The 71,871-nt window shown below is 49.6% G+C and overlaps 1 protein-coding gene across 1 annotated transcript; it reads right to left on the bottom strand.

Moving 5' to 3' along the window:
• Positions 1-37,352: 37,352 nt before the first annotated feature.
• Positions 37,353-58,707, bottom strand: Irs2 (insulin receptor substrate 2). Its single transcript, XM_090341885.1, has 2 exons — positions 54,599-58,707; positions 37,353-38,368 (listed from the first exon to the last, which is right to left on the bottom strand). Exons 1-2 carry the CDS (start codon positions 58,431-58,433, stop codon positions 38,364-38,366), a joined length of 3,840 nt encoding a protein of 1,279 aa, XP_090198011.1. The 5' UTR covers positions 58,434-58,707; the 3' UTR covers positions 37,353-38,363.
• Positions 58,708-71,871: the final 13,164 nt, after the last annotated feature.

The raw sequence follows: 71,871 nt of genomic DNA, 5'->3' as shown, positions 1-71,871 counted from the left end.
ATGTGCCATTCCAGCCACCCACAGCTTAGAGAGACCCCACGTCCCCTAGGCGGGACACCCTCGACTTGTGGGACCTGCCATCAGGACAGAGCCAGGACCCTCGCATGGCCTGGCTCCCTTGAGTGACAGGTGGAGAAGGGAAACACTGGACATCGAGGGCCATGGCCGGATTGCACAGTGCATCCTGCTGCACTCCTGGATGGCAGTCCTTTCCCTCACCATGACTGGGTGCAGGGCGGCCGCGCCCAGCAGGAGCAGAGGCCTTGTTGGAAAGCTGGAATCCAATCCAGCTAGTGAAGACAGTGGGAGAGCACCTCTCATCAAGGAAGGAGGGCTGGGAGACACTGATTAGCAGTAGACAAAACGTCAGCACCAGTCGAAGGGAAGGGAAGCTGGCAGCTGGTGCTGGTCACAGGATTCAGGAGTCCCGGCACTCTGTGTCCTGTACACACACACACACACACACACACACACACACACACACACACACATGCTTACACATCACCTCCATGCACATGAACACATGTGCACATGAGCATGCAAATGAATACATATAGGTACATGCTGGTGCATGCATGTACATGCCTGCACATGTATATAAACATGTGCACAGACATGCATACCTACATGTATACATGTGTATATGCAAATGTACGTACATGCACACATATACGTGCGTGTGCACACATACACACATGCATACCATATCCATACGTATATATCCACATATTTGTGATACATGTGCCTGCTCCTTGAGGATCGCAGGCAGATGCCGGTGGCCACTCTCCACCTTCTGGCTGGGGTGGGCTTTCTGCAGGATGTGCCTGACGACTGGAGGCCCTCACTTTCGTTTCTCTTTTGAGTGAGTAACATTCATGTGGCCTCTTCTTTAAATCCTGCTTGGGCAGTCCTTTAAATCACTTCAGAAGCTCACAGGAAGCGATCTGAATGCAAAAATCCTTCCACACGTCTTTTCTGAGTTCTTGTCTTCGTGTGTTGTTGTTTGTTTTTTTTACTTTGGTGTTACTTTACTTTTTGTCTTTTAAGGAGCGGTTTCAGTTCCACATGTTGATGTGTAAGTGTGATGCATCTTGACCTTCCACACTTCTTTTCTGAGTTCTTGTCTTCGTGTGTTGTTGTTTGTTTTTTTACTCTGGTGTTACTTTACTTTTTGTCTTTTAAGGAGCGGTTTCAGTTCCACATGTTGATGTGTAAGTGTGATGCATCTTGATGAATGTTCTAGACATTTTTTTCCCTCAGAGTTGTCCCACCTACATAGAAACCAGTGAAGTGACTGTATTCTTTCCAGAGTTTCAGCTTTGTAGATTCAGCTTCTCATCCCACCTCTAGCATTTCACTGAAGTTCAGCTTCCTAGAATGTGTACACATTCAAGTGCACACTGAGAATTCACAGAGCACCTGGAATTCTGTCCCCGCTCTCACCCACCTCAAGCCAGATCTGGTCTTTGAAATGTGGGTCATGACCCATTACATTGAGTTAATGACCTGTGAAGAGTGAGGGCCCCACTAGACAAACCCTGGCTCAGCATCTCTCTACATGGGAAAGGCAGAGAGGAGCAAAGAAATCTCACACATTGTCCCCACCATCTCTTGATGCAATGTCCCACTGTCCCCTAGAGCAGAGTGGCAACAAATCCTTCAAGTATCAGAACGGTTGAAACCACTGACACAAAATGTGATGTCTACACTCATTTTCTCTCCTTGACGAAATTATTAAGATTCCATACTCTCCGAAAGACAATAAATGTTGAAGTCATACTTAGAAATATGACATTTCTGACTAATCTGGGAAAGTTCTTTCTACTGTGTCCTAGTTTTATTTGTATTTGTTTAACATTAAAGAGTAAAGAAATGTTGGTTCTCTGTAATTATGGTCACATTTCATCATAGTATCTAATGCTAAAGATATGTGAAACTTTTTCTTCCTGCTTTGTGTTATAGTGAAGTTTGTATCCAAATCCTTTAAGCTGAGCACCACAGAGTAAAGTTCATGAGTTAGGAAAAGTCGCATTTATACCAGAGCATCAAGGACAGGAAACATTAATGCCTGGCCTTTGACTTATTCTTTATGCTTAACATCTAAAACAAGAAACTAGGGAGTATTTTCTAAGTACAATTTGCAATTCATAAATATTTTACTACATTTGAAAACATTTTAAATAGAAATATACCATTTTAACTGTATTTGTTTGAGAAATGAGGAATAAGTGTAAAAGTCCTTATTATTGCTGATTAATAACTGGTGATCATTAAAATAAATTGATTCTGGGAAGAAGGAGGAAAATCTGAAAAAGATTTGCCTGTGAACCACACTTTCTGAGTACTAATGCCAAGCACAGGCAGGTGTGTGTGTGTGTGTGTGTGTGTGTGTGTGTGTGTGTGTGTGTGGTGTGTGTGGTGTGTCTGTGTGTGTTGTGTCTGTGTGTCTGTCTGTCTGTCTGTCTGCCTGTCTGTCTGTGTCCATATACACGGGCTCACCATCACCTTCAAACCCTGGAAAGCACAACACACTCCAGCAAACCCAAGCTCCGCAGTTGCCAGAGAAAGTTAACTGGGAAGACTGGATATGTCTCACTAGGGCCCCTGCCATGCACAGCTTATAGGTGACAGGTAGGGAGGCACTACCATGGAAATGACAACTAAGAATCATTTTCCACAAAAGGCAAAGAACCATCTCTTGTGGATGAGAATCTCCCATATTTTTATGAAATTAAACACCCATAGCACAACTGAGTGTGTGCCAGAGAAAAAGAAATGTGTCTGACAGGAGAGCTTTTGCTTGAGTGCTCTTGGCTGGGATTTTCACAGGAACCCTGAGCCTGAAGTGATGAAAACATCTCTCAACAGAACAAATAAGCAAATTCTGGATCTCTGTGCATTGGAAGACAACTCAGGCATGAAAAAGAACAAGCCCACCCCAGAAATTGATGAATCTTGTGTGAGTATTGGTGTGATTTTTCTGTTTGGCATTCCTTGAATTTTAATTGAGGGCCTGGTCCTTGCTAGTCAAGGCCTCTACCACTCGAGCTACACCCCAGCACTGTGTCCTCTTAGTTATTTTTAGACAGGGTCTCACTTCTTTGCTGAGAATCAGCTTCAGATAGCAAGCCCCCCACATAGCTTCTTGTATAACTGGTATTAACAGATATTTGCCACCATATCCACTTCATTGGTTGAGATTAGGGGGCAGGTCTGGATAACTTTTCTGCCTACCTAGTCTCAAACCAGGATTGCCTTAAATTCGAAGTCCAGAGTAGCTGTGGTTATACAAGGAGCCATTATGTCCCGCTCTAGGATATATACCTGACTTTGAATGGCATCATTGAAAACATAACTGCATCTCCCTATTTTTCTTTAGTATAATACTAAAACTTCTAACAAGAGCAATCAGTCAAAAGAAAGACATAAAAAGAATCTAAATAGAGAGAAGAAGTAAAACTATCACTTTTTGTAGATGAGAGGATCCTGTACTTAAAGGACCCTGTAGATGATGCCTCCAAGCTACTACAACTGATTAAAAACTTTGGTAAAGTATAAAGGAATAGAATTAACACGCAAAAATCAGTAGCTTTACTATATGCCAACAATGAGAAGATTGAAACTGAAATCAGGAAAGCAATCCCATTTGTGGCAGTCTCAAAAAATAAAATAACTAGAAATTAACCAAGGATATGAAGGACCTCTACAGTGAAAACTATGAGAACTTAAAGAAGGAAATCAAAGACTTAAGGAAGTAGAAAGATCTTCCATGCTCCTGGATTGGCAGAATTATTATCATAAAAATGGCAATACTGCCCAAAGCAATACACAATTTAATACGATGCCCATTAAAATCCCAACATCATTTTTCAACAAGATAGAGAAAACAATCCAAAAATTTATATGGAGCCAAAACAGACCCCAAATCACAAACACAATCATTAGCAGTAAAAGTGATACTGGAGGCAGAACAATGCTAAACTTTGAACTCTACTAGACCTGTGGTAATGAAAACAGCTTGGCACTGACACAAAAACGGGCCTGAAGACCAATGGAATTGAAGATCCGGTGGGGTGGGGGGGAACCACACACACACACACACACACATCACACAGAGTCTTACACCTATTTAATGTTTGATTAGGGACTTACAAACACAGGCTGGAAGAAAGACAGTCTCTTCAACAAAATGGGGCTGGGAAAACTGGATATTCACATGCAGAAAACTGAAACTTAGGGCCGTGAGTTTGGCCTAGTGGTAGAGTGCTTCCCTAGCATTCATGAAGACCAGGATTTAATTCCTCGATACCACATACATAGAAAAAAGCCAGAAATGGCACTGTGGCTCATGTGGTAGAGCTCCAGCCTTAAGAAAGCCCAAGGACAAAAACAGACCAGAAGATCCGTGGAGCAGAATAGAAGACCCAGAAACAGAAACACATACCTATAGTCAACTTGTATTTGACAAAGGAGCCAAAGATATACAGTGAAACAAACACAGTCTATATAATCATTGATGCTGGCAAAACTGGGCAGCCACATGCAGAAAGCTAAAAATTGACCCTAGCCTTTCGCCATGCACAAGCATTAACTCAAAGTGGATCAAAGACCTCAATGTCAGACCAGAAACCATGAAACTGCTACATGATAGAGTAGGAGAGACACTGGAACTCATAGACACAGGCAAAAGATTCCTGAACAGAATCCCAGGGTCACAACAGATTGGAAACAGACTCAATAAATGGGACTACCTAAAAATAAAAAGTTTCTATACAGATAAAAACATAGTTGCAAAAGTAGAGAGACAGCCAACCAACTGGGAACAGATATTTACCAATAATACATCTGACAAATGTTTAATATCCAATATCTACAGGGAACTCAAGAAACTAATTCCCCCTAAACCCAAGAAACCATTCACTAAATGGGCAAGGGAACTGAAGAGATACTTATCAGAAGAAGACATTAAAATGGCAGAAAAGCATATGAGAAAATATTCATCATCTATGGTCATAAAGGAAATGCAAATAAAAACAACCCTAAGATACCACCTTACCCCTTCAAGAATGGCCAAGATTTTGAACTCAGACAATGACAGATGCTGGCTGGGCTGTGGAGAAAAAGGAACCCTACTACACTGCTGGTGGGATTGTAAACGAGTTCAGCCACTCTGGAAAGCAGTGTGGAGGTTTCTTAAGGAACTGAAAATTGACCTTTTCTACAATCCCACCATACCACTTGTGGGCATCTACCCTGAACATCATAACCCAAGATATGATAAGGACACCTGCTCAGCTATGTTCATCTCTGCACTATTCACAATAGCCAGGCGATGGAAACAATCCAGATGCCCTACTGCAGATGAATAGATACAGAAAATGTGGTATATATCTACAATGGAATTCTACATAGCCAACAGACAAGATAAAATAATGGCATTTGCAGGGAAGTGGATGAATCTAGAGTGAATCATGTTGAGTGAGACAAGTCAAGACCAAAGGAACAAAAGCCCATGGTATCCTTAATATGTGGCTATTAGATCCAAACGGTACAAGAGCGAGGACTCAATATTTGCATACCCAATGCTATGGACATGGCATTGGAAATATAAACATAAACATAGACATAAAAACCTATGACTCTATAGACATAATGTTTTATTTCATAAATTATTATGTATCTATGATATACAAACCCTTAGCCTAATTTTGATTATATTCTAAAAACTAAGTGCCAGTGATTGTATATAGAGATTCCCTTCTTGAACACTTGTTTGTTAAACATGTCATTTGAAATATGATGTAAAAAGCACGTTAATAAATTCTTTAATAAATATATATATATATACATGTGAAAGACTCCAGAGATAATAACTAGGACTTAATGATATAAATAGGGTATTTTTCTCTTATTTTTAATGATTTCACTAGCAGAAAGTAAAAATTTTTGTAAAAAAAAAAAGAGTCTAAGGATATATAATTTGCAACAAAAACTGATGCCTTGGTATCTGTAAATTCTTTCACAATTTCTGAACCATGAAGTGGAGGTTATTGATTATCAAATATAAATATATTTTGTGTTATGCTATATATTGAACAAAGTAGGGACTATAAAATGTGACATTTGAAAGCAAAAGTTACCCTCTTTATTCTCCAAAGTTCAATTTGTATAGATACATTGTAAATTGACCTTTTATATGAATGCTATGATTAGAGATAATGTAAATTAAAAATAAGACAATTTAAATTTCTAAGGTTAAGTCAGTAGTTTATATTTGTTGCAATAATTTAATTTTTCTTCTTGTAACAAATTAAAATTTTCACCTTAAAAAAAAAAAAAAAAGAAAGAAAGCCCAAGGACGGTGCTCAGGCCCTGAATTCAAGCCCCAGAACTGGCAAAAAAAAAAAAAAGAAACTCATTCCTTCTCTATCACTTTGAACCAGGATCATTTCCAAATAGATCAAAGACCTAAGTGTAAGACCTGAAGCCATGAGGCTAATACAGAAAAGATTAGGGCAAACATTAGCGGACTCCTTGGCACAAATAAAGAACATTCTGAGTAAAGATCCAAAATCACAGCAAATCAAACTCTCGGTAAATGGGATTGCATCAAAGTAAAAATTTTTCTGTGTGACAAAGGACATAGCCAATAAACTAAAAAGACAGCCTAAAGAATAGGAGACTTATTCCAGCTAGACATCATAGCCTAATGTAGGGAATATATAGAGAGCTTTCAATAAACCAATACACATAGAAGATACATAGAGCTTCTATCTTCAATAGACCAATAGCCCAGTAAATGATAGGGCTGAAGAGCTAAAGACAGTCTTCTCAGAAGAAGTAAAAATGACCAACAGACACATGAAGAAACGATCCGCATCTCTGAAAATGCATATCAACACATCGAGATGCCACCTCACCCAGGTTAGAAAGCAAACAATAACATGTGGGTGAGGATGTAGCCAAAAGGGAGCCCTAAAACATTGCTGATGGGAATGTAAATTTGTTTAACCATGCTGGAAAGCACCATGGAGGTTCCTCAAGAAAACTAAACTGTCCTATGCCTCATCAATTCTGCTCCACAAACCCGGGTACTAGAAAGCCTCCAGCACAACCATGTTCATTGCACCACTATCTGCCATAGCCAAGATATGAAATAAGCCCAGATGCCCTTCAATGGAGAAAATGTGGCACCTACACACAATGGAATTTTACCCCTCCATTAGAAAGAATAATACTACATCATCTGCAAAGAAGCGAAAAGACCTATAAAAATTATGTTAAAAGCCAGGTACCAGTGGCTCAGAAAGCTGAGATATGAGGATCACGGTTCAAAGCCAGCCCAGGCATAGAAGTCTATGAGACTCTTACCTCCAACTAACCACCAGAAACCTGGAAGTAGTCCAGAGACAGAGCACTAGCCTTGAGCTGAAGAGCTCAGGGACAGTACTCAGGTCCAGAGTTCAAGTCTCATGATCGGGAAAAAAAAAGAATTATGTTGAGTGAATTTATGTTAAGTGAAATTATGTGAAGTCAGGTCCAGAGAGACAAAGGATCCATGTTTCTCCTCATACATGGCATCTAGAATTAGCTTATAAATGTACATCAGGTGGTATGCAGTGTATACAAACATATTGACTGAAACACAGTAGATTCAAGGGAGACCCCAGATAGTGTAATCCCTTAGAAAAGCAAAGTCAAAGTTCAACAAAATATACTTGAGAAAGTGGATACTTGAACGGGAAGGGGGAAGGATTGAGGGGAAACGAGTGAGGAGCAAAAGGGATGAAGGTAGTCGATAATTCTATGTCCTACAAAATTAAGAAAAGTGAGGGAAGAGCTGGGTTGGGAGGGACGGGTGAGAAAGTTGAAAGGGAGGACATGAATCAAGATGCACTGTGTTCATAAACTGCTTTATTCAATGGCTACTCCTTTGTAGAATTACTCAAAGATAATTTTTAAAATTAAAAGGGAAAAAAGACAATCTAATGAAGACCAATAGATTTGTGGCGGTCAAGGGCACAGCACACAGAGGGCTCCTTGCAGGGCAGGCCGATGGGTGGGGTGATAGGGTTACCCCACACTGCATTCTGATTTTCTGATTATGACAAGGTTGCACCAACCTCTCCATGTACCGAAACTGACAGGATTGATTGCTAGAAGCACAAACTCTAGGGGCCCACGTAGAAAAGAACAAAGACCCAAGAAGAAACTGCAGAGGGCTGTGAGGAGTTGCTAAGACCTTCCAAATGAATTCCGAACACAATGGGGAAAATGGGGATGTCTCAGCATGAGAGAAGCATGATTTGATTTGGGCTTAGTAGGGTCATTCTGTTGACCGAAGGAAGATGGATTGGAGAGGGGTATGTGGGAGGAAGGAAATCAATTAGTATTCTATTGGAGGGAGATCAATTAAGGGCCAAGGGTAATGGATTTAGCTTTGTACACTCCGATGCAGAGACACAAACAAGCACAGAAGGAACGACACCATGGGGATTGAATATTTGTGTCCGAAGCACTTGAAAAAGACATCCAGTACATGGCAGCTATCTGACGGTTGAAGTTGCTTTTGACAAATTCCGTGTAAAGGGAGAGGAGGAGAAAAGCAGACTGAGATGGGAAGCGGAGAATCATAGAATCACAGAAGGGAGGAGAAAGAGGCAGAGTGTGCAGCCCGAGAGAAAGGGGAGGGGTCCCTGCTGGAAGTATCCTCCTCCAGACACAGGCCTCCATGCTGTCCCTACAATGTCTAGCTGTTGTCATCTGAAGGCATGGAATGAGTCACCTGAAGCATGGGGAATCAATCACTATTTTACCCTCTGGAAGTGACCTGCGTCGTCAGCCGAGTCAAACTCACTGCACTACTGGGGGAAACAGGCTGGGAGGAGGGAACAAGCTGGCTTATCTGATGCAACACACCGAGTTCATGAGACAGATGGGAATGCAAGTGTCTCTTCTGTTTCTTTTCAGCTTGGGGCCATACTAAGGTTTGAACTCAAGACCTCTCTCATGGAGACAGAGTCTGGCAGACTTTTCTGCTCAGGTTAACCTGGAACTTCTTTCATCCCAGTCTCAGCCTCTCATGGATAGTAGTATGAGCATGAGTGTGTCAGAATCATCCCTCTATTTTATCAGCTTCTTCAGCTGCCTGGGTAATGTATCCACCTTTCTCTCCACACACAGCAAAACACAGATGTTGCCTTGGAAGCAGCCACATGCCCCTGCATTTGGTCCCAGATAGATTTCTCACATTAAGTGTGATAGGGATTTTATTCTCCCTAGCCTTGACTTTTTCAGAGGAAAGGGGGGAGGGAAAGGAAGAAGAAGAGGATGGGGAGAGTAGGGAAGGAAAGGAGAAGAGGGAGGTACAGAAAGAAGAGAGGAAGAAGAGAGGTAAGGGGGAGGGGAGAGGAAGTGGAAAAAGAGGAGGGAGGGAGAAGAAAAGAGGAAGAAGGACAAGGGAGGAGGAGAAGGGAGAAAAAGAAGGCATAAGGGGAGGAGGGAGAGGAGGAAAAGTAGAAGAGGAGAAGGGATAAGGGGAAGAGGGGAGGAGGAGAGGGGAGAAGGTGAGAAGGGGAGGAAGAGAAGGAGAAGATGGAGGAGAAAAGGAAAAGGTTGGAAAGCAATATGCTTTTCTGAGGCATGCCCCCACTGAACTGTTCCTCCTGCCAAGTTCTCCCTACCTTCTAGTTGCCACCTTCTCCCAATGATATCATCAATTTGGGCTCCGCTGGTGACCCATCCCTAACCCTCCTTATCCAGTCACCTCCGGAAGTCCATGGGTGAGCACGCAAACCTGTAATGCAGAGCCCGCAGGCTATCCCGACATTACCACACAGAGCAGAGCACCCAGACCCATGAGGGAGCAGTGCTAGTGAAACCCGAAAGAAAATACTGCTTGTCTTTTCATTCATATAAATTAGCTTTTCAAGCCGCCACTGTTGTTAAGTATATGTAGTTACTTTGTCATTGGACCTAACTACTTAAGAACAGTCCCGTTGAAAGTCCTCTTGGCCTGTAACTGCCCTGACAATTTACTGGAACCATGAGAAAGCTAGGAAGGGCGGGTATAGAGTTAGCAACTCCAGAAAGTCTTCCCAGGCTGGCAAGTGGCCCAGGAGGGGCGGGGAGGAGGAGGAGGAGAAGCCCCACCACGCTGCCTTCCTGCTGTTGGCAAGGCTCTCCCACTGCCACAGGGCTGGACTTATCATTCAAGGAAGCGGCTGCACAGAAGGAAACAGATGCACAGAAGTGCAGAGGAAGCCCATATACAGTGTAAATCAACCCAGCCCTTCATTCATAAAAAACGAACCCAACCAAGGAGCTACCCAAGGCAGAAGGGCCGCATGCCCTGAAAGATGATGATGATGATGATGGCCAGATCGAATAGCTTGCCTGAGAGGATATGAACAATAATAATAAACAATCTGATTCAGAGAATGCAGGATATATGCATAATGGAATTGATGTTTCCATCAGAAAGAATGGCATTGTTCCATTTGTAAGAAAATGGAAAGACTTGGAAGAAATTATATGAAGCAACGTAAAGCAGAAACATAGCCAAGGGTTTCCCTCATTTGTAATGAATAGGATATGGATACAAATCTACCAGTTAACCCAATGGACATGATTAATTAAACAGCACTCTAAGCGTCACACAATGAAAACAAAGAAGGAGATGCTTAGGAAAGGATTACAGCGGCACAATAACTATATGTATAGGTCCATAAACCAAGACACTCAGTGAAATGTACTCCAAAAAATGGAAACAAGAGGGAGTTTTGTTGGTACTGTTTGTAGTTGTTCCTTTTTCTTTCTTCCCCCCTCCTTTGGTTTATTTCCTGTTGTCACTGTCTTGTAGGTAAGTTTCTGATTTGAGGAAGAGAAGGACAGTCACAGATATGGTGGGACAAAGAGTTAACTAATTCAACAGTAACACTCACTAGACACTATGGTGAAAACAAATTTTACAACCTAGGAGGAAGGGGGAAAGTGGGAGAAAATAAGGAAGGGAATAAAAATGTTCACAAAAAATATACTCATACTTTACTATGTAACTATAACTCACCTTTACTAGAAATATATATGTATGTGTGTATATATATATCAATTTGACCCTGAGAGATGAGGGAAAATTGCCTCCATAAAATTGCAAGTGGATACAATAAGAAGGGGAAAGTGGAAGGGAAAGGAAGACGAAGATAAAATAACTCTCCCAGAAGGGAAAGAGATGATGGCAATTAAAATATGACCGGTGAAATAAAAATTCACAGAGCAGAAGGGAGGAGCCACCTCCCCAACAGAAACCAATGAGGATGAAGAAATCCAAATTGGCCATACTGAAAGCAAAAGTAAACAGATAAATCAATGTATGAAAAACTTATCTCTTGCAAGATATCTGTAGGAGGGTCTAACAGTATCACATTTTTAAGGTAAGAAAGAAAGAAGCGAAATGATTGGAGCAGAACTGAAATTAACCAAGTACTGAAGGCAAGGTGGGGGGCGGGACAGGGGGCAGTGAGAACCAAACATCTCCATATCGCCATGCTTCCTGACAGCATGCAAGAGGAGGAGACAAAGCTCGCAGCAAGAACAGGAGAGGAAGCTTGAGACACATGAGCTGATGGCAGCTAGAGAAAACCTCATGGATCTTGAGAGAATCATGTGGACCTTGGTCTTGGATGATGTACTTGAGTACCAAGAGATTTGGTGTCTGAGTTTACTCCCCACTTGTTTTAAAGAGGATAAAATGAGCACAATTATAACACTGAGACTGACAAGGTGTGACATCAGCAAGAAGAAAATAACCTTGAAACAAATGTGTACTTTTATCACACAGACAGACAGAATCCTAAAAGTATTTAAAAGGACTTGCAGTAGACAGGGAGACTAGAGGAAAAAGGAGGGGACAATGTTTGTACTAGATATTTCCCTTGTTTGTTTGTTTTTAAAGGACTATAGATTATCTTTGAAATAAAAAAACAAATAAGATGGGGAAAAAAACTATATAAACTAGATATTACCTCCTCTAGACTGAAAGCAGCATGAGAGCCATGGTAGGTAACTGGTCCATATGAAAATATAAATAAATATAAATATAAATGCCAGCAGAAGGGTAGTTCTATCTGGACCTTTTGTAAGGGTCTTTCATATCATTAATAAGTTTATATTGCCAGCCAGGCATGACCACTCATACCAGTAATCCCACCTGGGGTGTAATCTCACCTTCACTTTGGAGGCAGATGTAAGAGGAGCCAAGTTTGAGGCTGGCCCAGGGCAAATGTTAAACAGACTTATCTTAAAGCATAAGCTAGACATGGTGACACATGCCTGTAATCTCAGCTACACCAGAGACAGAGGTAAGAGATTCAAACTCCATGTCAGTCCTAGGCCAAAAAACTCACATTCCCACCTCAGAAGTAACTAGAGCAAAAGGGGCTAGATGGAATGGGGCCTCAAGTCGTGGAATATTTAACTGCCAAGTATGAGATGCTGAGTTCAGACCCCAATACTACCAAAAAATAAATAAATTCAAGTTGTCTATTTCTTCCTAAGTCTTAATTGGTAAATATATGTTCCTAGAAATCAAACAGTTCAGTGGTATATGGCAGTGCATTATTACATGGATATGCACTGTTTTTGTACTTCTTGTTGTACTTAAAAAAAATCTTTCATTTTTAAAAATCCTTTCCTGAGTATTTTACAACTGGCAGCTCACATAACCTTCCTAACAGCACTACAAGGCACAAAGGTCCGAGACTCCAGAAGGTCATGCTTGCGTCCTAGAGTCACACAGCCATGGGAGGAGATGGGCCCAGGCTGTGGGAGCAGACTCCGGGCTCTAGCTCTAGGCAGTGCTGTCGCAAGCCAGCTCCTAATCCCTCATACTCAAGATTGCACTGTCTCTGGCGGGCTCCCAGCCATGCCAGCAATTTGTCTACATTGATATCGCATCACAACAAATCAAATGTATTGAGCACAATTTTCAAGGGCTGACTCCCTAATTTCTATCATTAATTGTCTTTATTAATTTCTTATCCATGCTTTTATCAGGGTACTTACAGGGTTTTTTGTTTGTTTTTCTCTGTGAGACTGGATTTGAACTCAGACTCTTTCACTTGCCAGGCAGATGCTCACTCAGCTGCTCCCGTCATGGCGCCGGCCTGATTTGCATTTGTTATTTTTTGAGTAGGGTCCTGCCTTCACACCTTGGGTTGACTGGGACCAGAAGGCTATTTACATTTTCCACGTAGCCTGGAGGGGGCCAAGTGCCACTACTCTCAGCCTTTTCTACTGATGTGCAGTCTTCTAAACGCTTTAGGCCTAGGCTAGCCTGGAACCACAGTCGTGACCTGGGCCACCTGAGTAGCTTAATTTACAGATGTTCCCTGCCTGCACCCACTTTAATTTACGAATAAAAGTCTCAGAAAATTGCAGAAGACTTTCCCAGGCACATGCCTTTGTTTTAATTCTCTCATCTTCCAAACAATTTTTTCCTTATAGCTTCAACTACTTTCTCAAACAGAACTTAGGAAGTATTTTCACTTTAGCCCAGATATCCCCATTGTCCTCTGGGCCCAGGTACCCCCAGTGATCCCCACAGTGGTCCATGCTTCCTCAGGGCCCCAGGCCCAGGCAGTCTTCATTACAGAAATGACTGGGATCCAGCCAGGCTCAGTGACTCACGCCTGTCATCCTAGCTATGCAGGAGGCTGAGATCTGAGGATCAAGGTTCAAAGCCAGCCTGGGCACAAAAGGACCTGAGACTCTTATCTCCAAATAACCTCTAGAAAATGGAAGTAGGGCTTGGCTCAAGGGTAGGGTGGAAGTCTTGAGCTGAAGAGCTCAGGGACAGCGCCCAGGATGAGTTCAAGTCCCATGACTCACAAAAAGAGAGAGAGAGAGAGAGACAGAGACAGAGACAGAGACAGAGACAGAGACAGAGACAGAGACACAGAGACACAGAGAGACACAGAGAGAGAGAAACAGGGAGAGAAAGAAATGGGGTCTTCTCAACCTTGCACTCCCACCCTCAACATGCAGGGGAATGCCATGATGACCAGAGCTTGGGCTCTGGGCCATCGGGGGACCCACAGATTTGCCTGTGATTGAGAGTAAGGAGAGCCACCAGGCCATATGTGTGTATGTACATAAACCACACAATCAAGTCAGAGCTTTCCTGTCCCATTCTTGATTCTTTCTGGATGTTTGCCACTTCCCCACTGTACCTCAGGGACCTGCCCTGGTCCCAACCAGGAGTGGACAACAGCACTCTTCCCTGTTCCACAGTTCTCCTCTCTCTCTCTTCTCTCTCTCTCTCTCTCTCTCTCTCTCTCTCTCTCTCTCTCTCTCTCTCTCTCTCTCGCTCTCGCTCTCGCTCTCGCTCTCGCTCTCGCTCTCGCTCTCGCTCTCGCTCTTTCTCTCTCTCATCAGCACCTTGCTGGCAGAAAAATCCACCATCACACACACTCTGTAGTTATGAAATTCTCAAACAGGGAGATCCCTAAATTGGGAAATCTTCCACTTCATAAAGCTTCGCCTTCGGGGCTGTGCGCTCTATGAACTCAGATACCCCAGCGGGCTGCCAGGAGCAGCCTGTGCAACCTGGGCCTTCAGCACACAGGAACAAAGGCCCTGCAGCTCCCAGCCACCACACACCTCTAACCCAGCACCACTTGCTGCAGGGAAATGCCGAGCTTGGAATTCCACTGGTAAACCTTTTATGATTGTGTCCTGCTTTGTCACGACTGAGAAAGAAGCTCCCGGTGCAGTGATGGGGTATAATTAAGCATGTGCCCGATCTGGAGAAAGCTCCCTGATCTGACGGGAGAAGGGGAGTCTCCCTAGAGAACTGAGGAGGTTTGTGGTGTGTTGTAAAGAACTCCATGTCATTACCATGTCAACAGGAAGTGATCTGTGTTTGAGCCAAGGGAAAGCATCTGCCAGGGGCGGGCCGAGTGGTCTCAGGATGATCACACCACCTGCCAAAGCACCCCGGGAGTGGCAGAGTATGGAAAGAAGGGTCAGGAAGCATAAAGCATAGGCGCAAAGGAACAGGATGGAAAGCCATGCCGCCCCGGGCTCTGGGAGGCAGGGGCCTACTGGCCTTTGGAGATTGTGACGTCATTGCATGTTCAGACAGGACAGAAGAGGATGAGGTAGGAGGACCACACAAGAACACTCTCCCTGCAGTCCTGTCAGCGGATAGCTGATAAAGATGCTCACCAGGGTCTGTGCGACATCCCACTCATTAGCCATCTGCAACCTGAAGACTCAACACAGGAACCCTCCGTGCCAGGATGAGAGGGACCCTCCACACAACTCTGGGTCTGTCACCTTCTTCCACATGGTCCCAAGACAAGCCTCCTACACTTGCCGAGCTCAGAGCCCCTGGATGCCAGCAAGGCCCCCACCACGCAGCCACTCTCCTTGTCCTCTGGAACCCTGGACAGCAGAGCCTCCACCGCCACTGCGGGAGTGAAGCTGAGCAAATGCAGTCTTCAAATGCATAAAAAGTGCTAAGCTGTATGCAGCATCAGAGAGCACCCCCCAGGGTGGACAGATGTGACAGCAGAAATGAATCGTGCATCGCCTTGGCTCTCCTAAGGATTTGTGGTCTCCTGCGGTGGAGAAATGATAAGCAGAGAGGGAAGGTGGACCAAGTTCACCTTGTTGACCCTTTTTCCTGAGTTAGACTCAGAGAGCAGTGCAACCATGTCAGTGTGCAAGTTTCTGAACTTTGTGCCAGCTCAGTACATTAGAAGCCATCCGTGGATCCCACACGGGTATGCTGAGACGTCTGGTCTCCAAGTCACATGACCTCCTCACAGGCTCCCAGCCAGCTCTGCAGTAGGTGTCCCCCACAGTGTCACCTGAGCACTTGACCAAGAGCTCCTTGGAGAGAAGTCTTGTGTCTCTGAGTGTCAGAGCTGATTTATAAAGTTCAGTTAAAGATCACCAGCAGAATGAATTATGGCAGACATGAGCAGTGACCAAGTTTGGTGGCCCTCGCCTGAACCGTGCACCTGGAAGCTAACGTGAGCAACACTGGAAACCCTGTACAAAAAAAAAGTTATAAAGAAATGAATGGTCAGCAGCTGGGGCCAGCCAGCAGCAGCATGTAAGCCCCGGGCTGGAATTTCCTCTCCGGTGCCAAACACTGCTGGCAGCTATAGAAATACATGGCCTCCACGAAGGACGAACACCAGTAGTGACCTGAACTTTGAATGTCCCTAGACATTCAAACCAAACCAGAAGCCCCAACAAGTGTGTGAGAACTAAGATCATTTGTTTACTCAGTGCTGAGGACGGAACCAAGGTCTGGGCAAATGCACCACCTCCTAGCCGCACCTCTGGTTCCTGAAGGATCTTCAATGCCATTAAATAAGCAAACAAGGCCAATGGTGCGAAAGACAGCCTGTTGAAAGATTATTTGAAACCAGGGGCAGACACTCTTTGAGGAAACCCAAGACCCATTCTCCCACCCCGGTTTCTACTGGTGTCCTCAGGGCCCAGGTCCCCTGGGAAAACACTTTGTTTTCCTCCGCCTCTGACATCACATGATGCAACCTGATGCAAAGCGATACGCATCTTGTCACAGGAGATGTGTGCCGAGAGGAGGGAGCAATTGTGCAGCTGGCTTGGAAAGCCTCAAGAGAAGCCGGGGAGGGGAGCGAGCCATTGCGGAGGGAAGTGAAGGCCTCTTGGGAAGTTAATGGAAGCAATGCGGTTGTGAACCAAAGTCAGGCTCTGGTGGCTGCAGAAAGGAGTTGCGGGGGAGTTAGTGCATACAGAGCTTCTGTCTGTGGGAAAGGGGTGGTGTCCACTTCAGAAGGCCTGAGAAAATGCTCTCTGAGTCCATGGGGAGGGAAGGAGGAGTGACAGGAGCCACACCGGGGCTGGAGGTCAAGGGCAGGATGTGAACAGCCCCTTCCCTGCTTCCCTGCTTCCCTGCGGCCTGTCCTTAAACAGCCCAGCACAGGAGCTATCCAGAGCAGGCACCTGCTTGACAGAAGGTCAGCTGTGTGTGTGGACACTTCCTTTAGTGCAGGACTTGCATCCAGATGATGTCCCCAGAGGGGACAAGCTGGTGAGGATGATGGACAAGGGCTCCCTCCTCCCGCCCCCCCACCCCCATACACCTTCAGAGCCAGATGGGAAAGAAAGAATGTACTCGGTGTATGAATGTTCCTGACACTCCAGAGGAGGTGATTGTTTACCTCGGGTAAATGAGTGGACTGAACCAAGGGCAAAATGCATGTAGGTAAGATTCTGCACAAAGCTCCCCTTAGTAATTAGCTTGTTATCAAATTAATTTGCGCGATTGTCGTCGCATGCACACCAGATATTCATGTGAGAGGGTAAGTATGGAAGCCCAGCCCTCCCCCATCCTCAAACTCCCCAGTGAATGACACCAGAGTCCCCCGGTCTGAACCACTTATCCACCATCTACGTGACACCAGCAATCGCCGCTGCTCATAAGTGAATGAGAGAGACCTTCTTGTCCGTCTGTCGATACTTCCTCTCTCCTAAACCATTATTGTTGGAGACTGAGAGCATGGGGATAGGAAGGTAGAATTGTCTGCACGGCGGGTAACTGTGACACGTTAGACTGAAGGTTGTATACCATGAGTAAAAATGAACACTGAATGTTTTGGAGGAAGGGAGGAAGGGTATGACAACATCACCCATCAGAAACACCCTGCCTGTTGTGGTTAGTAAGTAGCTCTTGTCTGCAGTCACAGCACTTGGGAAATGAAAGCAGGAAGGTCTACAGTTCAATGCCATGCTGAACTATGTAGAAAGACCCAATGTCAAGAAACACTACAGTACAAGACACACCTGAAGGAATCTTAAAGACCACACTTCCCAACAGACTGGAGGCCTTCAAATGGAGAAAGACGCTGCCCCGGTGTCCTCGGTACCGTGGGAAGTCATTGTTCAATGTAGGTTAAACTACTAGGCAAGGAGATGTGAGGCTACTGCTGTCATTTCCCCCACTATGGAGCTGGGAACTTGAAATAAGGATTTTCAGCCCCAGGGTCAAACTCCTGGGATTCCAGAGGCCTCTGACCTGGCCACCCCTTCCTAGGCTAAATAAATAATGGTGAAAGGCAGAGAAAGGAGATTATCTCTCATCAGAGGCAGCCAAGAGAAGAAGCTAAGCTTGTCAGAGGATCTTCAGGCTCTGACATGAGCTCCAGGTTTAAATAGACAGAGACCTGGTGGCAGCCTCCCTTGTAGGAACTCAGCGCACGTAGATCCTGCAGGTTTCCTGGAGATGGCGGTTGTCTTCAACACTGAATCCCAGGAAAGATTAAAGAACGTGTGGGGCTCTAGCTTTGATCCTCAGCACCACCACCCCGCCCCCCGCAAAAAAAAAAAATCTGGAGTGTCAACATCTGAAACTAAATTAACAACTATTCATCCAATTTACAAATTCAAGACTCCTCATTATTTCTGCTTTGTACCAACATAGATCCTCCTGAATGGAAGCATAGTGGTTGCCAAGAATCAAATCAACAGGGCCAAGCTGAAAGACAGATCCTGATGTCTCACCGCCTTCCGCTGTGGCACAGCCCATGTCCACGTGTGGATAGGCAGTACCAGATAAGAGGAATATTCTTACAGTGGAGCTGCAGTCTCTAGCCAATCCAATAAAATCCAGACAGCTATGAGCCTAGAGCTAAAAAAAAAAAATCTACAAGCTGAGCCTACACAGGGGGCACAACGTGTCTTCAGAAAGACTGAAATAGCCAGGGAGAGAGAGGGAGAGGGAGGGAAGGAAGGAGGGAGGTTTCCCAACTTCTGTAGTTTCACAATGTATCCCCAGTGTACCTACTCTATGCTGTGCCCATGGTAGGATGATCATAGAAGAAACATTTGCATTTACATGTACCCGTTGTTGTTATTATATCTCCTCTGATATGAGAATACCTTGGAAATATTGGCACAACGTATACACATATCCACCTTTGTCTCTGTGGATCACTCACATATATACCATTCACACAGATCCCAACAGAATAAAGCCTTGCTGAGCAAAGCTTGCCAGGCTGGATGCTTCCCACTGGCATGAGTCCAAATGTCGGCGGAACAAGGGAACAGAACTTGAAATGCTATTTTGAGCTCCCAACAAAAATGTGTCGCTGTTTTCTGAAAGTGTGGTCCACCCAAAGCTGTGGCAGGTGTGGCCTGTTCCTTTCCCAGGCACACCTCCTGTGTGTCTGTTCCAGGCCCATCCACCAGCTATGGAGTGGTGGGCGCGTAGCTAAGACACAGGTGTGTCAATGCAGGTTTTAGCCTGGCATTATTGTGATGTGCTGGTTTATAAGAACACGTGGTGCTGCGGGCTCTCGGAGGTGGCAGTGTGACTGGAGAGCAAGTGAAATGGCCTGGAACTCAGTTTACAACTAGGTTAAAAAATAACAACCTCCTCCCCACCCCCTCTCCCCGGCTTGTTAATTGAAGCCTTTTTTCTGTTTTGGAGGCCTCTTTTGAAATGCAATACTCCTGAGAGTGGTCACACCTTAAGTTATCAGCTAACACTTTCTCAGAGATTAGCAGTCTGCCTGCTGAGAGAAAGACTGCTCTGAGGGGATGCCGAGGGCAGGGCAGAGGAGGCGGCGGTGGACAGGAGTCAGCCACCTTCACAGATGCACCCACCCCAGAATCTCCCAACCTCTGGATTCAGTGCCTCACAGAAAGCCACTTGTAAAGACCACAGCCCAAGTGGAGTCAGGCAGACTCCAACAGATTCGAACATAGATTTTTTATTATGATGCAGAATCTACAATGTGTCCCTTTTGAAGGCCCCGGCAAACAGGTCTGGCATGAGGAAGAGATCTCTAGTTGTCTCCAAGACTGGTTAGGCCAATGCCTCATCCCCGCGGAAATCCTAGGAGACTGGCTACATGTCAATCTCCTGCCCCCGCCCTGACCCTCTGGAGGAGGAGCCAGGCTGGTGTGGAGGCTGCATCCAGCTGGAAACAATGACCTATTCATAAAGAAGGGCTCCACGCGCCACCAGGCTGACTTTGTCCCCATTCCAAATCCTTGCTTCCAGAAGTAACAGCTGGAGTGGCACTTCCGGTCCCGGGAGGCTATGGCTGGCTGATGAGATAACACTAACATAGCCTCTCGTTGTGCCCCCTGCTATCACTCTGGCTTGAAAAAATGGTTGTTGTGACTAAGCTGTTAACCTTTGAGACACGAGGACAATCTGGAGAGGAGATTCGTGGGTCTCCGGCCAGCAAGATGGTCCTGCAGTCAGAGGGCGAAGGGTGCTGTCATGGACTCAGGGGTGTGTGTTTCTGAGTTCCTCACTTGTGCACTTCTTTCCTCTGTGCTCCTGTCTGTGGGAACTTTTCCCCTTCTACAGGGACAGGAGTCAACAGAGCGCTCTCCAAGACCCATCTCCCCTCCAACCGACCCTGCAAAGCCCCTTGTACAGTTGAGCTCGCTTTCTGGGTACTGGCAAGGAGGCATTTCAGCACAGGAATCAGAGGGGACACCGCTCATTTCAGGCGAGTTCTAGAGAAAGGGCCCTGCGTGTGACCACAGGCCATCCCCTCTCACTTGCAGGGCTCTCCTGAAGGAGCCAGAGGATACCCAGGCAGCACACCCCGACTCTAACCACAGTCCCACTTGCATTAACAGCAAGGCGGGAGAGATGGGCTTTATCTGGGAAGAAAAGGCCCCTTGGATGATTTTTGTCTGTTTTTTTCCTACCAGGAAAGTCCACTTGATTTCCAAGGCCAGATGCGCTCTCCTAAGAAGTCTTAGTGATATTTCATAGTCGCTGCACACCAGCTGTGATTGAATAACAGTTCCACACTGAGGAATGAGCTTCCCGTGCAGTCGGTGGCTGAACTCCACATGCCAGTCAGGTGCCTAAGTCTGTGCTCCGCCAGGCAGCAGTGACTGCTTGGGCCCCTCCTTTGAAATCTGGGGTTCTTTTTATAAAGGAATTCCTGGAATTCTTCTCAGCCAAGGCAAGCTCTGTGAACAGATGAGGGGCTCAGTTGATTAATGGAAAGGGATTTAGGACGGCGGAACTTTGGGAAATGAGAGTCCTGGAGAAAGAAAAAAAAAAGAGCAATAAAGTCTATTGATGTAGTAAAACAGCCTCAGTTGTTCCTGGAACTTGATTCCCAGTTGATAATGAATTATGGAAAGGGCAAAAGGGCAAAATTCTTTCTAATACAGTTCTTTAGGGCATGGGAAGAAAGCACACTACAATCACAGGGTAGTGACGAGGGTTTTGTTATTCATGCAGAATTCTTGTGGAATCAACAGCCTAAATATTTCAAGCATTTTTTTCTTGTGAGACAAATATTTTCTTGTAATGAAAAAAACATGTTTTGCGAAGAAATCAGCGGCAGCATATCCAAACGGCCTGGAAGGAGATGGTGAGCGAATTCACAGAGACACGCAGAACAACCCGGCGTGGTGTGTTCACTCGTGTTTCATGCACGTACCTGACACACTTGTCAACAACCAGTGCATGTGTGTTCCTTTCCTCCTTGCCCTGGGTTCCCACACACCCACCATTAGCACTGAAGCACGCATGTTGCCATCAAACGGCTGTCACCAGGGCTAACGACTGCACTAATCACCACAATCGAGTTCAGTGTTTCACTTAGCATGCGGAGCTGGCTTTCCGCACACAGGAGGAATTGAATATTCAACAGTTCTCAGTAGAACTTTACTTAAAAATAGAAAGAGAGAGAGAGAGACGATTACTACTTTTATAGAAGAAAAGCAGTACTTTGTGTACCATGTAAGCCTTGGCAGAGTCCAGGCAAGCACACGATGGTGGAGTGAAAGGGTGCCTGCTGGCGTGAGCGGAGGATCAGACTCTGTGGTGGATTCAGACCCCGTGGAAGGACCTGTGTGTGATGAGGCCGGTCCTGGAATCTGAGAGGCACAGTGGCATCACTGAGCCACAGGTAGCAGGCACAGAGACACTTGGCTGCTACGTGTGGGCGCTCCTGTCTGAAACAGCCAGAATGATCTGGCCAGGGCCAGATGTGCAGAACTCAGCCATCGTGGCAGAAGGCCTTCTACTGTTCAGAGCTCGGCTCTAATGTCCAGGACACCCCACACACCCCGAGGAGGGCTAAGGGCCAACGACCTGGCTGGGGGCACTGGCCGCAGATGGTCCTGCGGTCGCTCCTCTGGTTGGTGGCAGGACAGAGCTGCACTAGAGGCAGCGAAGACCTTGTTCCCAGTCTGCTGTGGTGCAGCCTTCTGACCGCCCGCCCGGCCTGCACGTCCATCCACCTCACAGGCCCCGTCGTGTCCTCAAAAAATGGGGTGGGCTTTGCTCAACTCTTAGGTCCAGATACCACCCGAGGAGACCAAAGCAGGACAAGGCGAGACCCCAGGCTTCTACCACCAGATCCATCAGACAAGCCTGTTCTGATTTGTGCTCCTCAACACCAGCCAGCCCGGCACTCAGGCTAATGACAGACATTCATGGGGCTCCTGGATCAGTAATTAAAGACCATTATTTCAGTGGCAGAGATCTTTGTTTTCATAATCTCCTCTTTGTCTGCACTGAGCCAACTCTTGGCCCCATCCGCCGCTGATAGCCTTTGCTCTGTATACTTGAAAGAATAAGCCACTGTTTGGTTTGGATTCTTTCTTTCAGTACGTAAACTGGACTCTTGATTCCAGGAAGGAAATTTAAAAAAAAAGAAAAGAAAAGAAAACAAGGCCCTTTAAATATCAGAGCAATGGTTATTACCAATACGCACAGCCTCAGTATTTTATGCACCAGATGCCAAGGGAAAAGGCAGGAGATCCCAGCTGGCAGACAGCCACTGGCAGGTGTGTCTGTACTGACCAATCACTTGCTCGTCAGCTGTCAATTTATTCTGTGTCCTGGCTGCCATGCGCAGTAATGTGTGTGTATTTCAAAAGGTCATTCACCTGGCCCACGGTTTAAAGGCATCATTCCATTCCCTTAAAGGGTCAGTGTGATGATGTACTAACTCACAGCCAAGGAAGGTGAGTTTGAATGATTCTCAGTGAGGTAAGGCTGGTGGGAAAGCCTACACGTACAAAACACCAAATACCAAAGATGAAACAAAATAGCATTTGTCATCTCCAAAGCCTATGAGGCCAGGCACTGAGGGCTCACGCCTGTAATCCTGGCTACTGGAGGGGCTGAGATCTGAGGATCTCTGTTCAAAGCCAGCCCAGGTGCGAAAGTCCATGAGACTCCAATTAACCATCAGAAAACCAGCAGTGGCGCTGTGGCTCAAGTGTTAGAGTGAAAGCCTTGAGCTGAAGAGGTCAGGGACAGCGCTCAGGCTCAGAGTTCAAGCAACAACAAAAAGCCGCCACCCACCTCCACACACACACACACCACATCACACACACACACACACACACTCACTCACATGCTCTCTCACACACACACTCACACACTCACACATAATTGAGAAAGGCACAAGGATCCCATTGGAGGAATCTTACCAGTCACTGAAATCTAGGACCCAGCCCCTCTCTCTGCTAGCTCCAGTCACCTCAGCCAGAGCAGGTGAAAAGTAGAGCAGAACCTCCCGTCACTTCCATTTTATCCTGAGATTGGAATGGAGTTATTAACCGAGCTCGTTCTCACGGGATCAGCAAGGAGAAGTCTTACTGTGACGTGCGAAGGGGACATAATGAATCAATTGCAAGGTGTGTTGCCCGACCGTCCCTCCTCAGCCCACTTCTGATGAACAGAAAACCAAGATCATGACCTGTGGTCTTGTTGCCCATGCTGAAAACACCACTCTTAGAGCAAGGAGAGGGAGGCTGTGCCCAAGAAATAACAGGTTTCTCACATGTAATGATGATGTTGGAGGAAAACACTGCGTGGCCTATAATACGGCTGTATTCAGATAAAAGGCATTGCTGTCTGGTTTTACCATATTAAAATGTTTAGACTTTCATAATTACACTACTGTGGTTTTCACAGATGTCTGCACTCTGAAAATGCTGAAGTTCACAGTTCACATGCTACCAGATACCTGTACTTAGGGAGGTTAGAGGTAGAAAGCAGAATGGCTGGAGAGCCAAAAGGCACTGGCATTACTCCCCCAGCCTCAAGGCCACATGACCTTCCAGCTGAGTCCCTTCTGAGTGTGATTTTCTAGGGGCAGCGTCAACCATAGCACAGACCTCAGAACTCTGGACTCAGAGCTCACCTCTCACACTTCCCAGTCACAGATGAAGGGTCCACTGCTCCCACAGAGGCAAGTGTACAGACATGGTATGTGGGCCCTGTCCCAGCAGGCGTGTGAGGTCAGAGAGCAGAGGCCGGCCTCCTCTGTGCTGACCCTTTCCTCACCAGCTGAAAGATCTAGAACTACAGCAGCTGCTCTCACCTCCAGGTCTGAAAGGCAGAGCAGTGGCCTGTGTGGATCGGGGGTGGAGGGAGTGGGGCCTCCTGCCAGCCCCAGTTTTCCTGTTGTTGACAGAGGAAGGTCAGCCCTGTTCACAAACATGGCACCAGTGCCAGGATGCCAACCAAACAACGCCTCAAAAAAAAAAAAAGCAGAACAAACTGCACGAATTTGCTAAGCCAAATCCAAAGGTTTTTTTCTGAAAGTACAAATAGAACCACAGTTTCACAAAGCACCAGGAAAAATAATCTCAGCAAGACATTACCTCCAGAAAAGGGGCCTTATCTCCCCCCACTCCCCATCTAAAGAAAGGCTATGGGTAGATTTTTTTCTTCTACTTCTAACATTACTGAGTTAGTTATTAAAACAACCACCTAAATAATCTGACTGTAAATTGAGCTGAGTTTTATTTCACCTAAGATCTCTCCATCAAATGGAGATATAATCAGAGTGATCAATTCAGACATTACTTGGGCATCTATTCCAGCAACTTGGTAAATAAGAAAGAAGTGTATTGATTTTTCTACAGTGGAATGGAATTTTTTTTTTTTTGCTTGCTTCCAAGAAAAGCTGAGGGCTGCAGAACTGAGCAGATGAGCTTACAGACAATTCTGCCGGGTTGATAAGATAGTCTAAAAGAAAAATCTCCTTCCAGGATGTCCTGAATACCTGTCAGTCCAGGTCCTGAACGCCATTTGATGGGGACTACGCCAAAATAACTAACAGATGGAAACTTCCCTCCATGCACCTGAGCTCTGAACTTGGGCTGCAGGACCAGTCAGCAGGCACCGATTACACGTGTGTGTGCATGTGTGTGTGTGTGTGGTGTGTGTGTGCGTGTGTGTGTGTGTGTGTGTGTGTGTGTGTGTGTGTGTGTGTATCTGATGGGCTCCTGGGCCCTCCGCACCCATCCCATGCTGTGATTGTGACGGGTTCGACCTGATTCCAGTGGACCAAGACAGCACAAGGAGAAAATAAGGAGTATAGGACTGAAGTCAAGTATTTGGCCAAAGCGAGGGTCTGGATATGTTCAAGTGAGGATTTAAATCCTCCCAAATGGAAGGCAGCTGTTTATCGGAGATAGAAACAGAATTTTTCTGATTTAAGAAAATACAAATCAGAGGGATTGTATCTTCTCAGCGGTGACGGGTGGGGGGGGGAATGGGAGGTTGGAGGGGGAGAGGCCTGCAGCCTTGGACCACAGACTGGCGGATGACTGACACTCAATGACAGGTATCCTCTTGCCCTCCCTCTTCCTTTCCCACACTATCAAATGGCCACACCCCCAACCCAAGGGAGAACGGAGCCAAAGGGAAAACAACCATCTGAGAAAGGCTGTGCTTTGGATATAGCCCAAGCTTTCTTCCCCCAGGAGTCAGCTGCCCTCCTTCAAGGATGTCTCCTCTCCCCACAAGTGACCCAGAAGCCGCACTCCTGTCACATCTTTGAGGGTAGGCCTTGCGTCTCCAGCATGGCCTCAAGGAGGCAACCTATTTCTCCAAAGATCAGGAAGCTTCCCAGCTAGCCCCGGACTTTGAAGAAGCTCCAGTTGGCACCGAGTGGAAATTAGATTCCATGCTTATGATCAGTTGTGCTGTCAAGGGTTTGCTTTCATTTCATTGCTCTCGAATCAATGCATTGATTCATTCCTTCATTAGGTTTATTCAATGGCTGAGAGAAAGAGGCAGGGAAGGTATAAAACCAAAACTGCAATCGTGTTAAACTTTTATAAACCATTAAGATATAAATCATGTCCCTAAATGGATCAGCAGAGACAAGAGGGGCAGGGGACGCTCACACTCATTTGCAGCCTGTCGCCTGCCACCCCACATCTGGATAATCCAGATGTGGCTCCCATATGCCAAAGGCCGCTGGAAGGCAGAGTCCTGGCACCTCCAGCCCAAGGAAAACACAGAGGCTGGGATTTTCCTTTCCCAATCTCCAGCATGAACTCGGTGCTAAAAATCAGAGGCGGGTCGGGCAGAGAGCACCTGAGGTTGCTTTTGCCTGAACAAAGGCATCTTTTCAGCCAGTGGATCTGGGTGATGGCCCCAGGCCCAGAGCCGAGATGAAGAAACTCACCCATGGTCACAGTTAAGCAACGGCTTTTCCTCGACTGCCAAGAACCTCCTTGTGTGTCCAAGGGAAAGAACGTCTGGAGTGATCCGATTTAGAAGAGCAACGTCAACACCGTGTCCACGGTCTGTCATGAAGAAAGAGCCCAGGTCATCACGCAGATGTCCTAGCTGGGTGCTAGGTGGAACAGAACCCACCTGACACTGCCACATGGCATGCTACCTACAGATGGCAAGGAGACCTCTGTTGTGCAAAGTCTTGGCTTCACTGAATGCTTACCCTCGTGCGTTAGGAAGATTCTTAAGACGATCAAGTTGCACACACTACAGACCCAGTAAATAATAGTACCCATCATCCCTATTCTCTGGTTACTGTACTGTCAGACCTCACGGCTAAGCAGCAGGAGACCAGATGTAGGTACACCCCTCCGCCAGCTGCAGTGGAGCTGATCTCTCGGTTGGAGCTCAGAGGAAAGGCCAGCAGATAGGAGAGGACCACGAAACTCCAAGGTCAGCTAAGACAGATCTGTGTCTACTGACGGGTGGACCAGCCGTGCAAAGTGAGCAGGAGACCAGACCGCGTTTTGGACATGGTGTCTCAAACTGAAGAACTGCCAGTTCTCTGAAGACAGCAGTTTGATGGGTGTGCCTGCCACCCCCAAGCAGAAAAATTCACTGCCCGTGCAAGTGCTTGGAGAGATTTTGGTCACTGTCTGGTAGCAGAAGAGACAGAGACAAATGGAGGAAGTGAGTACTCTCCACCTGACCTGCTGCCACTTTTACGGCCAGAGAGGAGAGTCGAACCCAGTGATTTCCCTCCGCAACCATCCACCAATGTTCACATAGCTTATGGGGTAACCAACATGCCAGCTCTTGTGAACAAACGACAAGGCTCCTGAGAAGTGGGGATTACTGAGCCCACTCTCTGAAGACATGCGGTGTGGTGCAGGGGGGCTGGGTGCTTTGTCATCCTCAGGTAGACAGCTATGAGATGGATATGGAGTTAGGCCAGCAGGGACGGGCAAGATCCACTCAGGAGCTCCCCACCTGCCACAAGGCTACCACCCTACTCCCGGAGGCACAGCCCCCCACTTCCTGTTTTCTAGTGATTACTTGGAGATGAGAATCTCAGGTTCTCTAGTGCCTGGGGCTGACTTTGAACCAAAATCCTCAGAGCTCAGCCTCCTGAGTAGATAGGATTACAGGCATGGCTACTGTGCCCAGCTCATTTCAGGCTTTTTTTAAAATGTGTGTATGTGGTACTGAGGAATCAAATCCAGGGCTTTGTGCATGCTAGGCCAGTACTCTCCAACTAGGCCATGCTTCTGGCCCCAGATGTTCCTTCTTGAGGAAGAACATTCTCAGGTTTTCATTTTGTTTTGTTTTGGGGGGGGGGGGCTGGATCCCTGAATATTGGTATGCTGGGCCAAGGCCTCACCATTGACTTTGGAAGGGGGAGAGAGTGGAAAAGCTCTCACTTTCCACCAAGTCTGTCAGCTGCTTCCGGCCATTTTAAAGGCCTTCGGGGGTCTCCTGACTGCTAGGTGTGTCAGTGGGGCTGGTGCTTCCTGGTCAGTGGACTGTAGGCACAAGACAGCCTTGCCGCATGCTCCTGGCTTTTCCTACACAGGTGTCTACGCCAGGCCCAGAGAAGGTCAGCAAAGCCTGTGTCACGGGTCCAGCACGTTGTGTAGCTGTCCCATTCAGGGAAAGCCTCTGCTCCCTCTTGCCTGACTTCAGAGGCTCCTCTTAGCCAGACCCTTGTCCTGTCACCACAGGATCTGGACATCAACCTAGGAAATGCTCTGTATTTCACCCCAAAAGCATTTCTGTGGCTCAGACAAGCAGGTCTGTAAGTTCCAAGGTTTCCTAACCTAAACACACCTTAGTATTGTGGTTTGGAAGTTAACCTAGCTTTCTTCCCACTGTTTTATATGTTAATTAAAGTGTTTTCCTGACTTGGTTCTGCTGAGGCACCTCACTCTCTTCTGCTTCCTGCCCAGTGCTGGGTGCACGGCTCACAGATCTGAACTTCCCCTTCTGTGGTCCCCCAAGGCTCCCCTAACCTGCCATCTCCATGTCTCTTTGTAGCTGGCTGGCTGTGACATCTCCCTAACCGCTGCCTGCAGAAGTGCAACACCATCTTTTAAAGAAACTGCTGAGAAAGCACCCAAATCCTTGCTCCTGAGCCTCTTACCTCTGTCACCTGTCTCTTTCTCTCCTCTCTCTCTCTCTCTCTCCCTCTCTCTCTCTCTCTCTCTCTCTCTCTCTCTCTCTCTCTCTCTCTCTCTCTCTCTCTCTCTCCTTTTCTCACTTACTCCCTCTTTCTCTTTCCTCTCTTTTTTTTTTGGGGGGGGGGCAGTTGTTACTAGGACTTAGGGTCTGGGAACTGTCCCTTAACTTTTGCATTCAAAACTAGCATTCTACCACTTGAGCCACAGCTCCACTTCCAGCTGAGTTTCTCAGATTTGTCCGCCTTGGCTGGCTTTGAACCTCAAATCTGGGATATCAGCCTCCTTCCTGAATAGATTCCATGTGCAAGTCACTGGTGCCCTGCTGGTTCTCCCCACCACCGCGCCTTCTTTTTTCTTTGTCTTTTTCAGCAGTGTTTGAGAAGCTGTACAGTTCCCTTGCATGTATATGTTGACTTATTTCAGTTCTTATTTGGTGGGAATTGTGGTAGCTTAAGAAAACCCTGGACCATCTGGTGGCTGGCTGTGTGCAGTCTTCCCAACCTGTCGCTGGACGCTGTCCCAACCCTAAGCTTGGCATGTCACTGTTAGAACTGAAAGATGCACAATGGTACTGAAGAGGGAAAAGACACCCCAGGATGAGGTACTTGTCCTCAGATCACGAAGCTGGTCAATCATTTCCTTATGTGGGGGACATTTTCTACCACTGAACCCTTTTCTATTCTGAGTTCTCCTTTGGAACTGACTTGTGAGTCCCTAGGATTATGTTAAACATTTTTGTCTATGATTATAGGAAACACTTTGTGCCCTATAAAACAAAGTGCAAAGTGCTTTAAGCTAGAAAATGCAAAACACAAGGACAAGTGGGAATCCATGGTGAAGGCAAACTAACTTGACAGACCACAGGAGAGACTATGTGGAAAAGCTTATCACAAGAGCGTTTGCAGGTGGACAAAATACTAGTAGGTCTGCATTGTACTCCTTCTCTTCCCTAACACCTCACAGAGCACTGGTGGCTGACAGGGGAGGAGACACCCTACTGAGAGATGAGCTGCCAGGGAAGGGTGACCTCCCTGTTGTTCCTCCACCAGAAATCCTACCATGACTCCTGTTCCCATAGTCCGTCCTCCTCAGGCTGGCCTTGCGTTCTGCAAGATGGCAGAAAGCCTGAATTCCACCAGTCAAATTCATGAGAGCAAAGTCCAGAGGACCAGAGCTGTTGAGGGCTCTCCTGGTCTGCCCGGCAGCAGGGTCTAGCCATCCATGCCTTCGTCACCCAACTCCATCCTGGCTGACCCCTCCTCCTGCCTCCTCTGCTGGAGCTCACAGAGGCAGCAGCACAACCATGCCTGATGCCAAATGGCCCAGACTCAGGGCCTCCAGGCTTACTTCAGGCTAGAGGAACAAGCCCTGGCCTTTGCTTCGATGCAAAGTTCTGTTTTGCTATTTCAGTGTCCACAGACAGCATTTGACAAATTAAAAAAGTAGGACTTTCTAGAAAACGACACAGAAATTTGTCGAATGCCTATGACATTTACTTATGTCTGCCTTGGTGTGATTCTTCGTTAAAAATCTCACCTGTCTACCTGATCGTGAATATAAAGGAAATGTAATATTTCCCTTCCCCCACTTGATCGTTTGTGATAAACCTTGACCGACCCTGTCTCCAGGGGCAGCCGTCTTTCATTGCGAAGCAACTGTAGCCTTTGCAAGACTGACCCCGCATCCCAAGTCACCAGGTTAGCAGTTCCAGGTTGTATGACCTGGGTAGAGCCAGCTCAAGCTTTGGTGCTCCTCTGCTCTCTGGATATTTACTCCCTGGCTGAGCTCCTAGTCGGACACACCCAGATGCCTGCAGGTGGTTGGGCACTGGGAACCATGGTATCTGCCCACAATGGGCTCTGTGCTGGGCGGGGAAGCGGCTCAGCTGGCCAGAAAGTATGAATGGAGGCCAGGAGAAAAGGGGAGGCGCATTTGGAGACTGCCTCCTGCCATTCAGTTAGCTTCCGGGGACATGCCAGAAGGGACGTTCAGTTAGGCTGCCATGTCAGTATTTAGTGGTCACTAGGTGGGGGGGAGGGGAGGGCTGCCTTCCTGCAAAAAGGGTGTGCCTGGGCTGAAATTCCAAGTGTGGCCTACCTTTATAGGGCTTGGCCATTACTGCCCAGCCTGCCCTTCCTGCAGAGCCAGGAAGAGGGAATGTTTCTCAATTCTTCCCCGGACAGTACTACGCAGGCTAACTGGCTCTAGAAGCCCTGCACTGGCCTTGCTGTTCAATGGGCCTCCCGTGGCATCAGCTGGAGTGCTGGAGAACTGGAGGAGCTGCGGCTGGCCTGGACGCTTGGGGGACACCAGTGCTCCAGGCAGCACAGACGAAGCAGGAGAACACTGGGATCCAAGCGTCGTCTTTAGAAAATGGACCTGGGGAGGAGGAGCGAGTGTCTGCTCTGAGAGCAGCACACCAAACCCGCCAGCAGGCAGACACGTGTAACCATCTCCAGCAAGACAGGTGCCAAAGCCCCTCCCGAGACCAGAGGAGCAGCCAGCAGGGTCACTCTCCTAGTGGGGGTGCCCATTTCCAGTGGGCAAGGCAGGGGAAGAGCCCCAGCAGTGTAGCCTGCCAGCCACGCCCTACGGCCAAGGAGTCAAGGTCACGGGTTTGTAGAAGGGTGGTAAGCAACGTTCATGGCTGGAAGCTTCCCCTCCTGTCACCAGAGTGAAGATCCAGCTAGCCTGACGGTGAGCACGAGCCAGGGGCCTCTCCTCCCCACACCCACTACGCAGTCAGAGCAGATCCGTCTTCAGTCACCACGGCATGAGGGACCTTTGCCCTCCAACACTTTCAGGTAAAGCAGCTGGAGAGGCTGGTTTTCATTTCCCCCCAGCTCTGGTAACGGTGGTGGTTCAGGGTCTCCAGTGCTCACCCTCTTTCCCCCACAGCAGCTGAGTCTCCACGGAAACCAAGTGCTTCCTTGGAAAAGCGGAGCTGAAGAGTGCTCCCCTCCCCCCTGCAACCCAGACCAGCTGCAGCCCTTGACCATGGCATGGCCTGGCTCTCTGCCTGGCTCTCCACCTGCAGTGACATGGTATGTGTCCTCTGCTGGGAGTCACACCACCTACCCACTTGGTCCTACTGTGCTTGGAGTTGGGCTATATCCACACCAGATAGACAAACTCATGAAGCCACAGGGAGCCTTGGCTGCGGCTTCATCCCTTTCCACTTCTCTTAGGAACTTGAGGACACACAAGAGACAATGATATAATTGGCTCTCAGAAGAGTAGAATGACAGAACCAACACTGCAATGTCCACCCCTATACTGTTTTTCCCAAGTTGTCATGCATACTCTTGCCCTGGGGCCATTGTCCTTGAGGGTCCGCTGGCCTTCAATGATGTCTTCTGACTATCACACAGTGGGCCTCCATTTCTTCCTGACTGGAGGCCTTCCTCAACCACCCTACGTCCAGGGGGTGCTCTCCCTGCCTTCCCTTGCCCTTAACCAGTTAGGGCTTTCCATCTGAAGTGTCCACAGCAGGTTCCTGTACTGGGTACTTAGTCTCCCACTGGCAGCATCATTTTGAGATGGGGTGGAAACATCTGGAGGCAGGACTTTGCTGGAGGAAGTAAGGTCACTAGAGTTGCCTCTTTGCTTTGCCATCCTGTATCTGCTTCCAGTCCACCTAGATGAAGAGGCTCTTCTGTCATACCCTCCCTGCCCATAACACTCTGTTCAAGTACCCAGAGCCAAGGACCCATGAGCCAACATGAACCTTTCCTCTGTTGCGCGTTTTGTCAGTGATGGGAAGCAGCCAGAGCAACCTCTCCGTATTCCCCGCCTCCTGCTATCCTTCCGTGGGTATCTGCTTCTCCCTGAATGCAAGTCCCAGGGCTGCAGGGACTCAGGGTCTTCCCACTCTTGGCAGTGCCCACAATAGTGTAAAAAGGAACAAGAGACACATGGCCAACATTGCAGAGCAGCTGAATGGAGAAATGAGGCACTTGGGGTGAAGTCTCCAGTCACATGTATGACCCATGTTGTTTCAGGTGAAGTCTCTAGACACATGTATGACCCATGTTGCTCCAGGTGAAGTCTCCAGTCACAGGTATGACCCATGTTGTTCTAGGTGAAGTCTCCAGTCACATGTATGACCCATGTTGTTCCAGGTGAAGTCTCCAGACACATGTATGACCCATGTTGTTCTAGGTGAAGTCTCCAGTCACATGTATGACCCATGTTGTTCCAGGTGAAGTCTCCAGACACATGTATGACCCATGTTGTTCCAGGTGAAGTCTCCAGTCACAGGTATGACCCATGTTGTTCCAGGTGAAGTCTCCAGACCCATGTATGACCCATGTTGTTCCAGGTGAAGTCTCCAGACCCATGTATGACCCATGTTGTTCTAGGTGAAGTCTCCAGTCACATGTATGACCCATGTTGTTCCAGGTGAAGTCTCCAGACACATGTATGACCCATGTTGTTCCAGGTGAAGTCTCCAGACACATGTATGACCCATGTTGTTCCAGGTGAAGTCTCCAGTCACAGGTATGACCCATGTTGTTCCAGGTGAAGTCTCCAGTCACAGGTATGACCCATGTTGTTCCAGGTGAAGTCTCCAGACCCATGTATGACCCATGTTGTTCCAGGTGAAGTCTCCAGTCACATGTATGACCCATGTTGTTCCAGGCGAAGTCTCCAGTCACATGTATGACCCATGTTGTTCCAGGTGAAGTCTCCAGACACATGTATGACCCATGTTGTTCCAGGTGAAGTCTCCAGTCACAGGTATGACCCATGTTGTTCCAGGTGAAGTCTCCAGACCCATGTATGACCCATGTTGTTCCAGGTGAAGTCTCCAGACCCATGTATGACCCATGTTGTTCTAGGTGAAGTCTCCAGTCACATGTATGACCCATGTTGTTCCAGGTGAAGTCTCCAGACACATGTATGACCCATGTTGTTCCAGGTGAAGTCTCCAGTCACAGGTATGACCCATGTTGTTCCAGGTGAAGTCTCCAGTCACAGGTATGACCCATGTTGTTCCAGGTGAAGTCTCCAGACCCATGTATGACCCATGTTGTTCTAGGTGAAGTCTCCAGTCACATGTATGACCCATGTTGTTCCAGGTGAAGTCTCCAGACCCATGTATGACCCATGTTGTTCCAGGTGAAGTCTCCAGACCCATGTATGACCCATGTTGTTCTAGGTGAAGTCTCCAGTCACATGTATGACCCATGTTGTTCCAGGTGAAGTCTCCAGACACATGTATGACCCATGTTGTTCCAGGTGAAGTCTCCAGACACATGTATGACCCATGTTGTTCCAGGTGAAGTCTCCAGTCACAGGTATGACCCATGTTGTTCCAGGTGAAGTCTCCAGACCCATGTATGACCCATGTTGTTCTAGGTGAAGTCTCCAGTCACATGTATGACCCATGTTGTTCCAGGTGAAGTCTCCAGACACATGTATGACCCATGTTGTTCCAGGTGAAGTCTCCAGACACATGTATGACCCATGTTGTTCCAGGTGAAGTCTCCAGTCACAGGTATGACCCATGTTGTTCCAGGTGAAGTCTCCAGACCCATGTATGACCCATGTTGTTCCAGGTGAAGTCTCCAGACCCATGTATGACCCATGTTGTTCTAGGTGAAGTCTCCAGTCACATGTATGACCCATGTTGTTCCAGGTGAAGTCTCCAGACACATGTATGACCCATGTTGTTCCAGGTGAAGTCTCCAGTCACAGGTATGACCCATGTTGTTCCAGGTGAAGTCTCCAGACCCATGTATGACCCATGTTGTTCCAGGTGAAGTCTCCAGTCACATGTATGACCCATGTTGTTCCAGGCGAAGTCTCCAGTCACATGTATGACCCATGTTGTTCCAGGTGAAGTCTCCAGACACATGTATGACTCATGCTGTTCCAGGTAAAGTCTCCAGTCACATGTATGACCCATGTTGTTCTAGGTGAAGTCTCTAGACACATGTATGACCCATATTGTTCCAGGTGAAGTCTCCAGACACATGTATGACCCATGTTATTCCAGGTGAAGTCTCCAGTCACAGATATGACCCATGTTATTCCAGGTGAAGTCTCCAGTCACAGGTATGACCCATGTTGTTCCAGGTGAAGTCTCTAGACACATATATGACCCATGTTGTTTCAGGTAAAGTCTCTAGACACATGTATGACCCATGTTTTTCTAGGTGAAGTCTCCAGTCACATGTATGACCCATGTTATTCCAGGTGAAGTCTCCAGTCACATGTATGACCCATGTTATTCCAGGTGAAGTCTCCAGTCACATGTATGACCCATGTTGTTCTAGGTGAAGTCTCTAGACACATGAATGACCCATGTTGCTCCAGGTGAAGTCTCTAGACACATGTATGACCCATGTTGTTCTAGGTGAAGTCTCTAGACACATGTATGACCCATGTTGTTCTAGGTGAAGTCTCTAGACACATGTATGATCCATGTTATTCCAGGTAAAGTCTCCAGTCACAGGTATGACCCATGTTGTTCCAGGTAAAGTCTCCAGTCACAGGTATGACCCATGTTGTTCCAGATGAAGTCTCCAGACACATGAATGATCCATGTTATTCTAGGTGAAGTCTCCAGACACATGTATGATTCATGTTGTTCCAGGTGAAGTCTCCAGTCACATGTATGACCTATGTTATTCCAGGTGAAGTCTCCAGTCACAGGTATGACCCACGTTGTTCCAGGTGAAGTCTCTAGACACATGTATGACCCATGTTGTTCCAGGTGAAGTCTCCAGACACATGTATGATCCATGTTATTCCAGGTGAAGTCTCCAGCCACAGGTATGACCCACCCCCCACCATCTCTACTCCTGGAAGTGGGGAATTTCCATGCTGTCACATCCTCTGAGTGGGAGAGGATGAGAGAACTTCCCGTGAAGCCCAACCATTCTCGTCATGAACTTGCACTAAACAAATCACTTCCTTGACTCTGGGAGGCTACATGAGCGACATGTGCCGTGAAGGGGGCCTTGTATGGGCCCCGTGTACTGCTGGTGCCCTTTCTACTGAGAAGCAGCCGTCTCACAACCCAGACCTGCAGATGGAAGACACAGCCCCCACATACGCCAGCAACCCACCACAGACGGCAGTGGACTTCAGGCAGGGATGCTGACCCCCACCTGCCACGCAGGCCTTTTCCCCTCCACCCGAGATGCGTCTCAGCACCTCCATTCCTTCCCTCGTGAGCCGGAAATGACGGCTCTGCCTCCCGAGTGCGTTAGGCGCTTTGGGGAAATTCACTTATGTGTAGAATTAACACCCAGCCCTCAGAAGGACTTTTGTTTTATAAATTGGAAGGCCATTTCTTTAACCCATGAATTTTTCATCGAATTTCATAATGAAAGAAAGCTTCGTTCGTTTCATAAATAATATTTTTATTTTATTGCATATGGCTATTAAGGGGGGTACCCACGGTCAGTACAGACTAAAATACAATGTACTACTCTAGCCAGCTGACCCTCGTCTCCGGCAGCGCCAGGCCTGCCCTATGTACAGCGCTCATGGAAGACAGGGCGAGGGAAGTTAAGTCTCTTCCTAACACAATAGGGAGAAATAGATTTAACATTTTCGTTTCCAGAAACAATACATACCCAAAAAGAAAAAACACTGTTTACTAACTGTTAAAGTTTATATAGCAAAAAATATTTTAAATTTAAGGTAAGTCAGGCAAAATATACAAAGACCCAATATACAGTGTGAAGTTTTAGCAAACATAACATTTATACATTTTGGTTCATTTCTGTAAACTAAATTAAAAATGTAAATATTGCATATGCCTTTTATTTCGTTTTGAAATGTACAGGATAGAGGAAAATTCAGTATAGCATCGGTGTGTTCAGGCGCAGTAGGGACACGAGCCCTCTGTGTCCAGTGGAAACCTGCAGGTCCACACACTGCAACCAGAAAGCCCTGTGCTGAGTTCAGTCTTCTGCACCTGGACAGCCACACAGCAGGTACCGCCCACCGATTCCTACTGTCCCACAATGCAACAGAACTTCAGACTTTATACATCTGAATAAAGCATAGCATACACTGCAATTGACCTTCAAACTGACAGGGTATGTATGGCCTGCGCACTGCTACGCTGTGTCATCTCAGAAAAGCCAAACCTCAAAGCTCGGGATCACTTTACATTCAACTTTGTCTTGCAATACAATCCTCTGTTCTAAGAGTTCACACAGAAGCAGGAAGACTTTTGCATTGCCATTACATATATATATTTTTTAAGACATTTGAATTTTTTGGTCTTCCTCTAGAAAGTCTCATTTCATTAATGCATTATTCTATAGTGATATATCTCTATATATTTATATATATTTTCAACAACAGCAAAACCAATAATTAAAGGAAAAAAAAACACAACAACTCAATCTCCAGGCATCAGTGCAGCCTCTAGGGGACTGTCAGGCAGACAGGCACTGGGGCAGGGTGCCTCCTGGTGTATCAGGAGCGGCAGGCTGGCAGATGCTCTGCAGGGAAGCTCAGCAGTCCTGGTGACAGCTACAAGATCAAGATCCTTAAAACACTGAGCACGGAGCAAGGGAGCCTCAGCTTCTCTCCTCGTTTCTCTAATGGCAGAATGGCTGGAATGACTCTTTTCATCCTCCCTCCCCCCTCCCGCCCTTCCTCTCTCTCTCTCTCTCTCTCTCTCTCTCTCTCTCTCTCTCTCTCTCTCTCTCTCTCTCTCTCTCTCTCCCTCCCTCCCTCTCTGTTTAGGGCAGCCTTATTGACCAACAAAATACCATTATGTGAAAGGTAATACATTTAAAACCAGCTGAGCTGCGAGCATGCCTACGTGAGTTTTTGGTTACAGAAATGCAGATCCAGATGCAGGACAGCAGAGACGTCTGAGCTCTTGGATAGGAGAAAAGGCGTTTGTGATTTGAAGTACCTACACAAACGTCTACACGGAGAAGGTTCAACAAGCCAGTCAAAGTCACAAAGAGGTAAGTCACCCCCCTCCCAGCCCCCACCCAGACCCATAAAGTTGATGATTTTCAAAAGCAGGTTGCTTCGGTTACACTGAATAATCATTACAATCCATCTTCCAAGTCCAATCCCAGATTTCACTCGGTGGAGAAACGTCAGTCCCACACTGGGCTCTGTATACACGTAAACATGGCGGGTCCTGGCTAGACTTCACCTCTTCCTGGGCACTGGAGGCGGCCCCGCTGTGCCCAACCTGCAATCCAGCTTCACCTTGAACTGAGGTAGGACTGTGGTAGCTTTGAATGTAAGCCAGTCGATACCAGATGTTACCACTCTAGTGGGTGTTAGAGAATCTCCCAGCATGCTGAGGGATACATCCCGCTTTGTAAAAATGAGAGGAGGAGGAGGGGATTACGACACTGGCCACGACTTGAGGCCAATGGAAACATCAAATTTGCTGGAGAAGAACTTCTGCTAATTCAGTTATAAAACAAAACAAAGTGCAACACACACAGCACAATATGAATGCCCCACAGAAGAACAAGCGAGGGAGGCAGGCAGGTGATTGTGGTGTCAGGTCCTCGTCTAACACGGTTCACAGATGTTTCAAGGGTAGAACTACTCGGGTGGGAATGAGATGTGAAAGCAGCTTTGGGTCGGAGGCATGCTGAGCATCTCCTCGGAGCAGAATTTTCCACCTTGTGGTGCAGTAGAGGTCCACGAGGGCTTCACTCTGAAAGAGAGAGCAGAGATCTCAGCCATGACTACCAGAACAAAGCAAACTCCACAGCTCTGTTTAAGAACCCGGGCCCATGCAGGGTCTGGCTCCTTCCCTACAAGGAGGTGCTCTGAGAAGTGAACATGTCCCCCTGCTTCAGGGAACAGGAAAACACGGTTGGTAATGGTGATGGGCCCGTGGCCACACTCGGCCTAAAGCTGGTAAATTTTCTTCCCTGGTGGATGTACCTGTAATGCTAAACACTATCCCAGCCCTCAACACCTTCCCTCAGTGCCTTCCTCACCTGGCCGATTCATGCCACTTTCTTTGTGGATCCAATGCCTTTTCTGTCCATCCTGAGTTCAGACTCTGATTCCATGCCTCAAGCCCTGTTACTCTTGTCATTTTGAAATAGTCTTTTTTTCCCCAGGATAGCCTGGGACAGGGATCTCCCTATTTCTGTTTTCTTTTTTTTTTTTTTTTTGGTGGGCCATGGGGCTTGACACTCTGGGCCTGGGTGTTGTCTTTGAGCTCTTCAGCTCAAGGCTACCACCCCCCCCCCTTGAGCCAAGCCCCACTTCCCATTTTCTAGAGGTTAAGAGTCTCAGGTCCTTTTGTGCCTGCGCTGGCTTTGAACCTTGATCCTCAGATCTCAGCCTCCTGAGTAGCTAGGATGACAGACGGGAGCCACTCCTCCCAGCGTATCCTCCTACCCTTCTACTTCCCATAACTAGGGTATTTCTTTTGAGATGTAACTGAAGAAACTTTTTGCACCAAGGATTGACTGGAACCATGATTCTCCTGCTCTTAAGTGCCCCATGCAATGGGGTGACATGCACATACCAGAGACCAGCTACTGGCTGAGATGGGGACTGACTCTGCACTACAGTCTTCCCAAACTTCACTTTCTGAATATAGTGCTCAGATTACAGGTAGAAAATGCTGTGTCCAACGCAAAACTTTCAAGTTTTAAGCAGTAGTCCTGAGCAAGGAAAGACCCAACAAGCGATAAGGACATCATTCACTCCTACATTTGCTCATTCAAAGGCCTTTCAACAACTTAGATTTAGAGAAAAGAAAACTGACTCAAAGCACGCCTGTTCGGGACCGCAGCCCCCAGAAAGGATGCAGGACAGCATACATCCTCCTGCACACACAGGCATCAGATGTGACCCACCAGGTCACAGCAGGCCTAGTGCCTGCAGACCGCCTGCTGTGAGGGGAGAGGGCGAGACCCAGGTCTCTTGACGTTTGCTATTCCCTGGCATTCTGCAGAGGCGCCAGTTTAGGATGGTCTGAGGCACCTGCTAAGACCCCACAACTAACCCGGCAGAACCAACGCCACGAGCAAAAACAAAGCCAGGGGAAGCTCGCTGGATGGGGCCAGACACAGGTCCTCATGAAGACAGAGGTGGGAGGAGCAGACACTGCTTAAAACTTCTTTGTTGATGTTTTCTCACAGAGAGAAGGCCCTAAGTCAGAAGGCTCTGACTGACATTCACAGTAGCTTTCCTCAGTGTGAGCTGGTGTCTCTTAAGCTGAGTTCCAGGCCTAGTTCATGCTGCACAAGAAAAGGAGTGTTTTCTACCACCCTGACATCCTCAGCCTTAAATGTTTATGCTTCCTGAAGCTGAGCTTATAGCACACATTTATTTATCCATTCTCTGTCCATTCCACAAAAGCAGCAGGTGAGTGGTGTACAGCCGTTGCTTGTATGTGCTTGGGAAGGAAGGCAGCCTTTGAACTCAGGTGCTGCCCAGACACTGGAAGAGACTTGTGCACATGGATTCACAGGTCCACTCCCACAGCTGCTGATCCTGAGACTCAAAGCAGTGGGGCCGGGATTACAATCACTCCCCAAGAAGCGTCTCTGCCTCAGACATGGCTCTGTGAAGCTCCCAGAGTTTCTGGAGCAGCAAGAACTTGTGGCAAAAGAAGTTGTCCGTGCATCCCCCCGGGGATGCAGGTCCCAGTCAATAACCATAATCCCCAGAAACCAGTTACAACCCCACCAGCCCATGCAAATGAGCACATGCCCCACCCCAGGCTTCACCCACTGGCTCTACTCCCAAAAAGAAGGGAGGAGGGACAAAAAGCTGAGGCACTGTTAGGAACAAGTAGAAAAGCTCCCGACAATGCCCAGAGGAAGTGTCAGAATACTGAGACATCACAGCACCACAACCACAATTACGTTGGGGGAAAACCCAAGCAAATACCAAGGCCAGATTGTGTCAGCAATACACACAGCAAATCTGTTCCAGCAAATAAGGCCAGGCGTCACTGTGGCAGTCATTCTGACTCACTCCTGTGTTTTCATTATGGTTTTCTCAATTTGTGTTTGTACACGTTTGAATTCAAGCTTATATTCCAGTGTTCACAACACAGTCCGCAGGCCTGAGGTTCTCTTCAGACTCCTGCCTGGCACCACCCCAGAGATAGCCCCACCCCCCAGCTTTGGCAGAGCTGGAGGAGGGCAGTGTAGCTCTTGGGAGGTAAATTCAGAGAGTGCTGTGTGTCCACACACGAGGACATCTTTGAGTTAGCAATGCAGAAAGATTCTGCTTTTCATGACAAAGACAAAGATAAGCTGGAGAAATAAACCCTGGGGTAAATGCAAAACTATTTCTAAAGCCACCTCAGGGCCCAGTTTAGACCTTTCAGGTTAAACATAGAATTGGGAGGGGAAATAAAAGTTCAGTCACAGGAGGAATTCCTTGAAAAGTAAAGCTGATAATGTAGTATCTCCTTACTTCACTGGACATGAAAAGCTCTTGTAAGAAGGGGAAAATAAGTACGGCTGAGTGTGATAACAAGTAAGCCAGAGATTCTAAGAAAAACGGTCATTCAACTTTCTTTTAAACTGGAGAAAAGTGCCTTGAAAAGAAAGCACAGGAGAGTGAGGAAGCAGTGACCATGGGGACGGGCGCATGTACACGCTCCCGGGAGAGACTTGTACAGCAGGCCGCCACCCCTCCCTGCCCACACTGAGAACCACTCCACTCCAAATACCTGCTATTAGAAATTCCCTAGCGTCGAGTTGAAACTTGTTAATGACACAACCTGGGACAGGATGAGACAATCTCATTTTCTCTTAGGCTGAATGAGTAAGGGGTATTTGTGCCTTTAATATCTATTGAATCCTCTGTGTGAGACCCAGTGACTGGTTCCCAGACCAGAAACCACTGGCTTCAATGTCCTCTCTACACCTCAATCTCATCAGCAGGCTCTGCCCAGTCCACAGCCCTGGAGAGTGGACAGCTGCCCTTTCATGGAAGCCATGTCTGGGTTTGCTCTCTGACCTCTCCTCCCTTCTTGCAGGAGAAAAATGAGGAGATGGTGTGTGCTTCCTTCCCCCGACACACCTGGGGCAAGCTGATGCCCTGGGCTCATTGCTAGACTTCGCTGAACAGTGGAGAACAGCTGCTCAGCTCTTGTGACCACCGTGGGAGACAGGAGGGTGTGCTGGGAGTTAGTGTGGAAAATCTTCCTTTCCTTTCCTTTTCTCCCTTGTCCCAAGTCCTGGGGCTTGAACTTGGGGCCTGAGCGCTGTCCTTGGACGTTCTCTAGGCCAGAGCTCTATCACTTGAGCCACTGCAACACTTCCAGCTTTTTTCTATGTATGTGGTACCGAGGAATCGAACACTGGTCTTTGTGCATGCTAGGCAAGCACTCTACCACTAGGCCAACTCCCAGCCCCTATCATTTGCTTTTTGTAAAATATAAACAAACAAATGTCACTATGTAATATATAATGCCATGTTGGAGAACAAGCATTAGGGGAACCCAAAGGTAGTTAAAAGCCACCGTCAAGTGGATTCATGAAGCCACAGACTTTAGTTTTGTGACAAGTGCAGCTAAAATGCCTAAAACCACCCAAGTCCCTGGTGTGGCTGTACTCAAACTTCCAGATCTGTGCCTGTGACTCCCACCCCTGCCAGTCCACCCAAGGTGACGTCTTCCTCTTCTCTTCCCAATCCATCCTAGGTGACTTCCTCCCGCCTGCTCGCTCCTCACCACCAACCCAGAAGAACCTGTTCTACTCTTCATCTTTAGGTATCTGATCTTTTTTTCTTTTTTTTTTTTTTTGAAGAATCCAGGTGCTACTCTCTTAAAACTCTCCTCAAAGGACACCACAAATAATAACCTGGTATTTGATCCTGCTTCGTAAGTGACACTGTGTGTTGTGTGAATGCTTTAGAGACATCTTCTTTGCTAAAACGAGTCTGGCCATGCTTTCCTGATCTCTGTGCCCCCAGCACCTGGCACCATGGCATTAGTCTTAAACAAAGCTAAGTCCCAGTTTACACTGGAGTAAACACCCCATGTGGTGTCTAGGAAGGGGAAGCTGAACACAAGCTGAACACAACTTCCAAACATGGAAGCCTTTTCCTCTTACAGAGGTCAGCCAAAGCAGAGCCAAATCTAGCCTGCAGCCTGTTCTTACAAATAAAGTTTTATTGGAAAACAGCCATCGTCATCTACTCCCGCAGCTTTGAATATAGCTAGGTAGCTCCGACAGACACTGCGTAACAATGAAGCCCCAGACACTTATCATCTGAGCCTTGACAGGTAGTCTGGCAGCCGAGATGGGTGATTTGTCAAAATTAAGACTGTATGTTTCCATCTGTGTCACACCTGGGTCTAACTGATATCCTTCGGAAAATATCTGCAAGCCTACGTACTTCAGAAAGGCGATAACATCTACCAACACCATGCGATCCTGTTACAGACACTCCTGAGGTCCGAGGAGGAGGACATGGAGGAGGAGGAGGAGGAGGAGGAGGAGGAGGAGGAGGAGGAGGAGGAGGAGGACATGGAGGAGGGATGGTGTGGAGAAGGAGTCCACACCTCGGGCTCCTCGGCTCTGCTTAGCACTCCAAGACACCAACCAGCACCGCACACATCCCCTCTGGTCCCCCCTCCGCGCAGTGCAGCTGCACACATCAGCTCAGAAATTCACGACCGGGTCAAGTGAACACGATGCTAAGTGCTATCCTTCAGCTGGAGTAAGAACGTGGGAGCAAGCAATATAATTTACATTAAAATTCCCAACGACCTATAACCAATGTAATTATTTTCTCACACCCAACACATTTTTTTGCAAGTATGGTTTATAAGCACGTAAATGGTAAGTCCTAGACTTACAATGTTAGTATTTTGAAATGGTAAAACCTGGTCTTGTATTTCTCCTGTCATTCTAAAAAAAAAAAAAAAATACGGGAATAAGCATTTAAATTAGATCCATCTCCAAATGGCTTAGATTTCAGTTTGTTTTGTTTTTGTACTGGGACTGGAGCTTGCAGGCCCCACATTCTTGTGTGGCTTTTTCCCCCCCGAGGTGGGTGTTCTACCACTTGAGCTATACCTCCACTTCTGGCTTTTTGGCTGGTTACGTGGAAATAAGTCGCACAGACTTTTCTGGCCTACAACTGGCTTTCAACTGTGATCCTCAGATCTCAGCAGGGGGACCAGGCACTGGTACCTGGTGAATGGTGTTTTCACTCTAGGACATCAGTGATATTGAAGCTATGAGTATATATTGATTATGAAGATTTATTATTTGACTCATACATAGTAGCTACCTCCGATCTAAAACCTAATACTTCTTATGCTAGAGGTGATGATTTTGGTAAACAGGAGGGGTTTATGTTTGTGGAGTTCCTTTTACTGTACCTGAGCCTCTTTCCTGAGAATACTCACACAGCTCTGGAGGTAAATTCTCAATAGTTTAAGAGTATCTATAAACAAGAGGTCAGCGGCCTTGTCTCCTTGGGAGGACTTGATGACTGAAGTGTGGGGAAGTCTAGTGCAAGAAAGGTCACCCATGGCTGCCCCCTGGAAGTGCCAGGGTGACGCAGTGCAACCTAGCCAACACCCTAGAACCACCTGCCTCCCATGTGGGCTTGTGTGAAAGACTCGGATGGAGCTGGAGCCCTGGGACCTGGGACCACACCACCAGTCCCACAAGTCCTGCCCCCAAGAGAACAGGGACATTCTCTCCCCTGCCTGAATCCCCCCAGTTGGGGCACAGTAAAATTACAGAATGAGATTCTAAGTGTAAAACTCAATCACCACAGACAAATTACACATGGGTGGCAATTCACACATAAAGCAGCGCATACTACCAGCGTGACTCATGCCCAGTGTCCTTGGCTTCTTCCTGCACCTTCAAACGCTGTTACGTGCAGCCACATGTTGGGCTCTGAACTACAAAGCTTTCTGGAGACCAGCCGAGCCCTCTGCTGGCGCCCTGGCCACAGGTGTCCAAGTACACCGGCTGTCATGGCCCCATCTCTCCCAACTACAGCGCGATGACATCACCTGACTAACCAGTGGCCAAGAAGCCCTGGCATAATTAACTCCGAACTGGAAGCTGCAAAGGCAGCAGGCTCCTTGCCCCTCTCCTGGTACCCAGATGGCAGCTATGAGTGCGGGGAGGGTTCAGTCCTGACCACCTGCACAGCCAGTGGCCTGCTGAGGGGAGCCAGGAGTAGGCACGAGTGGGCTCCATGTGTGGTGAGGATGCCACAACCATTCTGCACGCTATGCCCCCTCCCAAGAGGGCAGCTGCTCCCCCGAAGCTCCACCCTGGAAGCAAATCTGACTGCCAGGAACTTTCTGGAGCGTCATTTTGTATACTCAGTGTGCATGAAAGTGTGAGTAGCGACTGTATCTCCTTGAGTTTTGGTCTATAACTCTACTAGGAGCTATAAACCTACATGTCTGTCTGCTCTTTACCCAAGGCTGGGCTGGATGCCGTGGCACAGGATATCCTGAACAGAGGAAGGCAGGAAAGTCGGGGCAGTCAAAGGCAGCCAGGAGACCTCAGGGTGGGAGAGGGGGCTCACAAACCCACAGGCCTGGGTGCCACCATGTGCCATGAGGTAAGGGAAGACGGAGGCTGTGAGATAAGAGAGGAGGCCTCCACGAAGCGGTGCCCATCTCCACCCGGAACAGGTGGGGAGCCTGAGTGGCTGGGCATCCTGCCCAAGGCCTGCGCTATGCCCGGGCCGCCCTGCCTCACCTCGCTCCCTCTCCAGGGCCGACCAGGATACTCAGAAGACTCTTCTCTGGGGCAGTGCTGCGTGGGGCAATGCTCCAAAGACCCCACTACATTTCCTCTCTGCCCCTGCACCTGGACCAGCATCAGGGACTCCCTGTATACCGATGTAGGATGTCAACTGCACTGCACTGTTTCCCTCCATCAGCAGAGGACCGATGAATTCTGGGTACTCAGGGAACCACAAGTCAACACTCCTAGCCTGAATTCTAGAACTCAGGACACCAAGGAAATCACAGGTATTTACTGCAGTGATTATGTACGTGGAACCAAGACCATATACTGCCAGCACTGCTGATTAACAAAGCTACAGGTGGTATCCCAGGAGTACTAACGCAGGGAGAGCTGGCACCATGCTATCTTTAAAAAAGAATCACTTGTCAAAATCCCAAAAGTGTTTGCAAATGTGTTATTTCTGTATCTAGTATCGCATCCCAGTTCATTAAAGTTTGAACTTTAATTTTGGGACTATACTGGGGTTTGAACTCAGGGCCTCCTGCTCTTGCCTGGCGTTTCTGTTTCACTCAAGGCTGGCACTCTAACACTTGAACCACAACTCCACTTTCAGCTTTTTGCTGGAAATAAGTTTCAATGGCATTTCTACAGCTCCCAGATTTCAGCCTCCTGAGTAGCCTGGATTAGAGCCATGAGCCACCAGTACCTGGCTTCATTTTTTTTTTTTTTTTTGCCTGCCCTGTGAGCTCAGTTCCTTTTCTGAGTTACTTCTCCTTCCCTTTTGGAAGGGCTGTGGCCCTGGCATCTGCTAAAACATACACACTTCTCTGGAGGGGGCTGTGCATCCCATGCTACCTGACAATGGGGCTCAAGTGCTTCCTACAAGTTTCACCAAATCAATTTGGCAAAGGTAACTGGAAGGGTGCGTGGATTTACTCTGCTCCAGATGTAAATGTCAGGTCCTAGTTTAGGTAGGAAAGAAGAGAGGAAAAAGGAATGCCTCCTGTCAACTCAGAAAAAACAGAAGGTGCTGGGCTCAGGAGCCTGTCACTGGGGAGGAGTGCCACAGTAGAAGCTGGAGGCTCTTCTCCAGGCCTTCCTGGGGGGGGGGGGGGTCGCAGCACCTCCATTCCTCATCTCCAAACAAGCTGTGGGCACAGCGTAATCCCCTCCCCGTCTAATCGGACTCAAGTTCAGTTTCCAAAGCATCGTTTGTGTAGGTTTTAAGTTTAGGAAGGATGTCTTGGTCTGTTTCCAAGACTTGCCTCCTGGGTTCACAGTTCTCCTATTTACCCATCCATCAGGGGAAGCCCAAGGCCTGAGGGACTGAGTGAGATCTGGATGCGGCCAGGCTAGGGACCAGCATGGTCACACCTGGAAACTCACAGCACCACCAACATCAGCCCATCTTCAGTCCACAGCCTCAGGCCCCCTACAGAGTCAGGTATCCAGAGGACTCAGCAGCTGGCACAGGAGGGTGTGCTGAGGAGCGGAAGACCTCTGCTCCCTTAATTCCAATTCGTTTTCTCAATAAACCCCATTATTCAAGGAGGGGGGCAGCTGAGCCTGACACTGTCCTGCAGAGGGAGAAGCTCCCCGGTGCCTCACCCAGCAGCAGATCCCTGCTTTGCCCTGCACGGGTGGGAGGGGAGGCTCCTCCTCCAGAGCTCAGGTGGCTGGCTGCACTCACAGCTCACCACAGCAGGAGACCCTGGGCTGCCACCTTCTAGAAAAACAGCACACTTCAGTGATAGCCATTGTTGGTCAAGCAACCCATCACATGCCAGGCACACACTCACCTGCTGTGTGCTTTAAAGCACGGCACATCCTATGAGTTTTATCTTTGTTCAAGCATTCCTGTGGAAATGGGTTTCTAGTCACATTAAAAAAAAAAAATGGGACAGAAGAGAGTCACTTGGTCCAACTAAGTTTGCATGGAACCATTTCTTTTACGTACATAACCAGTGAGACGACTTTTCCTCTCAATTAAAATGTCAAAGGATCTTTAGAAAGGGGGTGGGGAGCTGGTCTTCTCTGAAGATAGCACGCAGTAACAACTGATGACTTATTTGGTCCTTAGGCAGATTCTAAATTGGTTAGTTCTCAGATAAGCTTGCCACTAAGTAGGTGAATGCCTCCTGTTGCACTAATGGACTTGTGTGTGATGAGGAGTGAGAGGCTCTCCCACCCACCAAGACCCAGGAGGCAGCCACAACATAGGGGACCTGTGCCTTTCCAGCTCAACTACCTCAAAACTGTCCCCCTTTAAAAAAGCAGGTGACCAAGAGTCCTCCTAACTCCTCCACCCTCTGCTGCCTTTCACCCCGGGATCCCATGCAGAAGCCCCCTTCCTTTCCAAGATGGACGCCCACGTCCTGCTGGGCTCGTTCCCTTCTGCTTGACTTCCACAGAGCCTTCTCAACTGCTTCCCGGAGAAGGGCAGGCTCTGTCCTGAGGGAGCAGGCTGCATCCTGGAGAAGAGTCAGCCAGGGTCACAGAAGACTCAAGAGCTCTCTGCAACTCTTCTCACAATATTTACAAACAACTCTACCCTCATGACATTGCTGACCTTGAATAAGACACCAAGTTCCTGGGCCTCTGTTTTCACAACCTTAAAATAAGCAAGGTACATTATGTCAGTGCCTCCAGCCCCATCATGCCCTCAAGTGCCCTGGCGTGTGTTTGTTAGTATTTTTCAGATTGTCACCACACCGAGTTGGATGAGTTTTAATGGACTTAGGGTGGGGGCATCTTGCCAAATGTCCAGTGTGCTTTACTAAAATTTATTTTACAACAGCTAGAGAACTAGAAGACACGGCTCTGTAGACCCAGAGTTCTGGGAAGCAGGGCTGGTCCCTCACCAACCTCAGTCATGAAGTCGGAATTTCACTAGCAAAACAGAAGCCCTGGAGGTAACAGAAAATCCTAAGCTCTGCTCACTGGCAGGCGTAAAACTGGTTATGAAACCGAGGGCTTTCCTACGATGCCACCTTTCCTCGGACGCACAGGTCCTCAGCAGGTCCTCCTGTCACTGTGGTCTGCACTCATCCCAGGGCTCACTGTGACACGAAAGAAGCCAGCACTCCCCCTGCTCAGTGACCTCTCTGAGATAAAGAGTCCTCCCCAAAATGGGAAGTCAGCTGGTTCTGCTCACATCGTAAGTTGTTTTGTAATCACGTTTAGAAATATCTTCACACCATGAAGAAAGGCAAAGAACCTTCCGAATTTTACCCAAGTTCTTTGTGCAATGGAATCACGTTTCATTACAGACCCAAAGACTGGCTCGATGGCACCCAACTTCAACGATTCTTTCAAAACTGTTAACCAGGCACCAAGTTTCAGGATTGTTAGTGGCACATTTTGGTGGCTAAAGATGACCTAATTTAAGTCCAGAGTTCATAGAGAGGGGGCATTTCATAGTCACAAGTATTCAATGTTGAGTTGCACATTCTCCCACACAAAAGCACGAACTGTTCTTAACTCAAGCACATGGATTTTAAGGTAACAAAATCATATCGTAATAACTATTTTTATGCTTTGAGAAACCCAGAACTTAATGTAGCATAAAAATTCACTCAAGTATAAGTACCAGTTTCATATAAATAGATCACTTATCTAACTGTAAAATCATAATTATGCTTGAGATATAGTATCAAGTTTCAAATGGGTCACAAAATCCATCATTAGTTTTTGAGTTTCATTTATAAGGAAAAACATTTTTGCCTCTTGGACTGTGAGTGAATGAAACACACACATACACACACACAAGAATGCATATACACCCTACCATCCTCAAGCCAAGGGCTGGTTCTTCTTGTTTATAATCCAAGCTACTCAGAAACTGAAATTGGGATCATGGGTTGAGGCAAAAAAAAAAAAAAAGTTCTCAACAGAAATAGCCAGGTTGAAGGTAAAAGGCCAGCAGTGACCTGAACAGGACCCTATCTCGAAATTAAACAGAACAAAAATGGCTAGAAGTGTAGCTCAGCAGTCCAAACCCTAAATGCTGTGCTCATGCATGCGTGCACACACACAATAATACACAGATGCACACACAGGGTACACCCCATCAGCGTCAATACTCTTTATACATGAACACCAAAGACCCAGCACTGACACAGCACCTGCATGTAACCATTTATCTTTAAAGTCTGTCCATAGAGCAAAACATTGGAACAAGTATTCCAAATTTCAGCAACAAACATTTCATAAAACTTCAAGCAAAAGTATGGACTACGGCCTAAGAAAGGAATAGAAAGTTTAAAGACTCAGTGTCCAAAGTAACCATGTTTCTTTTGCACACTTAGTATCATTCTAGCCTAGCAAAGAAACCTGGGGTACTAAGCTGGCTATTTTACCATTTGGCACACAGCTTGTAAGTTTTAATCCACTTCCACCTCAGCAGTCATTTAAGAAGTAAGACCAGCAGGCACAGACCTATCTGGCATCGTTTACACTATTTACAGGGTGAGCTCCTGGCACAGGCACATCCCGCCGAGCCTTCCCTGCCCAACCTCCACTGGGGCTGCTTATCTCAGTGCACGTTCCATGCCAGTCCTGGTCGCTGTCCTGAAAGACACTGGGTAACCCTCAGCCACCACTAACCTCCATTCTTTCTCCCGCCCAACCTCCAGAAACCAAGCAGCAGTATGCAGGCCAGTATCCTCTACCCTCACGACAAATACACACACAAACCACAAAAAATTGACACCAGGCCCAGGTAGAGAAAATGTTTCTCACTGAACCTGGTCAGTCCCCTCACCTAAAGATGCAAATTTTACTGTGCTAATGAAAATGTGTTGCCAGCATCTACAGAAATGTCTGTTTTACTCCTGCTGGTCTACAGACACAACTTGCAGAGACGTCCGCCCTCTCCCCGCCATGACCCCAGAGGGGCTAACTGGGCTGGGCTCGGCTGCCCTCTCCCAATTTCCCGCTCTGGACTTGGCAAAGCAGATAAGAGTAAAGTTACATTTCCCCTTCAGTTTTTAAGGTGAAATGAGAACACTGGATTCTGCTACCCTACAAACAAAACAAAACAAGACAAAAAAGGCTTTCCACTTGCCAGATCTGATACCACACGTTACCTTGCTCCTGGAACTGGGCTTGCACAGAACTGCAGTTAGTGGGAATTTTAACAGAAAGCCATTATACCCATGCTGTCATTAAGACTTCTGCCAGCCCTTCTCTTCTCAAAAAAGAGCGCCATTATAACACAGATCCTGCTAAAGAAAACCCAACACTATCTACCAAAATTCCTCTTTGGGGGTAGAAGAACAAAACAGCTAAACATGTTCCTTCTCTATTTTGACAACCAAACGGCTCAGTGCTACAACACAAAACTATGCTGTGACCCTTTGGTGAAGACAGAGTGGAACCAACCCCAGACAACAAAGCCAGGGAAGTTCAGGGCTCTGCCACCCTTTTATCCTGCTCTTCTCCAGTAAGCCTCACCCAGGTTTTCCTAAATGTATGCTCCGATTATATATTCTGATCTTGTCAAGAGCTCTCCAACAGGCAACAAATCCTCAAAGGGAATCCAAAATGGGCTTTGAATATGGGTCAGGAACCAGGCACTGTTTTCCTGCATTGTTATTCTACTACGTAATGTAAAACACTACTTTGTTACTTTCCAGAGTTTTCAATGAACAGATCTTGTTTTGTTTTGTTTTATTTTGTTGGCTGGTGACCAAACCCAGAGCCTTTCACATGTGCAAAGAATCTACCACTCTGCCAGGCCTACACCTAGCTCTATGAAGAAACCTGAGGCTAACTGGGGGGAGGGGGGAGGCTTGGGGAAGCAGGGGGCACAACCATTCCCACTAAGCTTGAAGGTTCGTGCAGAGCAGTGCAAAGGTTAGCATTTCAGGGGGTACAGGTGTTGGCCTCATCTGCTGCCCCCAGAACTGTCTTCAGCTCAGCATCAGAGCCTAACTGTTGTCAGACACATCTGGTGCTTAGGACCTCCACTCTCTCTCAAGGGGCTCTAGGGACAGGACGAGAGAAGGGTTAGAATCACCCCACTTCACAGAAATCCAGAAGCAGGGGAGGAGCAGCTTGCCCAGTCACAGCCTCGAGAGCAGCAGCCAGGAACCTGGCTGTCTGGCGCCACGCACTCTGCCTCTTCCGTCTCTGAAGTACTATTTTCGTCAAGGTTTCTCTTTCAATAAAGGAAAGAGAACGAGCCACGTGACTTTCATTCAGGAAAGCCTGTGTGTTTTCTCAAGCACCCTGGCTGTCTCCTGGGGCACGGGGAGGGGGAAGGCGGGGACAGCCCTGCACCAAGTTTCCAGCCACCCAGCCAGGGGCAGCTCCCAAAGCAAGCCAGGAGGCCATGCAGTGCCCGGAGCTCACCAGGCTTCTCTGAGCACACAGTCTCTACAGCTTTGAGAGGCAATACTTTCCAGATAAGAATTCCAATACTGACTCTTCCTTTGGAAACACTTAATTTCAGACTCTTTTTACACTAAGATATGAGTGGATAGTCCTTTTTTATATCAAGCAAAATTTAAAAACAGATACTTTTTGTAGTTCCTATCTAATCTGTTTGCTACACACAAATAAACCAATTTTAGAATAAAAAGCCCATTAGTAAGGATAAACTAACATAATGTTTTCAGGAACCATATCAACCTAGAATCTTCATGAAAAAATAAAAGTAATTTTAAGGAGGTGCTTTCAAACACAAGACATTCAATAACATTATTTTTAGTTTCTAAACCACCACAAAATCCTACAGATTGATCAGGATTTTCTATACACAGATACATGAAACACATGACCAATAAGATAGTAAGCATAAATTGATTACTCTGGACTACACATGGATGTAAGCACACATATGTACACCATATGTATACACATACAATCAAGGTGTGCTGGCTTTCCAATTGGCACTGTTTTCCTTTCCAATTCTGCTATAATTGGGCAAACACTAAACCTTCCTCCCCCCAATTCTGCTTCCCAGGCATTGACAAGGTTTGATCTGGGGCTGATTTGGCTGCAAATGTCTAGGAGTTAGGGCAAAACAAAGCCCATTTCTTGCTACCCTCTCCCCCCCGCCACAAAGCACTTTAAGTTGGACTTTATAAAATCAGTTTCCCCCAAGGACACTCATCTATGGAAAACTTTTAATAGGTAAGCCCAGCAAATAGAATTTCTACCTGCATGTCAATGTTCAGAGTTTCTAAATGTCCTCTTTGGCTCAAGAGAAAAGAACATTCCATCAGCTCCCTTTCTCCTGTTCTCTGAAGTCATTTTCTAGAAACCCAATTTGATCTACATGTCTTCTTTTCAACATGTGTTGGCACGAGACAAATCTTTTCAATTTAGCTTAGTCTTTCTTCTTCTCATAAGGCTATTTACCATAGATAATAACCCCAAAAAAGCAGCCAGCAACTAAAACGACCTCTCTTCAGCATGGAACACGCAAGCCAACTGCTGTCTAGACTTTAGAAGTGTGAATTCCATAGTGGAGGGCAACTGTATGCCTATGGAGAAACCTTACGTAGGACAAAGTCAAGACCAGAATCCTCACTGTTCTACAAAAAGCCATCTACAATGGAATTCTTCGCTGAGACACAGTGGTTCAGAGGCCTTGAGTCCTATTACGTTTGTGGGCTGGGTTGTAGCCTAGCTTCCACTGGAGAAGTCACACTCCTGCCCCATGGCCCCCTCAGCCCAGTGAGTTCCAGCTGTCCCTTCATCAAGACAGAAAGGTGCTCCAGTCTCAAGGTGCTCCAGTCTCAGCCTGCACCTCTGATGAGAAGCAGAGAAACTTGGCTCATCCCATCCCACCGTGATGCATGCCCACGTGGACACACCACAGATGTGTGTATATATGTGTGTGTGGGGCACACATGCGCAAGCTCTCGCGTTCCTTCCCCCTCCTGGTCCACGCTGCTCTGTTTACACCGCCCGTGGCCTGGATGGCAGCTAGCCCTTTAACTCCTTGGCACCCCGGCAATTCTAACGTGACTCCAAGCAAAGTGACCTTCAGCTGAATTTCCCTGATGAGAACACTGCAACAACCTCTAAGGCCCTAAATCTGATCATTCCATCTGACTTCTCCTCTGCCACGCTACAGTCTTAATAAAAATGAAATAGAACAAAGGGCACGCTGCCTGCATTTTAGATCATCTAAGCTGGACTTCAGAGGCATTAATCGGGTGTGCTCAATTTACAAACAAAAGGCATATGGAACCGCAGGACATCCCATCATCCCTTCTGTCACTCAGTGCTCCCTTCAGACCAGCAGACAGCACAGCATCTACCAGTACCAGTGACAGGGAACCATTCCCACAGCCTGGCCTGCAAACACCTGGGAGCCCCAGCTACAGAACTCACAACCCCCCAGCTCCTCCTTCCTCCCCATACACTCCACTCTCAGTGCGGGGCAGCCAGAAGGGCCGGCCAGTTGCAGAAAGAGCACACACGTCTCTGGTTGCTCATGGACAGTTAATGGGATAGTTGCAGCACCAAGCAGCCTCCTGTCCTAACTGTTCTTGGAAAAGCCTGTGGCTCTGTCTTAGCTCTGCTTCTTGATCCTGAAACCTGGCTGCACGTTTAAACCACCAGGCTACCGTGAGAAACACCAGCTCATGATGAACTGTCACAGGGTCTGCGCTTCTGAAAGGGCTGCCCTGGTGTCTCCGCACAGAACCAAAGGAATTAGAGACGGCACGCTCCAGGACGCACGCCTCGAATCCCTGCACTGGGGAGGCTGAGGCAGGAAGATGGAGAATTTGAAGACAGCTTGACACGTTTAAAAATGTGTTCCCCCTCTGGGCCCTCCAGGTGTGAACCACCCGGGGGCCACACACTCGTACAGCCCCCGGCGCCCGGCGGACGCACGACCAGACGCACCAAGGGCTCTCCGGGACCTCCTGGCTCACCAGCGACGTCCTGGGTTCAGCCAAGGCACAAGAGGAAGAAGCTGGTTCCTTCGGGTCCTTTCCTAGCAGCCCCTAACTGTCCCCGTCTGGACAGGCTTCACCGTGGAGCTCTGCCGGGCCTACCTGGTGATTCCTTAGTGCCAAGAGGTGGGGACACGAGAAGGCTGCGTCTGCCGCCTCGGGGAGGGCGTCACCTCAACCTCCAGGCCACCCCGATGTCCCCACGAGCTCTTTGGGGGCCCGAGCCCTGGCGCTCGGGACCAGGTCCCCCCCCCCCCCGTGCCCGCCCGCCCTCCGCCGCCGCCTGGCCCGGCCCGGGGTCGGGGGCCTCCTCACCTTTCACGGCCGTGGCCTCCTTCAAGTGGTGGGACAGGAAGTCGATGCTGGCGTAGGCGCTGGCCCCGGGCAGGCCGCCCGGGCCGGGGCCGCCGCCGCCCACGGCGCTCAGGAGGCCCCCGAGGCTCCGGGTGCGGCCCCAGCTCTTGTCTCCGGGCGGTGGCGGCGGCAGGAGCCCCGGCTCATCCCTCACGTCGATGGCGATGTAGTTGAGGCTGCTCTGGAAGCCGGCCGAGGCCTCTCTGCGTAAGGGGCAGCCAGTCCCGACCCCGGCCTGCGCCGGGGTCCACGGCCGGGCCTGCGGAGCCGCCGGCCCCGGGCCCGGGGGAGGCGCATCGCCCGCGCCCGCCGCGCCCTCGCCGCCCTTCCGCAGGGACACGTTCTCCACCGAGGCCGAGTTGTGGCGCCTGGGCGCGTGCGCGAAGGACGGGGACACCGGGGTGACGGTGGTGGTGGAGGAGAAGGTCTCGGAGCTGTGGCGGCGGCGGCCGCCCTGCGGGTCGGCGCGGATGACCTTGGCGCCGCGGTGCGGGTCGGCGGCGGCGGGCGGGTTGGCCTGCAGCAGGGCCTCGACGCCCGACAGCTGCTCCATCAGGCTCAGCCGCTTCAGGCCCGACGTGGGGCTGCTCACACGGCCGCCCTCCGGCTTGGCGGGGGCGGCGATGGGCTGCGGCGGGGTGGCGGCCACGCCGAAGGCCATCTCGGTGTAGTCGCCGCCGTGGTCGCCGGGCTCGGGGGGCTCGGCGCCCGGGGCGCTGGCGGAGGCCGGCGGCGGAGGCCGGCGGTAGAGCTCCCCGGGCGGCGGCGGAGGCGGCGGCGGCGGCTGCGGGGCCGACGGGGAGGCCGGGGGCCGGGGCGGCAGGGGTGGGCAGGGGGAGGCGGCCTCCGGGGACAGCAGGGCGTCCCCGCCGCGGGCGCCGCCGAAGTCCAGGTTCATGTAGTCGGAGAGCGGGGACCGCTGCCGGCTCTCGCTGCTGGTGCCCGGGGTGGCCGAGCCCAGGGAGGAGGAGGCCGGGCTGCCCGCCGACAGCAGCGAGCAGGACGAGGCGGCCGAGGCCAGGCGCGGCGGCGCGGGCGGGGACAGGCGCGGGCCCCCCTCGCCGAAGTCGATGTTGACGTACTCGCCGGGGCTGCGCGGCTCGGGCGGCGGGTCCTCGCGCATGCTGGGCAGCGTCCGCAGCCCCTCGAGGGACAGGCGCGTGGGCCGCACCGCCCGGGCGCGCGGGCTGGGCAGGGCCTCGGGGCGGCCGGCGGGCCTGGCGGGCGGGGGCGCGGCCGGGGCGGCGCGGGGCCGCGGCCTCTGCTCCTCCTCCGCGAGCCGCCCCGCGGGGGAGCTCATGAGCACGTACTGGTCGCCGTCGCCGCCGCAGGCGCACGCGGGGCCCCTGTGGGCGCGGGGCAGGGAGCCGTAGACGAAGCCGGCGGGCGCGGCGCGGGGCGCCTCCTCGAAGAAGTCGGGCGGCGTGCCGGCGGGGCCCGCCTCGCTGGGGGACATGTTGAGGTAGTCCCCGTCGGGCAGCAGCTTGGGCTCGGCGCTCTCCGAGGGCAGCCGCGCCCCGCACCACATGCGCATGTACCCGCTGTCGTCCGGCGAGCTCTCGGCCGCCGGGGAGCCCGCCTTGCCGCCTCCGCCCCCGAGGAAGGCGCGGCCGGCGGCCTGGACGCGCAGGGGCCCGGCGGCGCCCGCGGGGGGCGGCGCGGCGGCGCCCGCGGAGGCGGGGCCAGCGCGGGGCTGCAGGATCTGCTTGGGGGCCGACACGCTGGTGGGGCTCATGGGCATGTAGTCGTCGCCCCGGCCGCCCAGCCTGCCGACCCCCGGGAGCGCGGCGGGCCCCAGCAGCGCGGCGCCCGGGGTCATGGGCATGTAGCCGTCGTCCGCCCCCAGGTGGCTGCCGGAGCCGCGGTGGGACCCGATCTCGATGTCCCCGTAGTCCTCGGGGTAGGGATGGTAGGCCAGCCGCGGCGAGGACACCGGGAAGGGCGGGCAGAGGCGGCCGGAGCTGTCGGAGAAGGTGGCCCGCATCAGGGTATACTCGTCCAGGGAGGCGGAGGAGGGCTGCGGCGCGGGCCGCTGCCGGGCGGGCGTGGTCAGCGAGTAGGTCCTCTTCCTCAGCCCGCGGTCCGGGTCGGCCCCGTCCCCCGACACCCGGCGGTAGGGGCGGCCGCAGGGCCCCGGCGCCCGGTCCATGCTCATGTACCCGCACAGCTCGCCCGCGCTGCCGTCCCGGGCGGGCGGCGTCTCTGCGATCGACTCCGGCGTGTCGCTGCGGCGGCTGCACGGGGCTCGGGGGTCACCGGGGCTGGAGCCGTACTCGTCCAGGGACATGAAGCCCGGGTCGCTGGGGGAGCCCGAGGCGGAGGCGCTGCCGCTGGAGGGGCGCTGGCCGGGGGGCAGGTGCAGCGGGTGCGGCAGGGGCGGGTGCGGGCCCGGGGGCGGCGGGTAGGAGCCCGAGCCGTGCCCGCTGCTGGACGACAGGCTGCCGGGGCTGGTGGCGGCGGGGGGCGAGCGCGCCACGGGCATGGACATGGAGCGGCTGTGCTGCAGCGCGCCCCCTGCCGGCACCGGCGCCGCCCGGCCCGCGCGCCCGCCGCCGCCGCAGCCGCCGCTCAGGGTGTGCGAGCGGCTCAGGGGCGCGCGCACCGGCCCGGGGCTCAGCGGGCTCCCGGCCACCGACACCGGTCTGCCCGCCGCCGCCCCCCCAGCCCCGGCCCCCGCCGCCGCCGCCGCCCCGCCGTCGCCCTCGCTGGCCGTGCGGACCCGGCAGGAGCCGCATTTGGCGGCGGGAGGGGTGGCGGCCAGGCTGTCGGTGCGCGAGCGCCGCACCAGGCCGGTCTGGCTGGGCGGCAGGTTGACCAGGTGGTGGTGCCGGCGCGCGCCGGGGACGCTGATCGGGTGCGTGGCGGACGACCCCGACGACTGGCTCTTGCTGCGCGGCCGGAACTCGAAAAGCTCCTTGAGCGCCTTCATGGCCTCCAGGATGGTCTCGTGGATGTTCTGCGCCACCACCGAGTCGTCAGCCTGCATCCACAGCTCCCCGGGGCCCGTGACCGCCGAGCGCCCCACCTCGATGAAAAAGAAGCTGTCCGAGTGTCCGCAGCGGCGGATGTTCATCAGCTGCAGCGTCACCGACGGCTGCTCGCAGTTGAGCTTCACGAAGCCGATGGTGCGCGCGGACAGGCACAGGCGGTACACGCCCGTCAGGTTCTTGCTCTGGCCCAGGCCCTTGGGCTTCAGGTTCACCTGCCACACCTCGCGGTAGGCGGCCGTGGCGGGCGCGATGAGGCCGTAGTTGTCGTCGCCGGCCACCGCGCCGGCAGAGCCGCCCAGGGCGCCGGGCAGGGAGGCACTGCAGGAGCCGGCGCTGGCCGCGTCGCCGGCGCCCGCGCGGCCCTCGCTGACCAGGTCGGTGAGCGCGCGGTACCAGCCCTCCTGCTCCTGCTCGTTCTCGGCGGCCACGGCGAAGTACTCGTCCTTGGTGTAGAGGGCGATCAGGTACTTGTGCTTGGCGTCGGCGCGCTTGTTGATGTTCAGACAACAATCCAGCGCGATCACCCGCTTCGGGGCGCCCGCCTTGCTCCGCCACTTCTTTTCGCTCTCGTAGTACTCGAGCCGCGGGGGCTGCGGCGCCGACCCCCCGCCCGCCGAGGCCGGGGCCTCGTCGCCGCCCGCACCGGGGCCGCGCAGCACGAAGAAGCGCTTGTGGCCGTGCTTCTGCTTGCGCAGGTAGCCGCACTTGCGCACGCTCTGGTTGTTGTTGTTGTTGTTGTTGTGGTTGAGGTTCGGGCCGTCGCCGCCCGCCGGCCCGGGGGACCCGGGCAGCGGAGGGCTCGCCATCGCCGGCCGCTCAGGCCGCGCCGCCCGGGCCGGCCCGGCGAGGCTGGCGGAGGGCGGAGGGGCGCGGGCGGGGGCGGCTTCCCCGCCACCCGTCGCCCGCCCGGCCCGCTCGGCCGAGCACGCGTCCCTCCGGGCCCCGGCGGTGGGGAGGGGTCGGAGCGGGCCCGCGCGGCTCGGTGGCGCAGCGCGCTCCGCGGGTCCCGAGGATGCCGGGAGCGGGCGGTGGCCGCCCCCCGGCCGGGTCCGCCCGCGATCGCTGCCTCGGCGCCGGGGGACTCGCTAGCTGGGCCGAGAGTCGGGGTCTCCGAGCTGCGGGGCCGAGCCTAGGGCGCGCGCCGCCGCACCGGTGCTGTCGCCGCGCCGCGCGGAGAGAGGACGAGGCGCGCTCGGACGCTCGGGGTCTGCGCCGCCGCCGCCGCCGGGGCCGCCGCCGCTCCCAACGGCGACCTGGGCTCGTCGCGGTCCCCGCCGCACAGTGAGTAACACATCGCGCACCGAGTGACTGAACTAAGAAGAGCAAAACAACATGTGACTCGGCGTTACGCAGGCACACACGGCGCGGACGCCCCGCCCCGCCGCCCCGCATTGGCGCCGCGGCCCCGGACGGACGGCGCGCGCCGCCAATGGGCGCGGCGCTCGGGGGAGGCGGGCCCGGCGCCCCCGCCCCGCCCCCTCCCCGGGGCCGTGTTTCCCGCCGTCCCCTCCCCCTCCGCGGAGGCCCGGGCCCGGCACGGCGGGGGCCGGGCGGGCTTCATTAATCAGGGGCTCGTTGTGGATGCGGGCGGCGGAGATGCCACCCAGGGCGGGAAAAGGGGCGCGGAGGAGGGGCGGGGGCGGACCCAGCCCGGAGGGCCCTTCCCTCCCTCCTTTGACTCAATTAATTGGGCTCTCGGCTTCCGCCGAGGAGGAGGGGGCGCGGGAAGGAGACCGGCGGGGCGGGGGCTGGCGGAGATCCGGGGTCCTGGGGCGCCCGGGGGGTCGGGGCCAGGAGGGGGCGGCGCGGGCCCTCCTCGCCCCACGCCGGCCGTCTCAAGGTCTCGGAAGGGGCGGTGGGCTGGGTCGCCCCCCGCCCGCCCTCCCCACTGCGGCGAGCGGGTCCCGCGCCGGGCTCGGGGGGCGCGCGCCCCGCCTGCGGCGGCTCCGCACTGGGCGGTGCCCGCCGCCGGGCCCGCGGAGGTGGCGGGCGCGCGGACCCGGTTGTTTACGAGCATCTGCGGAGCCGCCCGCGAGCTCCGGGTCGGGTCCCCGCCCCGTGCCTTCTGCAGGGACCCGACCCGGGGCGCGAGGGGCGCGGGCGCAGCGCCCCGGAACCCGAGCCGCGCCCGGCCGGGGGCGCCCTTCCCCCGCACCCCGCGGCGTGGGCTCTTTCCGGGGCGTCATCTGCACCATTCACTTGTCTGGCTCCCGGGAAGTGGAAGTCGTCGTCTGTTTGGGATGTAACCGGAGAGAGAAGAGGCGGAGGGAAATGCGGTTTCCATGGTGCCGGGAGAGGCGGGCGGGGCGCGCGGGCTCGCGCCCGGAGGACGCCCGCCGCGGAGACCCGCGCCCGCGCCCCGGCTCTGGGTGGGCGTTCCCGGGGCCGGGGCCGCACGCGGCGCCCTTGAACTGCAGTGGGGGGGGGGGGTTGATCTACGTCGCTTGGGCGAAGGGCGTGAGAAGCACGGGGACGTCTGCATCCCCTGGAAGACGCAGTGAGGCCTGCGGAGGTCGTGGAGCCTGGAGCGCAGAACCGGCAGGCTCAAAAGGAAGCAAAACAACCCCCCCCACACGCACACACACACACTTGTCCTCAAGAGAAGACGTGTGAGGATAGTGTCCCAGTGTAATGCCTTGGAATGCGCATGCATTCATACATTTTAATGTAATAAGATCTTAAGTCTAAGGGGAAGCATTTTAGATGGTAAGTTTTCGAGAGGGACATGTATGTATGTATGTATGTGTGTATGTATGTATGTATGTATGTATGTATGTATGTATGTATGTATAATGTATGTGTGTGTGTCCTGTGACTTAGACTAATGCACTTTCATTTTTAACATATATAGGTAATAGGAGTAGCATAAATAAAACTGAGTGGAAAATAGATGTATTATTTCAGAGAGCTCCTACAGTTTTTAAGCCACAGTATTTAATGGATGCCATTATAAGGGGGCACGTGTGTCTGTCTCTGTGTGTGTTTGTGTGTGTGTGTGTGTGTCAGGGCACTGTTTATGGACGTTATACTCTGGATTTTTTTTTTTTAATCAGTCGTGGACCTGAGCGCCATCCCTGAGCTCTTCAGGTCAAGGCTACCACCCTACCCCTTGAGCCAGGGCGTCACTTCCCTCGACCTCTCTAAGATTTTGCTGCCCTTTCTTTCTGTGTTACCATGTATATTGCTGGGCATTGCACCAGGGGTTCTCATCTTGGAGCTGAAAGGAAACGTGAGGTCGTTGATGTTTGCCCTGGGGTGGTGGGTCTCGTCCCCATCTAGATGTTCTACAACCTTAGATAGCACAGGCCACCCTTAAGCCGCCACTCACCGCCAGCCACAGCTGGACATGATTTCTTCAGAGAGTGTATCTTGTGTCGTTGCTTTTCTTTGGCCCCCCTGGGCCTTTTCCTTTTGCAGTATTAGGGTTTGAACTCAGGACTCTACATTTGCCAGGCCACTTCACACTGCATCTGACTTCCACGTGTGCATAGCCAGTGGATGTTAGCACTTGTCCATTGTGTTTCCCGTGGAGCTCTTGAAAATCAGTGGCGGGCTGTTTGTCTCCAGGGAGCATTGTCCCAGGGGCTGCCTTCCTGACCAAGCCAGGGGCTGAAAAAGGAAGGGTGAAGAATGACCAACTCTTATGAGTGGTGGCTTCATCTCACAGATTAGTGCAGCCTGCTGCCTTTGTGACTGAAGCCCTAGGAGCTGTAGGCACGGAGGAAGGGTTCACATCACCGCTTGGTAGCAGCTAGCAGTGGAGGTCACCCTTCTCAGCAGAAGCACCCCAGTCTTCCTCACCCAAGCCATTCTTTCCTCTTCCCCTCTCTGTTCCCAAATAAGCTGTTTGTTTATTGAACTCTTGTCCTGCACCTTGTGATTCTCAAACTGTCCTCCTTTAGTTTTTTCAGCAACTGCTAGCTAATGACATCCGTAGATGGGCTTGGCACCCAAACTTGTGTGTTGCTTTGCCAGACCTTCTGCCAATAGACAGACCAATGCAGGTCTTGGTCTCGGTCTCTCTCTCTCTCTCTCTCTCTCTCTCTCTCTCTCTCTCTCTCTCTCTCTCTCTCGATTCAGGATCTTTTGGGTGGAAGCTTGTTTTTCTTTCAGAGCTCACAAAATGGCCATCTCTTCTAGCAAGGAAGTTTTTGAGTTTTAACCTAGACTCATGCCATAATGAGTCTTTCACTAAAAGGAAAAGTTCTTTCTGTAATAACTTAATTACATTTCCTAAAGGAATTAATTTTATAGAAGGGTAAAATATGTTCCAAACCTCTAGCAAATACTGCTAATAGTCAACACCAGTGCCTATGTTTCATGGACGACAGATATGGATACAAGAAGAAAAGGTACATTCGAGTGCCTAAATGTGCTTTCTGAGGCCCAGAGTTCAGCTTCCAGGCTGGTGTCAGGGGATGTATTTGATCTTTAGCAAGAATGGCAACATTTGCTCCCATTTTACTGTGCTAGATAATGGGTTCCACAGCCCCGTGGGTAACTCCATGTCTGGAAAGCCTGGGCTCCAACACAGAGTTTTGCCCACCTAGGACTTTTAGGGGCTTGCTGCTCGACTCTGCAACTGAAATTGCACAAGAATTTTGCAACTGTGCTAACTGTGTGCAATACAGTGATTACACTGGAGAGTGTAAGAGCTGTGTGGAGCCTCCCTGCGAGTGAGGCTGGCTCTGCCAACATCAGCACAATCAGTTACTTGGAAACTGTAAAGACTTCCACTTTCAAATTTATTCTGCCCACTGATCGAGGTTATACTCATACATTGACATGTTGAAACCCCTTGGTGCAACAGCTTACACATGATTTTCCAAATTAAAAAAAAATAATATCATATATTCCTAAAAGCCCTACGTGCTCATTTAGGGAGAATTTTTTCTTGAAAAGAAAACTTGAATGTGTGGACTTTACATTGCAGACATTACATGATTAACTACATTTAAAATAAGAATTCTGAGGAATCTGCTTTAGAAAAATAGGTACAAATACAGATAATATTTAAAACATTTTCATTTTAAATACAATTATGTCAATAAATATAAGCACTCTCTTAAAGAGGGACTGCGGGTAAGAATTGAAAACGCTTATTGATACCCTTCTAAAGTTGGTTATATTTGCATTTTGAGAATCCATTTCCATGTATATATATTTTTTAAAACCACAAAAAGCCTTTCCTTAGGCTTTCCATGAATGAAATAAAGCATTCCACGTCAGTGCCCAGGGTCTAGCTCCGGTGGTGGAGCACTTGCCTGGCACCCGGGAGGTGCTGGGTTCTGCCCAGCAGTGCCCAGACGAAGGGGTCTGCCTGGCATGAGGAAGTGGGGGGAGGGATGTGAGAGTTCCTTCTTCGCCTCGGAGTTTCCTGGGAAGTCTCAGCTGTGGACCACAGCCTTTCCCACTTAGTCGACCACATTGCTGCTGTGTGTATGGCTGCTGTGCTAAAACGTTTTTGTTTTGTTTCTCTGCCAGAGCAGAACAAAACTGCCTGAGCCCCGGTCTGCACTCCATGAGCGGGTGACACTAAAATGTCTCTAAAATGACACAGCGTTATTTTCTGGGAAAGGGAGGGGTGTGTGGCAAGCAGCTGGGAGCGACCTTGTGCGGAGTCCGAGGGTCACAGGAGTGGAAAGATCAGCCTGTGTCCACCATCCCTCCATGGGTCCCAGGAGCACGCTGGTGTAGAAAAGCTGCTCCGAGGTAACCATGCCAACCGGAGCCCCCAGCTTCCTGCCGGTGCCCTGGTGTTCGGTGGAACCATCTTTGTGAGTCAGAACCTTGCACTGTGCTGCAGTCCTCACGGGCTGCCTGCCTTCTGAGCCTCCTCTGGAGTTGTTTTGAAACCCAACCTAAAGATAACAGAGGAAATGTGACCCGCTGCGGGCATGCTGCCACCTACTGGAAAGGCGCTGTCCGTGTGCAGTGGCCCCAGCCGGTGTGTACAGTGACCCAGGCTCTGACACAAATTTGCTTTCCACGGATGCTAAAGAAATTTGGTAGAAACCATTTGGGATAAAACAGAAAAAAATACTTACATGGGGAAAACAAGAACCATATCAGATGATAAGGCAACGTTCGGCATGGGCATGCCAGAAGGGCAAAACCTTTTCTTGCTTAAATGATGGAGTAATGTGTCCACATTTTAACACACAGTGTTTCTCAGTTTGCACATTTACTTACCAAGAATGATGAAAGTGAAAAATGAACATCATAGTTTAGAATTTCAGAAAACTAGCCAATAGAAAAAAAAAAGCGAGCAAGAATCTAAACCCAGAAGTTTGGGGTATGCATTCTAGCTCCAGCATGAGGTAAAATCACATTATATCGCCACACACAACACACACGCATCTTAACGTGGCCTTGACACCCCACAATTTTTTGGATAAAAAAAAGTCATCTGGAAAGATAATGAAAACCATAACTAGTAGAATGATAGATAAGAAAGAAATCACTGGAAAACACTTTAAAAAGTATACATGGTAAATGTCAGTTAATGCGTGGCCCGATGTGAATGTCTTTTGATCAAATAAAACCATCTGGGCCTGCGTGCATTTATCAACTCTAAGTGTACTGACAATAACGCTGTATTCTGGTGCCAGATCCAGCTAGGGCAGTGAATGGGTTTGGTTAAAACTGTCCTTTAACTAGAGTGAAGGACTCCAAAGCCTGGTTTGTCTTGTCAGCCACAGTCCCCAGGTACTTTAGTTATGTAGCAAATCAAAACTGACAAGATATCAGCAATAGTAACAGGAGGGAAGACATCACTGCACTTCTGTACAGTGTAACATTCAATTCTTACTAATTTATAGGATAAATGCATGATACTTATAACACAATTGGGAGTTGATCTGAAGTCTTCATATTCTCTCCTCTCCCCTCCCAGGTAGCTCTGTGAGTTCCCACTTTTATATCTATACAAAGTTAAAAAGTCAATTAGAACTTAGGTGTATCTCTCAGTGGCAGCCTGGCCTGCCCAGAATTCAATTTTAAAAGCTCTGAAAAAGAAACCAATTACATACATAGTATATTTTTTGCCTTGCTTTGAATATCTGTAACAGAATGATGCTAAAGTAACTTAAGAAAACATGCATTAATGAAATTTGTGAGAAAGTAAAGCAACAGCTTGTGAAATTGAAGCAGATATCACTTTCCCTGAATGGAGATTTCAGTTCAGATAAACACATTCTAAGAATTACTACGGCGGTAAACAGCCTCCTGTATTTCAGTGTTTGCTCTTTCTTCATGGAAGTTTCAGATGTCAGCTCCATGCTCTCCCGCTGAGAGGACTAAGATTTATGTATTTAAACTGTCTTATCTCTTTATCGTATACCTCAAGGATGCAAGACTATCTTAACATTATATTTTATACTGCAAGAATTTTCTTTAGATAAGGAAAGAATTTAAAGAGCCATGTTGTGATTTTTTTGCCAGTCCTGGGGCTTGAACTCAGGGTCTGAGGTCTGTCTTTGAGCTTTCTTAAGGCTAGCACTCTACCACTGGAGCCACAGCACCACTTGCAGCTTTTTCTGTGTGTACTGGGGAATCGAACCCTGGACTTCAAGCATGCTAGGCAAGCACTCTACCACTAGGCCAAACTCCCAGCCCTGTGAATTGTTATTTCAAACACACAAAATGAGATAGATTGATGTTTTAATGCTGGATATTTTGGAGGCTTTGTTTGGGCACCTTTTTATCTAGTTTTAAAACTGTTTTGTACTGACACTTTCAGAATGACACCCATGTCTTTTCAATATAAATTTAAAAGGAAATTAACATAGAGATTGTTATTTATATTCTCTACAGTTCAAAACACAACCATCAACACTGGGTAAATTACCAAATATGTGGTAAACATGTGTTAAACCTCACACCTCAGCAATTATGCAGGGCTTTTCTCCTTTTCCTTTCTACCTAAAGGAGGCATATTCCATCTTCTTTTTTTTTTTATGAGTGCCTTATATTATGCCACATAATTTGGAAACAAAAACTATCCTGTTAGATATCACTGGCCTTTTTGTAGCTGAATGAGATTTTGATTCCTGCCACCACTGCTTTAGCCTCTTCTTACCAAGGGTAGAGAAAGTGATTTCATCTCTGAGCCTAGAAGTTTTACCATGTCAGTTAGCACTTCAGATTTCACATTCAGGGAAGTTCCGGGAATCTGAAGAAGAAAGATGTCGTAAGAAAACAAAACTGACCACTGTCTTGAACAGGTGGATTTGTCTTTGGAGGAAAATGTTTACCCTTGAAAGAAAGAAAAGGGATGGAAGGGATCAAGCAGAAAAGCGTCTTTATGATGAGTCTTGTTTTACTCGCCATCTCCTTTCAATACACTGATGTGCAAAAGAGCAGTTAACTTTGAAACTGATTTGGAGATGGCCCTGAGCTCTGGTTTCTGAGGGAGGAAGGTTCTCAGGCTATCCACCCATACACGAGACAGAGGGAAATGGTGCTTTTAAGCTGCAATGCTATTCCATGTTTAAATGCTGAGCGGCAACTCTGTATTTGCAATGTTACTGCATGCTTTATCCTCCATTTTCAAACACTTCTTAGGTATAACTAGAGGGCTGCTGTTGGGTTGGCTGTGAAGCTGGTAAACAAGTCTCCCCCTCATTTGCAAATGACATCAACACCTCTAGTTGATTTCATAGGAGGTTTGTTTTCTGGATGGCTCCTGGTGACCTAGAATTACATAAGAATGAGTCTCTGCTATTGTCGCTGCACCTCTGTGCATTCACCGGGAGCCTCGTTCACAAATAAGGCGCATACATTTCAAAACAATTTAATTCAGGCTACTTTCAAGCCAGTGCTTGCTTCTCAACTTGCTGACCCAAAGGCAGTTACAGCTAGAATCTGAAAATTTCCCTTCACGCAAGTTAGTCTAAAGGAGACTAACACGAGCTATTCAGTTTCATGATGTCTGATTCTTCAAAGGTCAAGTTCTAGACTGCAGAGAGCTCTTAGGACTGGACTCCCAGAAGCCATCTCCTGAGTATCCAGAAGATGAGTTGTCTAGTGACCAGATGATAAATGCCTAATAACTCCATAACACTGAATGCTGTCAAAGTCATCAGTCTGCCCCAAGTAAAAGTTTGTGCTGGACATGGGTCCTGCAGACAACAGAAGCCACGGGGAGGCACAGAGGCCCGTTTCTGCAGTGCCATTCCTCCTGCTCCTAGGTTAAACATGCAGGAGCCTGAACTTCTTTAATCACAGTCAAGCCATTTCTGGGTGTGAAGCGTAATCTCCATTGACAGCTTGATTGCACTGGCATTATGGAAACACTTCTGGATATGTTTTCCAGAAACTAAGGAGAGGAATCTGTCCTGAATGTCATCAGAGCTGTGCATGGGCTGGGAGCCCAGATGGACTAGGAGAGGAAAAGGGGGCACCAGCGAGCATGGCTATTCCCTCCCCGTGAGTCCTGGTTGTCTTGATGTGAACTCCTCTGCTTCCTTGGACTTCTCAGTGGTAGGCAAAATCTCGGGAACCATCAGCTCAAGGAAACAGCGCCTCCCCTCATTGTCCACTCAGGCATTTGGCACCAGTGCAGGGGGACGTGCTGGGTGAGACCCACCCCGCAGGAAGGGTCAGTCTGTAGGACAAGGGGCTGCCTGCGTATTTGAGGTAGATCCCTGGTCCCTGGCCCTCTGGGCAGTGTCCCCTGCGAGGGGGGCACCATGAGCTGGCATATCACATCACGGAGCTGGGGACACAGAGCCAGGGCAAGTCTTGCTGCTCATTGCCTGGGAGTCTCTGTGTGCGGGAGACTTCCTCTGCTGCCCAGCAGCGACAGCGATGCCGTGTCCTTCCCTCAGGAGATTATGGGCGACTTCTCAGCCCCAGAAAGTGCCTCGGAAGCTTACAGTCTTGTAGGAAGGGGAGATGGCTTCCAAGCATGTAACTGAATCATAGGCCAATGGTGAGCACAGAAATGAGCATGAATGGACAGGGCAAAGAAGAGTTTCATAAAGTTGGCATTCCATTGCATTGACTGATGAGACAGAACCTGCCACAGCAGGGTCATTCTGACCAGAACATGCCCTGATATTTGGTCCTGCTTTCACTGAAGTGTTAATCAAATACTTATTAAAACATGAGCCTATCTTCACTTAGGAAAAAAAGTATTGGTAAGCTTGACTTTCTACCGTAGAATCGTGCACTGAAGGGGTGGCGGGGTTGGAACAGGCTGTGGGGAGAAGGATGACGACGCAAGGGGTGACATTGATCAGGATGCCCGGCCCTCACAAACTGGCATGCTGCACTGAAACTCGTGTGCAATGACCTATCCATCATGTTCAAACCTAGACAGAAACAAAATAGAGCTCCGTATGGGGACCCAGCAGAAACAAAGGTGAAATATAAATTGCAAAGCGGAAGGAAACTTCAGCTAGTACATCACGGATGGAGTACTAATTTCAGGTTATTTTAATTTTATCTTAAGATCCTCCCCAGGATAATAGACCCAAAGCATATTGCAAAACCAGGCTCTCTGAACCCAAAGTCCCCAACAATGGACACACATGCAGGAAAGCCTTAAACTACATGAACATCTGCTTGCACAATTTCTTTGGAAAAAGATAAATGCAAATGAAAACCACAGAGTGGTCTAGTAGTTCACCATTGGACCAGCATAAACGGGAACTGCTTACCAGGGTGCTGAAACCAAGTTCCCATCCAGGCCTGCTGCTCGTGAGGCCCCACGCCTCGTGAATGTGAACCATCCACAGTCTGCAAGCATGGACACCCAAGGACCGAGGCCCTGGATCTGACCTGTGGGACCTGCTGTTGGAACTGGCAGGAAGGGACCTCTTCACAGGGTCCCCCATGGTGCCCGGGAGAAGGCAAAGGTCCATACATGTGCAGGACAGACTTGTCTCGCACGGCCAGCGTATCTCACTTGATCCTCACTCTGGAGATGGTAGGGTGTTCCTGCTTTGAGGGACCGTGTTTCTGTGTATTTTTCTCCTTTATTGCCTCCTTTCTTACCTTCTCCCTTTCCTCCTTCCTTTGTCCCCTCCTTCCTTCTCTCTTTTTATTTTTGTAGGCAGGGAACACGCTCTCAAGCCTCACCCTCCAGACCTTTTGTTTTGTTTTGTCTCTGACAGATTTTCCAGGGCTCGCCTTGAACTCTATCCTTCTACTTCTGGCTCCTGAGTAGCTAGGATTACAGAGTGTGGTTATAATTTAAGTCACACCTGACTTTTTATAGCTAAGAGTCTCTTTGTGGTTATTCAAAAGGTGAGCTAAACGAATACATGAAAGCTCTTGCCTGACAAATTCACACAGTCAGCATTGTCTGTTCTCTCTCCAGTCCTAGGAGCCACATGACACGGGCCTTGTGGAGCTTCTCTGTTCTAGAAGAGAGTGGACATTTTAGGGCCAAGACAGTTTACTTCATCCATTCCATGTGAAGTTTCTAGAGAGCATCCCAGAGCCATCTGGAATCAATAGAAAGAATGCAGGCAAGTGTGACAGAGGAAAGAGGTGATGGCCACAGGGATGGAGGGGGGCTCCGGTTTCTGGGCGTCACTGCTGGAGTCTCCGGGACAACAGAGTGGGCCTGGGTGACGTTTCCACCACCCATCGTGCGTCCACCTCAGACCAAGCTGACATGGTGAGAGCACAGTACAGATGAGTCAGGAGGTCATAAACGGTGTCGCTATTTAGTTCAGGTAAGAACGCTTTCATGTTTAGCCACTGCCGTGGTGGAAAGATGAAGACAGCCAATACGATGACTGAAGATTTTCCAAGGAAGGGAAATGTCGTTTTCTAGGGAAGATCTGCCTGCAAGCCAGCCCATTCCTGACGCTGGTCCACACATCTAGAATTCACTTGTGTGGAGAGTAAGTGTGTCATCTCTGGAGCTGGACACACACCTGTGTGACTTTGTGGGTTAACTCAGGGGCGGACGCTGGCAGGGATTCCAGCCACTCCTTTTTGTGTGCATGTGGGCCAGTTCTGGGGCTTGAACTCAGGGTCTGTGCGTTGTCTCTAAGCTTCTCTTGCTCAAGCTTAGTGCTATGCGACTTAAGCTGCAGCTCTTCTAACAACTTCTCTGGTAGTTTAGTGAACACAAGAGTCTCACAGACTTCCTGCCTTGACTGGCTTTCAACGGTGATCCTCAGATCTCAGCCTCCTGAGTAGCTAGGATTCCACATGTGGGCCACACAGTGCCTGGCCCTGCTCCTGATCACGAGGAGAAGTCAGTTATTGCCCACTACCTAAGGTCTCACTTCCCAAACGCATCATTAGCCCCATCAGGACAGCTGTATTAATTTAGGATGTTTATATCAAAGCAGAGAATTCTTTGGAGCAGTCAAGGCAGTATTTCCCCCGACTGGAGAACACTGCCCACTTCCTCCTTCATTTCGTAGGCGCCCTCCGTTTTCACTTGGAGTGTAATACAAGCTTACAACATGTGCTCTCATTTTAAACCTTAGAGGCATTTCATAGCCAATAGTGCTCATAATGCAGTTTAGACATCTTCTGGAAAGAAAAAAAATGGAGACTTCCTCCCCCCCTTTACATGCAAAAAACACACGACTACAGTGTGTATGTGTGCCCCACACATTCGCAGCGCTGGGATCTGGATTCAAGGCTGTGTGTGCAAAGCAAGTTAGATGCACTCTTCCGGTGGCATCTGGCGTCAGGGCTGTGTCCCACCAATAGACAGATGGTAACACTAAATAAAGTGAATGTAACCAAGGGGCTTCAGTTGCTAAAAATATGGGACTCTAGAAGGACGGCTTATTTTCTCAATAAGTCGTACAAAAATGGGAGTTTGTTTGCAGTGAAAGCGGTGCTTCAGAATGTGGGAAATCAAAGTTCTTCTCTGCCTTCCAGCTGGAGTCATGCACTGCTCTGGAAGCACGTGGGGAAGGTGGAGTTCGGAGGGCCACGAAGGCCACTGGCTTCTGGGGCCCGGCTGGCCGCATGCTGCAGGGTTATCCCACGAGCAGAGTAGGAGCAATCTGTCTCAAGTTCTGAGTATGGCCACCTTCTGCCTTGGTCAGCTCCTGTCCTGGCATTTGGTGACGACATTGGGTGATTTCCTGTGTCCTAGGAGCCATCTTGAGGTCGCACAGTGAAAGAAGGCGAGATCGCTATGTAAACAGGAAACACACCGGGCACATCTTTGGGAATCTACCAGGCTAAAACAGGTTACATAATAAAGACACGCACAGACACAGACACACAGACATAACCCCTCCCCCCACACACACACCCTGTCAAAGCCAAGGGCAGTGGCAAAGCTGCTGGCTTGTCCTAGTTTCTCCCAGCCCTCTCGCTTTCAGGCTCACAGTGATTAGGTAACAGGACTCGTTTTCATTTCCTCTGTCTTTTCTAGGACCTGTAACAGTTCCCGAGGTCAGCGTGACACAGAGATAGAGATGAATTCACAGAAACACTAACTGCTCTTCACTGACTGCTCTTCATTTTGCATTCAGTTCTCCCTTCTGCCAAAGAACATCATGCCTTTTGCTGATGTGTCTGTTCCTCTGTCTGTGTGTATGTGCACGCACACACACACACACACTCACACACACACACGCACACACACGCACACACAATCACACACCTGCACGTACATGGCTCAAAGGCACCGAGGACCTCTGGCTGTCCCAGGGCTCCCACTGAGCGATGTCTTCCCAGAGAAGATGCCAACAGCAGCAGAGGACCTGTCTGTCCCTCTGTCCCTTCCAGCACAGCATCAATACTGACCATACTTGGATTGTGTGGCCAGTGGAAATTAAGTCCTTTTGTTAGGATCTGCTCTTCTTTGATGACTAACAAGGTGGAAAGCTTCCTTCCTTTGTTCCCTCCCTACTCCTCTCCCTTCCCTCCTTCCTTCCCTCCTTCCTTCCTTTCTTAGACCTGGGGTTTGAACTCAGAGACTTGCACTTGCTAGGCAGGCCCTCTATGAATGGAGCCATGCCTCCAGTCTTTGAAACATTTCCATGTTTACCAACTAACCATATGTGCTTTCTCTTTTATAAATCTATTTCTACAAGAAGGAAAAGATCTGAAAATGATTAAAGCAGATCAAGCTGGGGGCAAGGCTCACGTGGTAGAGCACCTGCCTAGCTCAAACTTGAGTTCAAACTCCAGACCCACAAAAAGAAAAAAAGAAAGGAACAATTCTGGATTTGACACTGGTATCTGCGTTTTGTTCTTGTGCTGGGACCTCCCCTCCTCCCCGCAAGGCACCATTTCTGCCTGGTGCGGGAT

This window comes from Megascapheus bottae, chromosome 11 (assembly GCF_031878675.1).
Source record: "Megascapheus bottae isolate mThoBot1 chromosome 11, mThoBot2.hap1, whole genome shotgun sequence".
NCBI classification, from domain to species: Eukaryota; Metazoa; Chordata; class Mammalia; order Rodentia; family Geomyidae; genus Megascapheus; species Megascapheus bottae.
Note: the sequence above shows the minus strand (reverse complement) of the source record. Positions and strands in the feature narration are given on the sequence as shown.

What these genes read in the sequence shown, in the direction of transcription:
- Irs2 (XM_090341885.1), bottom strand. Translation starts at nt 58,433, where the DNA reads ATGGCGAGCCCTCCGCTGCCCGGGTCCCCCGGGCCGGCGGGCGGCGAC.